The 72,089-nt window shown below is 49.5% G+C and overlaps 2 protein-coding genes across 3 annotated transcripts in view; both read right to left on the reverse strand.

Annotated features, from left to right (window-relative positions):
* Positions 1–15,597: 15,597 nt before the first annotated feature.
* GPAA1 (glycosylphosphatidylinositol anchor attachment 1) lies at positions 15,598–41,743 on the reverse strand. 2 transcript variants are annotated; one of them, XM_082259445.1, is made up of 12 exons: positions 41,619–41,743; positions 39,207–39,386; positions 37,349–37,460; positions 36,864–37,011; positions 35,002–35,103; positions 34,702–34,898; positions 28,942–29,138; positions 27,390–27,543; positions 27,149–27,220; positions 19,673–19,869; positions 19,189–19,359; positions 15,598–15,848 (listed from the first exon to the last, which is right to left on the reverse strand). In XM_082259445.1, the coding sequence occupies exons 1-12, from the start codon at positions 41,690–41,692 to the stop codon at positions 15,605–15,607; spliced, it is 1,848 nt and encodes a 615-aa protein (XP_082115571.1). In that variant the 5' UTR covers positions 41,693–41,743; the 3' UTR covers positions 15,598–15,604. The 2 variants fall into 2 exon arrangements, with proteins under 2 accessions (XP_082115571.1, XP_082115572.1); XM_082259446.1 differs by lacking the exon at positions 15,598–15,848 and adding an exon at positions 17,941–17,960 and having other exon boundaries at positions 19,166–19,359.
* A 26,395-nt stretch (positions 41,744–68,138) lies between these two features.
* The window catches only part of EXOSC4 (exosome component 4), a 9,168-nt gene continuing 5,217 nt past the window's right edge, over positions 68,139–72,089 (reverse strand). Inside the window, exons 2-3 of the mRNA XM_082257465.1 lie at positions 68,701–68,907; positions 68,139–68,535 (exon numbers count right to left, since the gene is read on the reverse strand). Coding sequence (XP_082113591.1) covers positions 68,164–68,535; positions 68,701–68,907 — 579 coding nt within the window. The 3' untranslated portion in view covers positions 68,139–68,163. The remainder of the gene's footprint in view (positions 68,536–68,700; positions 68,908–72,089) is intronic.

Raw genomic sequence — 72,089 nt, forward strand, 5'->3', positions numbered from 1 at the left:
GTGAGTGTACAGCTTGTATAACAGTGTAAATTTACTGTCCCCTCAAAATAACTCAACACACAGCCATTAATGTCTAAACCGCTGGCAACAAAAGTCAGTACACCCCTAAGTGACAATGTCCAAATTGGGCCCAAAGTGTCAATATTTTGTGTGGCCACCATTATTTTCCAGCACTGCTTTAACCCTCTTGGGCATGGAGTTCACCAGAGCTTCACAGGTTGTCACTGGAATCCTCTTCCCCTCCTCCATGATGACATCACAGAGCTGGTGGATGTTAGAGACCTTGCGCTCCTCCACCTTCTGTTTGAGGATGCCCCACAGACAGGCCCGGATTGGCTAATCAGGAGCACCGGGAGAATTCCCAGTGGGCTGGTCGGTGCGAGGGCCGTTGTCATGACACTGGGTTGAATGCTGTCACTAAGCTGCCTGCACTCACAGCAGCCCCAGTCCAGTGGTGTAGCGTGGGGGGTGCTGGGGGGGCCAGCGGCAAAATTTGGGAGGGGGGACGCATCCCACTGCCGCACCAGTGTCACTTAAACGCAGCCGGCCCGTTGTGCTCCTGAGAAGCCTTAGATTTAAAAATGGCTCCACCCGGCGCCAACATTTCACCGCGCATGCGCCGCCGCTCAGGAAAGGCCATACACATTCAGCTATTCCCGGGAATAGCCAAACGTATACAAGTTTTCCCGAGCGGTGGCAGCGCATACGCAATGACGTGTTAGCGCCAGGCGGCGCCATTTTTAAATCTATGGCGCCTCAAGAACAGGCAAGTGAGACTCCTCCACAGCCGCACTACCTGCCATTATGCGGGGCTGCGGGCATACTACAAAAGATGCAGTGCTGCGGGCATGGTACACCTGTACCATGCCCGCAGCACTGCATTCTCCTGAAGTATGCCTGCAGCCCTGCATTCTCCATTACCATGCCCGCAGTCCTGCATTCTCCTGTACCATGCCTGCAGCACTGCATCTCCTGTAGTATGCCCGCAGCCCTGCATTCTCCTGTACCATGCCCGCAGCCCTGCATTCTTCTGTACCATGCCCGCAGCCCTGCATTCTTCTGTACCATGCCCGCAGCCCTGCATTCTCCTGTACCATGCCCGCAGCTCTGCATTCTCCTTTACCATGCCCACAGCCCTGCATTCTCCTGTACTATGCCCACAGCCCTGCATTCTCCTCTACTATGCCCACAGCCCTGCATTCTCCTGTACCATGCTCTCAGCCCTGCATTCTCCTGTACCATGCCCGCAGCCCTGCATTCTCCTTTACCATGCCCGTAGCACTGCATCTCCTGTAGTATGCCCGCAGCCCTGCATTCTCCTTTACCATGCCCGCAGCCCTGCATTCTTCTGTACCATGCCCGCAGCACTGCATTCTCCTCTACCATGCCCACAGCCCTGCATTCTCCTGTACCATGCCCTCAGCCCTGCATTCTCCTGTACCATGCCCACAGCCCTGCATTCTCCTTTACCATGCCCGTAGCACTGCATCTCCTGTAGTATGCCCGCAGCCCTGCATTCTCCTTTACCATGCCCGCAGTCCTGCATTCTCCTGTACCATGCCTGCAGCACTGCATCTCCTGTAGTATGCCCGCAGCCCTGCATTCTCCTTTACCATGCCGGCAGCCCTGCATTCTCCTTTACCATGCCCGCAGCCCTGCATTCTTCTGTACCATGCCCGCAGCCCTGCATTCTCCTGTACCATGCCCACCGCCCTGCATTCTCCTTTACCATGCCTGCAGCCCTGCATTCTCCATTACCATGCCCGCAGTCCTGCATTCTCCTGTACCATGCCTGCAGCACTGCATCTCCTGTAGTATGCCCGCAGCCCTGCATTCTCCTGTACCATGCCCACCGCCCTGCATTCTCCTTTACCATGCCCGCAGCCCTGCATTCTTCTGTACCATGCCCGCAGCCCTGCATTCTCCTGTACCATGCCCGCAGCTCTGCATTCTCCTTTACCATGCCCACAGCCCTGCATTCTCCTGTACTATGCCCACAGCCCTGCATTCTCCTCTACCATGCCCGTAGCACTGCATCTCCTGTAGTATGCCCGCAGTCCTGCATTCTCCTGTACCATGCCTGCAGCACTGCATCTCCTGTAGTATTAAAAAGAGAATAGATAAGAGGACAATACCCCTCCACTTCATCGAACATCATGATGCCAATCCCGAGGGGCTAAGGGTCAGGGGAATTTATGCCCTTAAATTGCCTGCGAGGGGAGGAGACTTCGACAAGATCCTCCTCCAGAAGGAGAAGATGTGGATCTTTAAGATGGGATCCCTATCACCAGTGGGACTCAATGTGGAATTCAGTTTACAGCCCTTCTTGAACCCCTGAACCCTTGGCCCCTCGTCTTGGCATCGAGATGTTCTTTGCCTTCCCTCCCTTTGAATTAATCATGTATAGTACATATTTAGCATAAATACCACTACCTGCATGAGGATTCAAATATCAATTTCCCTGGGAGTACTGCTACCTGTTAAAGGTCCCTGATATGACATCTTGGTAAAATGGGGGATGGAGTATTAAACTTTGAGGACGATAGAAAATGGGAAAAATGTCCCTTTAATATGGACCGTGAAGATAGATAGATAATTGTCAGGTTAGTGATAACCATATCCTCTATTCTTATTGGACCTCAATAAATTCTATAATAAAATTAGGAGCTAGGTCCATTGTGTAAACCAAGATAGGGTAAATTTAGAAGCTATCCTTCTCCCCTCCTCTCTACTGTCCGTGTTTACATTTCTTTCTTTCCCCTTTCCCCCTCCCCTGTATCCACTCTGGGACTCAATCTATAGAGTATTTGAAGGGTCTTTATCCCCAATTATCTAATAATCCATACTAAATCCAATCATGGCCTTCCATTTGGCAGAATGCAGATCTGACCAGTTATTTACATCTTCTGATGCTTAGTATGCTGTGTAATTTTTAAATCACTTTTAATCACTTGTTCACTTTGTTTATTTCAAGATGTAGCACTGTCTCCATGGTGTTATACATGGAGAGAGTGCTATTAACTCTGCTGGCAGAATGGCAAGGTGCATCGAAGGAGTATTCCGCATTGTTATTAAAGAGTGAGGACATCTTGTGGAGGTGTGTGGTAATGCACCTCCCTTCAGTCCCGCACATCAGTCAATGATTAATCAATTATTGTTAATTAGGGGCGGTATATATCGATGCATCTTGAGAACATTCAGTAGCTCTGAGGAAACCAACTTGGTTGGTGAAACGCGTCAGCGTCCAGCATTGTGCACTGAGCACCCATGCACTAGCGTCAACCGAGTCCCCAGAACAGGATCCAACACTTATCGCTCCCCAGGCTGTTCCCCGTGAAGGCGTCCGGCTATCGGCTCTACAGGAAGTGACGAACGGGAGGATACCTCTGACCCGGAAGCCAACTCCAGCAGCCGCCGGCTTAGCCACATGGAGGGTTAGAACGCCGATGGGTTGAGTGACTACTAGAGGCTAATGGAACCTGGGGGACCGTGCCGCAAAATACCGTCATCCATCCTCCCCCTCTACATGATCAACACACCGGCACATAAAGAAGTCTATGTAAAGGTAAACCTATGATCTGTTGATTTCATCTACACGGACGGTTTAACTTCATCTGCATTAACTATTTACCTCACTTACATCGACTGTCCACTTGAGACCCACCTTAAATTTCATTAAGTGATCTCTGCGGTTTTCATCTGTTCCCAATATCAAGGACTTTCCTTGTTTGATGATCCAACTGTGAATTCCTCGCAGACCATCAAGTTTACTTTTTTCAAACATCTTCACCCACAGCAGGCAGCGAACTTACCTTGGACAATTTTTCGGCAGTTAATTGCAGGTTGGAAGGTTGGAATTCCTCTATACCTATAACATTCCTTTAAGAAGTATTTTTTTATATTGAGTCCATTATTTTGGTGAATTCCAGCCAGATCCGTTCTTTTTGATCGCAAGAGGGGTACTCCACAACATATGAGGTCCTCACACTGCACCTTGTAAATTATCCAGCCTACAAGGTACGCTGGTATTCGAAGGGTTCCAATGTTAATGATTGAATGGTATGATATTATATGCATGGGTGCCTTATTGTCTTTGATTTTAATTTTTTGTTATTTCTATAGCACCATGGTTCACAGCCCCATTGTCTGTTTCTGTCTTGAATTTATCTAAGGCATACGTGCCTAATAAATCTATATCTTTTAACTATAAACACGTCTGTGGTGCCCTTAGTTGGCGGTTGGGATAGTGAGTAACAGTTGTTATCTGTATTCTCACGGTCTCCCAACCTCCTGTCCTCTTTTGATATTTATGCTTATATGCCAACGGTCACCATTCAGACTAAGGTAACCCATTGAGGTCTGCAATTTATTATTGATGAGGTGTCCACTATAGTCCAGTGAACCCCCTTGAGCCCATTAGAACTCTACCCTTTGTGTTTTTTCTCATCTCCTGTAGTATGCCCGCAGCCCTGCATTCTCCTTTACCATGCCCGCAGCCCTGCATTCTCCTTTACCATGCCCGCAGCCCTGCATTCTTCTGTACCATGCCCGCAGCACTGCATTCTCCTGTACCATGCCCTCAGCCCTGCATTCTCTTGTACCATGCCTGCAGCACTGCATTCTCCTTTACCATGCCCGTAGCACTGCATCTCCTGTAGTATGCCCGCAGCCCTGCATTCTCCTTTACCATGCCCGCAGTCCTGCATTCTGCTGTACCATGCCTGCAGCACTGCATCTCCTGTAGTATGCCCGCAGCCCTGCATTCTCCTTTACCATGCCCGCAGCCCTGCATTCTCCTTTACCATGCGCGCAGCCCTGCATTCTCCTGTACCATGCCCACCGCCCTGCATTCTCCTTTACCATGCCTGCAGCCCTGCATTCTCCATTACCATGCCCGCAGTCCTGCATTCTCCTGTACCATGCCTGCAGCACTGCATCTCCTGTAGTATGCCCGCAGCCCTGCATTCTCCTGTACCATGCCCACCGCCCTGCATTCTCCTTTACCATGCCCGCAGCCCTGCATTCTTCTGTACCATGCCCGCAGCCCTGCATTCTCCTGTACCATGCCCGCAGCTCTGCATTCTCCTTTACCATGCCCACAGCCCTGCATTCTCCTGTACTATGCCCACAGCCCTGCATTCTCCTCTACCATGCCCACAGCCCTGCATTCTCCTGTACCATGCCCTCAGCCCTGCATTCTCCTGTACCATGCCCGCAGCCCTGCATTCTCCTTTACCATGCCCGTAGCACTGCATCTCCTGTAGTATGCCCGCAGTCCTGCATTCTCCTGTACCATGCCTGCAGCACTGCATCTCCTGTAGTATGCCCGCAGCTCTGCATTCTCCTTTACCATGCCCGCAGCCCTGCATTCTCCTTTACCATGCCCGCAGCCCTGCATTCTTCTGTACCATGCCCGCAGCACTGCATTCTCCTCTACCATGCCCACAGCCCTGCATTCTCCTGTACCATGCCCTCAGCCCTGCATTCTCCTGTACCATGCCCGCAGCCCTGCATTCTCCTTTACCATGCCCGTAGCACTGCATCTCCTGTAGTATGCCCGCAGCCCTGCATTCTCCTTTACCATGCCCGCAGTCCTGCATTCTCCTGTACCATGCCTGCAGCACTGCATCTCCTGTAGTATGCCCGCAGCCCTGCATTCTCCTTTACCATGCCCGCAGCCCTGCATTCTTCTGTACCATGCCCGCAGCCCTGCATTCTCCTGTACCATGCCCACCGCCCTGCATTCTCCTTTACCATGCCCGCAGCCCTGCATTCTTCTGTACCATGCCCGCAGCCCTGCATTCTTCTGTACCATGCCCGCAGCCCTGCATTCTCCTGTACTATGCCCACAGCCTGCATTCTCCTCTACCATGCCCACAGCCCTGCATTCTCCTGTACCATGCCCTCAGCCCTGCATTCTCCTGTACCATGCCCTCAGCCCTGCATTCTCCTTTACCATGCCCACAGCCCTGCATTCTCCTCTACCATGCCCGCCGCCCTGCATTCTCCTCTACCATGCCCGCAGCCATTGCAAACTTATATTCTGAGGTTTTAATTACATTATTTTATTACAATCAGTCGTGAACTAAAGTGGGCCGGTCTAAGGCATGAAACTCCAGGGCTGAAAATGAGTCCCACTCCGGCCCTGCCCAGAGATGCTCAATAGGGTTTAGGTCTGGAGACATGCTTGGCCAGTCCATCACCTTTACCCTCAGCTTCTTTAGCAAGGCAGTGGTCATCTTGGAGGTGTTTGGGGTCTTCTGTACCATGCCCGCAGCCCTGCATTCTCCTCTACCATGCCCACAGCCCTGCATTCTCCTGTACCATGCCCTCAGCCCTGCATTCTCCTGTACCATGCCCGCAGCCCTGCATTCTCCTGTACCATGCCCTCAGCCCTGCATTCTCCTGTACCATGCCCTCAGCCCTGCATTCTCCTGTACCATGCCTGCAGCACTGCATCTCCTGTAGTATGCCCGCAGCCCTGCATTCTCCTTTACCATGCCCGCAGCCCTGCATTCTCCTTTACCATGCCCGCAGCCCTGCATTCTTCTGTACCATGCCCGCAGCACTGCATTCTCCTCTACCATGCCCACAGCCCTGCATTCATGCCTGCAGCCCTGCATTCTCCTTTACCATGCCCGTAGCACTGCATCTCCTGTAGTATGCCCGCAGCCCTGCATTCTCCTTTACCATGCCCGCAGTCCTGCATTCTCCTGTACCATGCCTGCAGCACTGCATCTCCTGTAGTATGCCCGCAGCCCTGCATTCTCCTTTACCATGCCCGCAGCCCTGCATTCTCCTTTACCATGCCCGCAGCCCTGCATTCTTCTGTACCATGCCCGCAGCCCTGCATTCTCCTGTACCATGCCCACCGCCCTGCATTCTCCTTTACCATGCCCACAGCCCTGCATTCTCCTGTACCATGCCCGCCGCCCTGCATTCTCCTCTACCATGCCCGCAGCCATTGCAAACTTATATTCTGAGGTTTTAATTACATTATTTTATTACAATCAGTCGTGAACTAAAGTGGGCCGGTCTAAGGCATGAAACTCCAGGGCTGAAAATGAGTCCCACTCCGGCCCTGCCCAGAGATGCTCAATAGGGTTTAGGTCTGGAGACATGCTTGGCCAGTCCATCAACTTTACCCTCAGCTTCTTTAGCAAGGCAGTGGTCATCTTGGAGGTGTTTGGGGTCGTTATGTTGGAATACTGCCCTGTGGCCCAGTCTCTGAAGGGAGGGGATCATGCTCTGCTTCAGTATGTCACAGTACATGTTGGCATTCATCATGGTTCCCTCAATGAACTGTAGCTCCCCGGTGCCGGCAGCACTCATGCAGCCCCAGACCATGACACTCCCACCACCATGCTTGACTGTAGGAAGACACACTTGTCTTTGTACTCCTCACCTGGTTTCCCCCACACACGCCTGACACCATCTGACACCAAATAAGTTTATCTTGGTCTCATCAGACCACAGGACATGGTTCCAGTAATCCATGTCCTTAGTCTGCTTGTCTTCAGCAAACTGTTTGCGGGCTTTCTTGTGCATCATCTTTAGAAGAGGCTTCCTTCTGGGATGACAGTCATGCAGACCAATTTGATGCAGTGTGCGGCGTATGGTCTGAGCACTGACAGGCTGACCCCCCCCCCCCCCCACCCCTTCAACCTCTGCAGCAATGCTGGCAGCACTCATACGTCTATTTCCCAAAGACAACCTTTGGATATGACGCTGAGCACGGCACTCAACTTCTTTGGTTGACCATGGTGAGGCCTGTTCTGAGTGGAACCTGTCCTGTTAAACCGCTGTATGGTCTTGGCCACCGTGCTGCAGCTCAGTTTCAGGGTCTTGGCAATCTTCTTATAGCCTAGGCCATCTTTATGTAGAGCAACAATTCTTTTTTTCAGATCCTCAGAGAGTTCTTTGCCATGAGGTGCCATGTTGAACTTCCAGTGACCAGTATGAGAGAGTGAGAGCGATAACACCAAATTTAACACACCTGCTTCCCATTCACACCTGAGACCTTGTAACTCTAACAAGTCACATGACACCGGGGGAGGGAAAATGGCTAATTGGGTCCAATTTGGACATTTCCACTTAGGGGTGTACTCACTTTTGTTGCCAGCGGTTTAGACATTAATGGCTGTGTGTTGAGTTATTTTGAGGGGACAGTAAATTTACACTGTTATACAAGCTGTACACTCACTACTTTACATTGTAGGAGCTCCCTGGCTAAGGCCGAGTCCAGAGTCAGACCCAGATAGTCCAGCTTTGTGGACGGAACCAGAGCAGACTTCTGAAAATTCAGAATTTAGCAAAACACCCTCCAGCTCATATGGTGATTTCCAGGTTTTCCACCAGAGCAGTAGGAGAATCCGCTCGCAGAAGGAAGTCATCCAAGTAGCCGAGTACTACAATCCCTCATGGGCGTAACAATCCTAGCCCCGGGGCCGACAGTTTCGCGAAGACCCGAGGAGCAGAAGTGAGACCAAAGGGTGATGCCACAAACTGATAATGCTCCTCTCCCAAGGCAAATCAGAGGAAGCGCTAGAGACCGACACATATTGGAAGGTGATGGTAAGCGCCCTTAAGGTCAATGGAGGCAAGAAAAATTCCCCTGATGCAGGGATGCCACCACCGTGCGAACAGACTCCATTCTGAACTTCTGCACCCGCACAAAGCCATTCAGTGCCGTGAGGTCCAGAATTGAACTCACTTTGCCTTCCTTACTGGGGACTGTAAACAGGTTTGAGTAAAACCCCTGAAAACTTTCCGAAGTCAGAACCGGCACCATCACCCTTTAAGGTAAAAGGTCTTGCACCGCCCCTAAAAGAGCCTGTAAGTGGACCGAGGACAGTCGCAGGTTGGAAGAAAGAACCTTACCGAAGGGTAAGAACAAAATTTGATCTTGTAGCCAGACCGAATGACCTTGTGGACCCACCTGACTTGTACCAGGGGAGTCCACGGGTTCAGGAACCAGCGAAGACCTCCCCCCACCCCAGATACGGGTGAGGGTGCACCTTAATGCTGAAGGGGCATTGTCCGCAGGTCTGGAGAAGCCCGCTCTTGACTTGCCAGACCAAGTTCGCTTAGATCCTCCTCCAGAGGAGGCCCAGATCCCTTGTCAGTCAACCTGAGGGATGAAAAAACTTCTTATGAGCCGAGAAGGAGGGCCCACGTCTATGATGAGGGTCCTTACGATGAGGGTCCTTGCCCTTAGTAGAATGTGGAAGAAAGGAACTCTTAGTTACTCTTTAATGATGTCATCCAGGGTAGCACCAAACAGGAGATCTCCTTGAAAGGAAAGATCAGTCAAGGCCTCTTTAGAAGTCTGGTATGCGGACCAGCATTTGAGCCAAAAGACGCACCAAAGGACCACTGCTGAAACAGAGAGCCGAGCCACTAGGGGAGTTGCATCTAAAGAGGCATCACTTTGCAGCCCCTGGACCAGTTGGTCTGCCAGCTCAGCAAACGCAGGGGGGAGCTACTCCCCCTCCAGGTCACGGCGCAAAAGCCTAGCCCATTCGGTCAGAGTCTGTGACACCAGGGCAATGGTGAATATCGGCCTCATTGCCGAACCAGCCAGGGTGTACATATTGAGGGCCACAGCCTCCGCCTTCCTGTCAGCCGGATCCTTAAAGGCCGGGGACTCTTCAACCGGAATCATGGTTGCCTTGTTTAATCCGGAAACCGGAAGGTCCACCACTGGCGGAACAGTCTACTTCTTAAGAAGGGACTCCTCATAGGAGTATCGCCTAGCAAAATTTCTTAGGGACCTTTGGTCGTCCCCACTAGTTAGTGTCAATTCTGTCAAAATAGGAGGGGAGAGGGAACACCTTTGCCGCTCTGGATGGCTTGTGAATGCCAAAGGGAATCTGCACCTTCACCACAGCTTCAGCTGCGTCCTCCATCTTTAAGGTCTCATGCACAGCTACAATCAGTGCATCCACCAGCGCCTTTTCGTGCGCGGTTGCAGAAGTGAAGGAATCCTCCTCACTATCTGAGGATTCCGGGCGTGTGTTCGCAGACCCAGCAGGGTGACCCGCGTCCGCGGCGGCCAAATCAGATTCAGGATCTGATGAGACAGGTGAGGCAGGGGGCGCTTTTTGCCTGCCCGTCGCCCAAAAGCTACCTCCACCTGGGACTCCAGGACCGTCGTCAGTGCATCGATGGATGGATGGGACCCGGAGGGCCCTGCAGCCTCCTTGAGGGGGTTCAGGTGGGGAGATGAGCTCCAAAGACTCCATGAGTCACCAGGGGGACCCCACAAAAAAGTGTAAAACACTGCTAAGGGACAACCCACACTGCTCTGGCAATCGATTCTCAGTAGAGAGGGAGAGGACCCCACCAGACTCACCACCCCAGAGAAACCAGGCACCACCTACCAGGAGAACCTGCACTGCACAAACAGCAATCAGGAAATGAAAAGATCCAGGAGTCAGCACCAGGGGATGAGGAGGGGCTCCCACCACTGAAATTGCCGCCCAGAGGGCTCCACAGTCATGCCTGCCGCTATTTTCAATGGCAAACCACTGCAAAATGGCCACCAGACTACACAAACATGGCTGCCGTGCATTAAGCACACAGGCTATAAGAAAATGGCAGCATGCGCGGCACCATGAGGCTCCCAGGGACCAAGGAGAGATCCCTAAGCCTCAGAAAATGGCACCGGCAGGAAGGGGGGGCCCTGGAAGGAGCCCCCACCAGGTACAGCCCCCCCAAAGCCGATTGCCCATCCCTGACAACGCACCCCCCCTCCCCTTTCGCCAGCACAGCACCCTTCCCCCCACCCTAGGCAGAAGACCAGGCCACCCCACAGCCCCAGCATCAGTGAAGAGGGGAGGGGGCGGATGGGGGGTAAGATGGCTCACAGGGACCACTGAGGGAAGTGTCTAACGGGAAGAAGGGGAACCCAGCGGTTCGACCATCCGATGGAGGGACCCACGTCCACCCCAAAACCCTCCGGGGGGAAGGGGGGGACAGTTATTTACCAGGAAGGCACCGTTTCAGACAAAACCCCTCTCCATCTAAATGGGGTGGGGGGCTGTTGGCCAGGAGGAATGCTGTGACTCAGGCTGAGACCCGGTCGCATGGGACCTCGTGACCTATCGCGAAGCTGAGGTCTGCTTGCGCTCGCTGACCAGACTGGGGGTGACCACTGGGTCCTTATTCCTGACAAGGCAGAAAAAAAACTGAGTACCTATAGCAGAGAGAGGGAGTATACCCCCTGGGACTGCCCATAGGCATAGCCAGACTTTTTTTCTGCCCAGAGTCCTACTCCTGTAGGGGGCAGTATAACCCAATGGTTAAGAAGATCAGGAGAGTCAATGAATGAAAGAGAAATTTTTTTTATACTCAAGGACATAAAATCCCCCCCTCCCCCAACATATACACATGTAAACGCACACGAAGAGGGTGCCTACACATGAACCTCGATTACGATACACCCGTTACATATCGCTGCGTCAGAATAATGGTTCCAGCACCAGACCTCCTCCGCAACACTAGACTGGTGACCTATAGGGAGCTTTTAAAGCATTGCCTATGGAAAATATAGGGTGCTGAAGTTTACCGCCATTTCTTGGGCGCACATAAAATTTAAGGATTGACATGTTGGGTATCTATTTACTCGGTGCAACATCATATTTCAAATTCTAACAAAAGAATTCCTAGAGCTTTACAGTACTACCACTATTTTATTCTCTAGGGCAGGAGTTCCCAAACTGTGGGTCGGGACCCACTGGTGGGTCGCGAGCTGCATTTGAGTGGGTCGCGAAGAGCCGGAAATCAATGAGAGCGGACCCGCTTAAATTGTGCTGTGCGAGCCCACGCAAATTACAGAGAGCCAGAGCAGTCAGATTGCGATGGATTCAGGACCCCGCCCACGCAGTTAATGGAGACTGATCTGCATTTCCCGCGAGGAGGATACTTGCATCAGTGAGTACGTATGTTGGCTGTTATGTAGGATATGTTCATGGGGTGCAGAGTCAGCTCCTCGGTCCTGCTGGCAGCAGTGGTGGTGGCTAGACTGGTGGCAGGATTCTCACACCTATAGAGGACAGAGACAACAGCCTTGGTGTCATAGGAATAATAGGTGGCCTGGCGGTCATAGGCGTGCGCAGCCTATTGCATTAGGGTGTGCACCCCAAAGCTCAAACGCACATGCGTGTATATATATATATATAGAGCAGTGATGGCGAACCTTGGCATGAGACGGTCAGAGACTGCAGACATGATACAAGAGATGGTCAGAGACTGCAGACATGATACAGTAGATGGTCAGAGACTGCAGACATGATACAATAGATATATTTTAAGGTGACAGTCACACTTGAAGTTGCAGCTTCACATTTTTTGTTGGTTTAGCGCAGTTGTCCACTATTTTTCTTATGATACAATAGATGGTCAGAGACTGCAGACGTGATACAATAGATGGTCAGAGACTACAGACATGATACAGGAGATGGTCAGAGACTGCAGACATGATACAGGAGATGGTCAGAGACTGCAGACATGATACAGGAGATGGTCAGGGACTGCAGACATGATACAGGAGATGGTCAGAGACTGCAGACATGATACAGGAGATGGTCAGAGACTGCAGACGTGATACAGGAGATGGTCAGAGACTGCAGACATGATACAGAAGATGGTCAGAGACTGCAGACGTGATACAGGAGATGGTCAGAGACTGCAGACGTGATACAGGAGATGGTCAGAGACTGCAGACATGATACAGGAGATGGTCAGAGACTGCAGACGTGATACAGGAGATGGTCAGAGACTGCAGACATGATACAGGAGATGGTCAGAGACTGCAGACATGATACAGGAGATGGTCAGAGACAGCAGACATGATACAGGAGATGGTCAGAGACTGCAGACGTGATACAGGAGATGGTCAGAGACTGCAGACATGATACAGGAGATGGTCAGAGACTGCAGACGTGATACAGGAGATGGTCAGAGACTGCAGACATGATACAGGAGATGGTCAGAGACTGCAGACATGATACAGGAGATGGTCAGAGACTGCAGACATGATACAGGAGATGGTCAGAGACTGCAGACATGATACAGGAGATGGTCAGAGACTACGGACGTGATACAGAAGATGCTCAGAGACTGAGGACATGATAGAAGATAGAAGAGCACTAGGGGGGCCGGAGAGCACAGGGGAAGCAGAGAGCACTGGAGGAGGTGAAGGGCACGGTGGGCGGGGGGACAGGAGAGAATTAAGAGGGGGTTTGCAAAGCATTGTAGGGGGTTGGAAGGTGCAGGGGGTGGAGAGCACTGGGGGGGCGAGCAGGGAAAACCAGGGGGGTGGAGAGCACTGGGGGGGACAGGGAGCACTTGGGGGGCGGGCAGGGAAAACCAGGGGGTGGAGAGCACTGGGGGGGACAGGGAGCACTTGGGGGGCGGGCAGGGAAAACCAGGGGGTGGAGAGCACTGGGGGGGGACAGGGAGCATAGGGGGGAGGGAGATAAAAAGCACTGTGGGGAGCTGAAGAGCATGGGGGGGGCTAAAGAACAGGGGGTCTAGTGCACTGGGGGGGGGGGGGTTAAGAGCACTGAGGGGGGATAAGAACACTGGAGGGGGGGTTAAGAGAGCACTTGGGGGCCAGCAAAGGAAGTTGTATAGGGAGGGGGATGGGGCAGCTGCATATAAAGGAATTGATATTTCCCTATTCTTCCTGCAGGAGGGAGAGGAGGACAATCAGTTATTCAGCAGCTGCAGGAAGGATAGGGAAGGATGAATTCTATATGCAGCTTCCCCATTCTCCTCCTATCCAACACAGAGCACACACACTTGGGCAATGGGCACTCACCTTCTTCCAGCCGAGGCTCCGCCCCTTCTTCCCGTCGAGGCTCCGCCCCCTCCTTCCCGCCGAGGCTCCGCCCCTTTCTTCCCACCGCGGCTCCGCCCCCTTCATCCCGCCGCGTCTCCGCCCCCCGCTTGCAGCACGGATTGAAGGAGCTGCCACTGCAGCCTTCACACTGCCATACAGGATCTCTCAGAGGACGCTGGCTGATACCCCCCAGTGCGCCCCCCCATTGGTACCCCACTGTGTGTGTGACACAGTCACTGTCATGTAGCTGCTTGCAGGGAGAAAGACCAGCTGTCAAAACTTAGCGGTGATGTCGGGGGTGGGCGGGATCAAGCAGCTGTCAAACACCAGCCAATGATTGGGCTGCTTAAGAAAGGGGCGGGGCCACATAAATGAAGCAGCCGCCCAGACCCCATCCCATTGGCTGGTGTTTGATAGCTGTTCGGTCCCGCCCATCCCCGACATCACCGCTGAGTTTTGACAGCTTGTCTTTCTCCCTGCAAGCAGTAACATTACCTGACAGTGTCACACACATGGCAAGCCTCACTGTCTGCTGGAGCCAACAGCACAGCCGCCTCTCCACGAGCATCTCACTACCCTCAGTGCCAAAGATGGAGATCTCGGGAGGCAGCCGGCCCTACACTAACAGACACAGGGTGATTAGGGTGTGCCCAGGCACACCCGGCACACCCCGTGCGCACGCCTATGCTGGCGGTGTCAGGAGTTCATGGCAGCTTCTGTGACCCCAGTAGAGGATCTGAAGGAGAAGAGCCAGGACACCAAGACCAGCATAGAGCTCCTCATCATGGAGACACTGGGTGAGGTGTGCTGGGCCCTGGAGAGGGCAAACCGGGGCTTCACCTTCACTGTGGACCGCTGGGAGAGAAAGGAGGGTGAGTGCCATATAGCCTTATATTTATTTAAATATTAAGTGTATTCAAAAATAAATTGATTGATATTTCTAATTTAACATTCCCCTCCCTTTAAAATATGCAATATTATTATTATTATTTGCATTTATATAGCGCCAACAAATTCCGTAGCGCTTTACAATATTCAATTACAAGCAAGTGGGTCCCGAAAAATAACTGTATTCAGAAGTGGGTCTCGGCCCGAAAAAGTTTGGGAAGCCCTGCTGTAGGGTGTCTGCTTTCAGAAAATATTTTATGTTTTCAGGTTTTTATGTAATCTTCAGGCCTAAAATTATTATAAATATATTTTTTTTGCATGTCTGCAGAAAATGCACAAACGGCTCTGGCAGCAAAAGGGGTTAAATCCGACTCCATTAACAAAGTGAAACCATATCAGAGGGGGCACAGAAGGTTCAATATAATACAGATAACAGTAGATCACTTTAATCGTTTGTTAAGTGAAGAACGTTTATTTTTACAAGTTTGAAATGGAGTACAGGTCCTCTTTAAAGACATCTCCATTGCTGGATCGGACAGTACACAGTGACATGGCGCCGATCTTTGTGTAACACTTGGATTCTCATTCCTGATCTCCGGTGTTCTCGCACTTCTTCAAAAACCAAAGAAAAAAAAAAAACCCCAAAAAGAAGTCAATATAAAAAGTCAGTAAATGAACACCATGCATGGAATCCTTATCTCCTGCAGCTTCCGATTCAATAAATATTTCCCAAATCCATCCTGGACGTCTGCAGCCTGACCCTTCACCTGAGATTGGCCACTTCCTGGTATGAGAACAAGATGGCGTTTCCTTCGTCATCCCTCCTTGGACAGATAAGGAAGGTCCGTCCAGGCCAGGAAGGACCCGAGTTCACTTCCAGAAGACCACGTTCCACAGCTGCAGCCAACATGGGTACACGAGGAACGCGATGAAGGGGAAGAGCAAGGATCCGTACAGGTAGTGGTCCAGCATGCCACCAGCGATGGCCTGCAGGAAGATCTGCCAGCATTCTAACAGCGTAACTGGGTATTCGATCAGTTCCCTGTACAGAAAGATGCTGCCGAGAAGGGTGGTGGCCGGTGTCACCAGGACTAGAAGAAGTGCATAAAAAAACCTGGAAAGAGAGACGGGACATTTTAGGATTCATGTGATCAGAAACAAGGCCAGCACAAGTCTCCTACAGACAGATCCACTCTCAGCTTGTACTCTCCTGTAGTTTGGATCTTCTCTGTCAGTCCATACATTGATTCCTATTGAAGTTCAACTCCTGCTATGACAGAGAAAAGTTCTGATATCGACTCTTTAGCACCCAGATACACGCCATCTTGGAACCTTCACTCAACCCTTTGTATGGACTCCTTATTGCCCTCAGGACACAATTCCAAATCTTACTTCTACCTAGAAAGTTCTCGTCAGTCTGCCACCTCCTTATATCTCCACTCTAACACATGGGATAGAAACCTATATGGAACCTCCACTTCACCCCCTTCCACGGGCTAACACATGAGATACAAACCTATATGGAACCTCCACTCCACCCCCTTCCACGGGCTAACACATGGGATAGAAACCTATATGGAACCTCCACTCCACCCCCTTCCACGGGCTAACACATGGGATACAAACCTATATGGAACCTTCACTCCACCCCCTTCCACGGGCTAACACATGGGATACAAACCTATATGGAACCTCCACTTCACCCTCTTCCACGGGCTAACACATGAGATACAAACCTATATGGAACCTCCACTTCACCCTCTTCCACGGGCTAACACATGAGATACAAACCTATATGGAACCTCCACTCCACCCCCTTCCACGGGCTAACACATGGGATACAAACCTATATGGAACCTTCACTCCACCCCCTTCCACGGGCTAACACATGGGATACAAACCTATATGGAACCTTCACTCCACCCCCTTCCACGGGCTAACACATGGGATACAAACCTGTATGGGACCTCCACTTCACCCCCTTCCACGGGCTAACACATGAGATACAAACCTATATGGGACCTCCACTCCACCCCCTTCCACAGGCTAACACATGAGATACAAACCTATATGGAACCTCCACTCCACCCGCTTCCACGGGCTCCCTACTGCCCTCAGGACACAGTTCCAAATCCTACGTCTACCTATAAGGTCCCCATCACTTTTCCATCTTCTATCTCTACTTTAGCTCTCAGATAATAACCCATCTGGAATCTTCTCTCTCCCTTCTTCCATGGGCTCCTTGTTGCCTTCAGGACACGGTCCCATATCCTACTTTAACCCTAAAAAGTCCTAATCGCTCTGCCATCTTATTATATCTCCATTTTAGCTATTGGATGCAAACCCATATGGAACCTTCACCCCACCCCTTCTATAGACTCCTTATTGCCTTTAAGAAAACCTCAAATCATCTTTAACTCTACAAGGTCTTTATTATTCTGCCACCTCCTTATATCTCCACTCTATCTCTTACATAGAAACCCACCTGGAGCCTTCATTCCATCTCACTGCACCGCCTTCTTATTGCCCTCAGGATCTATTTCTACCTAAAAAGTCCGCATCAGTTTGCCACCTCCTTAAACTTCCACTCTAACCCCTATATACACACCTATCTATAACCTTCACTCACCCCCTTCATTGGGCATCTTACTGCCTTCAGGACACAGTACCTAACCCAAGAAAATCATTAGTCTGCCACCTCCTAATATCTCCACTCTCACCTGATACACAGCTATCTAGAACCTTCAATCCTCCACCTTCCACCGGCTCCTAACTGTCTTCAGGACACGGTTTCAAATCCTACTCCAACCCAAGAAAATCATTTGTCTGCCACCTCCTGATACCCAGTTATCTAGAACCTTCATTCCTCCCCCCTTCCATGGGTTCCTAATTGTCTTCAGGACACGGTTTCAAATCCTACTCAAACCCTAGAAAGTCCTCATCAGTTTGCCATCTCCTTTATCTCCCCGTTTTAGTCTTTAGATACAAACCTATTTGGAACCTTCACTCCAACTCTATGTATGGACCCTTTACTGCCTTCAGCGCACAGCTCCAAATTCTACTTTAACCCCAGAAAGTCCTCATTGCTCTGCCATCTTCTTATATTTCCACTTTAGCTATCAGATACAAACCGATTCGGAACCTTCAATCCACCCCTTTTCATGGGCGCCTTGCTGCCTTCCAGACACTGGTTGTCCTAATGGTCTTCAGGACACAGTCCCAAATACTACTCCAACCCAAGAAAATCATTAGTCTGCCACCTCCTTAGATCTCCACTCTCACCCGATACACAGCTATCTAGAACCTTCACTCCTCCACTTCCATGGGCTCCTAACTGTCTTCAGGACACAGTTTCAAATCCTACTCTAACCCTAGAAAGTCCTCATCAGTCTGACTTCTCCTTTATATCTTCATTTTAGTCTTTAGATACAAACCTATATTTGGAACCTTCACTCCAACTCTATGTATGGAGCCTTTACTGCCTTCAGCGCACAGCTCCAAATTTACCCAGAAAGTCCCCATCACTCCACCATCTTCTATCTTCACTTTAGCTATCAGATACAAACCCATCTGGAACCTTCACTCCATTCCTCCTGTGGGCTCCTTATTGCACTCAGGACGCTGTTTCAAATCCTACTTCTAGGACTTTCCATCAGTCTGCCACCTCCTTATATCTCCACTCTAACCCCTATATACACAGCTATCCTGAACATTCACTCAACCCCCTTTTCATGGGCTCTTCTTGCCCTCAGGACACCGTCCCAAATCCTACTTCTACCTAGAAAGTCCTCATTAGTCTCCCACCTACTACTTATATCTCCACATTAGCCCTTACATATGAATTTATCTGGAACCTTCACTCCACCTCTGTGCATAGGCCCCACCCTCTGTGCATAGGCCCCACCCTCTGTGCATAGGCCCCACCCTCTGTGCATAGGCTCCACCCTCTGTGCATAGGCTCCTTATTGCCCTCAGGACACATGCCTAGTCCTTATGAGAGGAACAGCAGAAGAGGGCGCCAACTAAGTGCAAAGTATACCATATGTGTGTGTGTATATATATATATATATATATATATATATATATATATATATATACACACACATACACACATAGATACATACACACATATATATATATATACACATACACACACACACACACATATACATGCACACTACACTTACTTGGTGCCCTCAGCCGTTCCTCTTATATATTACAGAGACCACTTCCCTCTTATTGAGGAACTGCCTGGAACTATTCTACACAGACTTATGGACATTTAGTTTATATAGGTCCCTATGGTCTTTATACCCCCTAACACATTTATGCTGATGATTTGATGTTTTTTAGCTGTTCTCCAACCTGCGCCATTCTTACATTTGCTTTGCTATCCCTTATATGAGAATACCATATGAGTATATTTCTCACTGTAGTGCAGAGGAGACACTCACTTAGGCCCCACAGGCTGGACCACGGCAGCCACGGGTACAATGGTGACGGCCAGGATGAAGCCCAGGGAGAAGTTGATGACGGCGATGGAGCCCAACAGGACAGACAGATATAAGAGAGAGATGAGCTTGAGGGTCATCCATCCCTGGTCAGAGCCGGTGCCAGTCAGGACCCTGTGGAGGGAGAGCAGAGTGAGAGAATTCCGTCATTTACTTTACCGTATGCCAAGTCTGACCTCTGGTTCTGCTATACAGTCTCACTCCTGCTGTTGCACCTTAATAATGCTAACTAAATGGAAAAGTCCAACAGGCCAGAGCTGGAAGCTTATGGTCGGGGGGGGGGGGGGGATCTCTTCACTGGGGGGATACAGCAGCACCATCTACAACTGAATGAGTTTTAAGGTGGACTGGCCCTTTACCACGTGTCCCTCCAGCTTCTACGGACTACAAACCTCAGCGTGTCCGGGCAGATGCTCGGTGCTCATACCTGTGAGTGTTGTGGGGCAGTGCCAGCCCAGCCACGTATATAGCGATGGCGATCAGCACCACGGCCTCAGACTCGGACACTGGGAAGTGGTCGGTGGCCATCTCCTGGCTCATAACCGGGATGTAATACAGGCTGAGGCCGGTAGCGTGGCAGATGACAATCGGGGTGGCCAGAGACAGGATGCTGGGTCTGGTGTCCTAGACAAAGGAAGACACAAAACACATAATACTGAGTAACCAAGTCCAGGGACTCACAACACTTTACATACATGAGAGCATCAGTCCCTGTCCTCAAGGAGATTGTTACATACATGAGAGCATCAGTCCCTGTCCTCAAGGATATTGTTACATACATGAAAGCATCGGTCCCTGTCCTCAAGGAGATTGTTACATACATGAGAGCATCAGCCCCTGTCCTCAAGGAGATTGTTACATACATGAGAGCATCGGTCCCTGTCCTCAAGGAGATTGTTACATACATGAGAGCATCAGTCCCTGTCCTCAAGGAGATTGTTACATACATGAGAGCATCAGTCCCTGTCCTCAAGGAGATTGTTACATACATGAGAGCATCGGTCCCTGTCCTCAAGGAGATTGTTACATACATGAGAGCATCAGCCCCTGTCCTCAAGGAGCTTACAATCTAAGGTCATACATACAGATGCTACGGTCAGCTTGGACCGGAGCCAGCTAACCTATGTCTTTTGAATGTTGGAGGAAACCTTCACAAGTATTGGGAGGACAAGCAAACCCCATGCAGACGATGTCCTGGCTGGGACTCAGAGCGAGGACCCCAGTGCTGCAAGGCAGAAGTGCTAACCACCCAGCCCTTGTGCTGACCCCGATAACCAGCACCAGCAATACCAGGAAAACAGAAAATAAAGGACAACATCTAAACTATGAGCAGCAACCCCAATTTATCTATTCTTTTCCTGAAGTTTTCTTTTAAAAAAAAAAAAAAAAGCACGTGTTCCTAGCAGAGGGGGAGAGGAAAAAATAGGATTTTTGTACTCACCTTAATGACGTCCCACCCAAGGTAGGTTCTCCTGTATGTCCTGGGGTTTCAGTGGTTATACTGGGATGGTGGGAGCACCTGCAGGCATCATCCCAGTAATCAGCCAGCGATTCTCTTTCAGGCAGAAGTGATCTGAGTGGCTATGGGGACCCTCCCTCCCCCCTCCCGCCGCCGTCTCTCCCGGGCTCTCCGGTCCCATCGTGTTGCAGCCGGCGCAAATAGCTGCCTTGTACAGAGAGAGAGAGGAATGGACGTCGTTTTACCCTCTCTCTGTAACCCTGGACACCGGGAGCGATGAGTATTCGTCACTTCCGGTTCCACTCCTTTGTTTACCTGGCCACCAGCGGCAAGGAAAACAGCCAATCAGACCGATCTGTGTCTAATCTGGTGCATGGGGGGGGGGGCAGAGGAGAGATTTGGGGTCTGATAGACCCCAAATCTCTCCATAAAGAGGACCTGTCATGGTCCATGCTGTCACAAGGGATGTTTTTCATCCCTTGTGATAGCAATAAAGTACAAAAAAAAAAGTGTAAAACTGTTTTTATAATATAAATACATTTAAAGCGCCCCCATCCCACCGTGCTTACGCGAACGCATACGTTACTCCTGTATACAGTAGTCGCACCACACGTGAGGTATCCCTGTGAACGCCACAGAGAGAGAAATAATTCTAGCACCAGACCTCCTGTGTAACTCTAAACTGGTAACCTGTGAATGTGTTTAAAGCGTCACCTATGGAGAATTTTAAGCCATTCCACGGGCAGACGCAATTTTAAAACGTGACAAGTTGGGTATCTATTTACTCCCCGTAATATCATCTTTCACAATATACAAAAAAAATTGTGATAAACTTTAATGTTCTTTTTTTTAACTCATGAAAGTGTTTATTTTTCCAAAAAAATTGCGTTTGAAAAACTGCTGCGCAAATACCGTGTGACATAAAAAATTGCAACACCCACCATTTTATTCTCTAGGGTCTCTGCTAAAAAAAATATATAATGTTTGGGGGTTCTAAATAATTTTTAACATAATAAAAGTCGATTTTACATGAAGGAGTGAAGTTTTAGAAATGGCCCGGGTAAAAAGTAGTTAAAAATCTATTACTTGGAGTCCATTGAGGGACACAAGAAGTCTTTAACCACTTAAGAACCAAAGCCATCTCTGACACTTGTTGTTTACAAGTTAAAATCAGTATTTTTTTGCTAAAAAATTACTTAGAACCACAAAACATTATATATATATATATATATATATATATATATATATAAATAAATATATGATTTTTTTTTTTTTTTTTAGCAGAGACCCTAGAGAATAAAATGGAGATCGTTGCAATATTTTATATCACACCGTATTTGCGCTATTTTTGGGGAAAAATACACTTTTTTTTAATTAAAAAATAAGAAAACAGTAAAGTCAGCCCAATTTTCTTCTATAATGTGAAAGATAATGTTACGCCGAGTAAATAGATACCCAACATGTCATGCTTCAAAATTGCGCACGCTTGTGGGATGGTGACAAACATTGGTACTTAATCTCCGTAGGCAACATTTAAAAAATTTCTACAGGTTACCAGTTTAGAGTCACAGAGGAGGTCTAGGGATAGAATTGTTGCTCTCACTCTAATGATTGTGGCGATACCTCACATGTGTGGTTTGAACAACGTTTACATATGTGGGCGGGACTTGTGTATGCGTTCGCTTCTGCGCGCGAGCTTGGAGGGACCGGGCGCTTTCATTTTTTTTTTCCTATTTATTTTATCTTTTATTTTTAAACTTTTAAAAAAAAAAAAAAAATGTTTGATCACTTTTATTGCTATTACAAGGAATGTAAACACCCCTTGTAATAGAAATAATCAGGACAGGTCCTCTTTAATGTGAGATCTGGGGGTCAAAAAGACCTCACACCTCACATCTACACTAAAAAAGAAAAAAAAAAAAATTTTTTTTTTCATGATGAAAAAAAATGGGCTTTTTAAATTTGTTGATAGGAAGTGACGTATGACGGTGCTCCGGTCCTCCAAGGCCATAGAGTGGAGTGGGGGCCATCTAGCCCTCACTCGACTTTCTGCCTGAGGGGACAGCGGAACGGATCGTTTTCCCCACTACTGATGGCTCCGGTAAGCAAGGAAAACGCCCGGGAAGCGGTGGGGGTGATCCCGCGGCGAATCCACCACTGGGACCACCCTTATGTTAAAGCGGACCGCCCGCCGTTTAAAAAAATACCCCGGTTATGGCAGCCGTCTGCTGCCATAACCCCGGTATTTACCATCAAAGTACCGACGTAAAACTACGGTGGGCGGTCCCCAAGTGGTTGAAATTCAGTGGGCTGGACTTTCTTGGCCTATTTTCTTTACTATTTTGGATTTATATTGGATCTACAAGTACTATCAACTGAGCAAAGTAACGGACACCAGATCTTTTTGGTATGGGCCTTATATGTACTGGTTGTAAGGTAATACTAAACCCTTCTGCCATATGTCTGGTGGCAAATTTTGTGATATTTTCACTTGCAAATTATTGTTTATTGTGTTTCAGAAACACTGCACCCTATCTCGGCCTTTTTCAACCAGGGTGCCTTGAGGCTTCCTCAGGGGTGCCTTGAGGCTTCCTCAGGGGTGCCTTGAGGCTTCCTCAGGGGTGCCTTGAGGCTTCCTCAGGAGTGCCTTGAGGCTTCCTCAGGAGTGCCTTGAGGCTTCCTCAGGGGTACATTGAGGCTTCCTCAGGAGTGCCTTGGCAAAATCCCTAAATATTTATAAAAAATTGTATACAAGCCAGCAGGCTTTAGTTACACAAAGCCACAGGTTTTCATTATGCATCATTACGACACTGGCATCCTAACAACCAATGATGTCATCAGTTAATAAGGAGGATGTCGTTCTCCAAAGCATCTATGTTTAACCCTCCTCTGCCTTTCTCCCTCAGCACCGGGGGTCACATTAGCTGACTGATGGAGAGAAATTGAGGGAGAAGAGAAACATTGGAATACTAGTCAGTACCAGTATGCAAAAGCGTATGTAGGAATGTAGCCACCCTGCCTTGGTTCCCCTGTATGTAGGAATGTCATCACCCTGCCTTGGTCCCCTTGTATGTAGGAATGTAGTCACCCTGCCTTAGTTCCCCTGTATGTAGGAATGTAGCCCCCCTGCCTCTGTTCCCCTGTATGTAGGAATGTAGTCACCCTGCCTCGGTTCCCCTGTATGTAGGAATGTAGCCCCCCTGCCTTAGTTCCCCTGTATGTAGGAATGTAGCCCCCCCTGCCTCGGTTCCCCTGTATGTAGGAATGTAGTCACCCTGCCTTAGTTCCCCTGTATGTAGGAATGTAGCCACCCTGCCTTAGTTCCCCTGTATGTAGGAATGTAGCCACCCTGCCTCTGTTCCCCTGTATGTAGGAATGTAGTCATCCTGCCTTAGTTCCCCTGTATGTAGGAGCGTAGCCCCCCTGCCTTGGTTCCCCTGTATGTAGGAGCGTAGCCCCTCTGCCTTGGTTCCCCTGTATGTAGGAAGGTAGCCACCCTGCCTTGGTCCCCTGTATGTAGGAATGTAGCCCCCCCTGCCTCGGTTCCCCTGTATGTAGGAATGTAGTCAACCTGCCTTAGTTCCCCTGTATGTAGGAGCGTAGCCCCCCTGCCTTGGTTCCCCTGTATGTAGGAAGGTAGCCACCCTGCCTTGGTCCCCTGTATGTAGGAATGTAGCCCCCCTGCCTTGGTTCCCCTGTGTGTAGGAATGTAGCCCCCCTGCCTTGGTCCCCTGTATGTAGGAATGTAGCCACCCTGCCTTGGTTCCCCTATATGTAGGAATGTAGCCCCCCTGCATGTAGGAATGTAGCCCCCCCCCGCCTTGGTTCCCCTGTATGTAGGAATGTAGCCCCCCTGCCTTGGTTCCCCTGTATGTAGGAATGTAGCCCCCCTGCCTTGGTCCCCTGTATGTAGGAATGTAGCCCCCCTGCCTTGGTTCCCCTGTATGTAGGAATGTAGCCCCCCTGCCTTGGTCCCCCTGTATGTAGGAATGTAGCCACCCTGCCTTGGTTCTCCTGTATGTAGGAATGTAGCCCCCCCTGCCTTGGTTCCCCTGTATGTAGGAATGTAGCCCCCCTGCCTTGGTTCCCCTGTATGTAGGAATGTAGCCCCCCTGCCTTGGTCCCCCTGTATGTAGGAATGTAGCCATACTGCCTTGGTCCCCTGTATGTAGGAATGTAGCCCCCCTGCCTTGGTTCCCCTGTATGTAGGAATGTAGCCATACTGCCTTGGTCCCCTGTATGTAGGAATGTAGCCCCCCTGCCTTGGTTCCCCTGTATGTAGGAATGTAGCCCCCCTGCCTTGGTCCCCTGTATGTAGGAATGTAGCCACCCTGCCTTGGTCCCCCTGTATGTAGGAATGTAGCCACCCTGCCTTGGTTCCCCTGTATGTAGGAATGTAGCCCCCCTGCCTTGGTCCCCCTGTATGTAGGAATGTAGCCACCCTGCCTTGGTTCTCCTGTATGTAGGAATGTAGCCCCCCTGCCTTGGTTCTCCTGTATGTAGGAATGTAGCCCCCCTGCCTCGGTTCCCCTGTATGTAGGAATGTAGCCCCCCTGCCTTGGTCCCCCTGTATGTAGGAATGTAGCCCCCCTGCCTTGGTTCCCCTGTATGTAGGAATGTAGCCCCCCCTGCCTTGGTTCCCCTGTATGTAGGAATGTAGCCCCCCTGCCTTGGTTCCCCTGTATGTAGGAATGTAGCCCCCCCTGCCTTGGTTCCCCTGTATGTAGGAATGTAGTCATCCTGCCTTAGTTCCCCTGTATGTAGGAGCGTAGCCCCCCTGCCTTGGTTCCCCTGTATGTAGGAAGGTAGCCACCCTGCCTTGGTCCCCTGTATGTAGGAATGTAGCCCCCCTGCCTTGGTTCCCCTGTGTGTAGGAATGTAGCCCCCCTGCCTTGGTCCCCTGTATGTAGGAATGTAGCCACCCTGCCTTGGTTCCCCTATATGTAGGAATGTAGCCCCCCTGCATGTAGGAATGTAGCCCCCCCCCGCCTTGGTTCCCCTGTATGTAGGAATGTAGCCCCCCTGCCTTGGTTCCCCTGTATGTAGGAATGTAGCCCCCCTGCCTTGGTCCCCTGTATGTAGGAATGTAGCCCCCCTGCCTTGGTTCCCCTGTATGTAGGAATGTAGCCCCCCTGCCTTGGTCCCCCTGTATGTAGGAATGTAGCCACCCTGCCTTGGTTCTCCTGTATGTAGGAATGTAGCCCCCCCTGCCTTGGTTCCCCTGTATGTAGGAATGTAGCCCCCCTGCCTTGGTTCCCCTGTATGTAGGAATGTAGCCCCCCTGCCTTGGTCCCCCTGTATGTAGGAATGTAGCCATACTGCCTTGGTCCCCTGTATGTAGGAATGTAGCCCCCCTGCCTTGGTTCCCCTGTATGTAGGAATGTAGCCATACTGCCTTGGTCCCCTGTATGTAGGAATGTAGCCCCCCTGCCTTGGTTCCCCTGTATGTAGGAATGTAGCCCCCCTGCCTTGGTTCCCCTGTATGTAGGAATGTAGCCCCCCTGCCTTGGTCCCCTGTATGTAGGAATGTAGCCACCCTGCCTTGGTTCCCCTGTATGTAGGAATGTAGCCCCCCTGCCTTGGTCCCCCTGTATGTAGGAATGTAGCCACCCTGCCTTGGTTCTCCTGTATGTAGGAATGTAGCCCCCCTGCCTTGGTTCTCCTGTATGTAGGAATGTAGCCCCCCTGCCTCGGTTCCCCTGTATGTAGGAATGTAGCCCCCCTGCCTTGGTCCCCCTGTATGTAGGAATGTAGCCCCCCTGCCTTGGTTCCCCTGTATGTAGGAATGTAGCCCCCCCTGCCTTGGTTCCCCTGTATGTAGGAATGTAGCCCCCCTGCCTTGGTTCCCCTGTATGTAGGAATGTAGCCCCCCTGCCTTGGTCCCCCTGTATGTAGGAATGTAGCCATACTGCCTTGGTCCCCTGTATGTAGGAATGTAGCCCCCCTGCCTTGGTTCCCCTGTATGTAGGAATGTAGCCATACTGCCTTGGTCCCCTGTATGTAGGAATGTAGCCCCCCTGCCTTGGTTCCCCTGTATGTAGGAATGTAGCCCCCCTGCCTTGGTTCCCCTGTATGTAGGAATGTAGCCCCCCTGCCTTGGTCCCCTGTATGTAGGAATGTAGCCATCCTGCCTTGGTCCCCCTGTATGTAGGAATGTAGCCACCCTGCCTTGGTCCCCCTGTATGTAGGAATGTAGCCACCCTGCCTTGGTTCTCCTGTATGTAGGAATGTAGCCCCCCTGCCTTGGTTCCCCTGTATGTAGGGATGTAGCCACCCTGCCTTGGCCCCCCTTTATGTAGGGTATGATTTGGTGTCAGGGAACACAATGGTTCAGTTCTTGGCTCCCTCTGATCTCCGGACTGATCTGATTGGTTTCATTGTAACAGAAAAACCCCATGAATCCACAGGATGATTTCCTCCCATCCCCCAATGAGGGATCAGTACCTGCTCCATGTCCCCATCTCCGTCCTCGGTCACACCCTCCGATCGGCTCAGTTTGATCCACAGATCCAGAGACTGAAACTCCGCTAAGGAAAATATAACCGAGACCGGGGGATGGGAACTCCTGCCGCTGAAATCCATCCATTCCATTTACCAAAACAATGTAATATAAGCCCCTCCCCCATCTACCCAACCAATCTGTACCCCCCTCCCCCCCCTTTATATGTAAGCAGAGAAAGGATACTCGAAGGATGAGGATGAGGATGATGAAGCCGATGGCCGGCATATAAATCCCGATGGACACGAAGCGGGAGAGGGAGGGGAGAAGGTAGAAGAAGTACGACTGATGGAGCCGCTCCGATAGGTTGTTCAGTTTGCGGAACATTCCTTCTATGGTCCTGTGGGGGGCGGTACAAGACAGAGGAGGAGTCAAACAAGTATACATACAGAAGCTTACAGCACCACCTTTTGGACACTCAGCAGAACTGCAAGAACAGCACCACCTCCTGGACACTCAGCAGAACTGCAAGCACAGCACCACCTCCTGGACACTCAGTAGAATGACAAGCACAGCACCACCTCCTGGACACTCAGCAGAACTGCAAGCACGGCACCACCTCCTGGACACTCAGCAGAATGACAAGCACAGCACCACCTCCTGGACACTCAGCAGAACTGCAAGCACAGCACCACCTCCTGGACACTCAGTAGAATGACAAGCACAGCACCACCTCCTGGACACTCAGCAGAACTGCAAGCATGGCACCACCTCCTGGACACTCAGCAGAACTGCAAGCACAGCACCACCTCCTGGACACTCAATAGAACTACAAGCACAGCACCAACTGGACACTCAGCAGAACTGCAAGCACAGCACCACCAACTGGACACTCAGCAGAACTGCAAGCACAGCACCAACTGGACACTCAGCAGAATGACAAGCATAGCACCACCTCCTGGACACTCAGCAGAACTGCAAGCATGGCACCACCTCCTGGACACTCAGCAGAACTGCAAGCACAGCACCACCTCCTGGACACTCAATAGAACTACAAGCACAGCACCAACTGGACACTCAGCAGAACTGCAAGCACAGCACCACCAACTGGACACTCATCAGAACTGCAAGCACAGCACCAACTGGACACTCAGCAGAATGACAAGCATAGCACCACCTCCTGGACACTCAGCAGAACTAAAGATACATTTCCCCCTGAATGCTAAGCAGAACTGCAAGTAAATCACCGCCTTCTGGACACTTAGTAAAACTACAAGCACAGCACCCCCTCCTGGACATCAGAAGATTTGTAAGCACAGCACCACCTCCTAGACACTCAGAAGACATGCAAGAACAACACCAAACCTGGACACTCAGCAAAATTGCAAGCACAGCACCAACTTCTGGACGCTCAGCAGTATTGCAGGTACAGCATCTCCTCCTGGACACTCAGCAGAACTGCAAGCACAGCCCCACCTCCTGGACACTCAGTAGAATGACAACCACAGCCCCACCTCCAGGACACTCAGTAAAATGACAACCACAGCACCACCTCCTGGACACTCAGCAGAACTGCAAGCACATCCCCACCTCCTGGACACTCAGCAGAACTGTGCGCACAGCACCACCTCCTGGACACTCAGCAAACACATTTGTAAAGTTGCTCAAAGTTCTACTCAAAGGTAAGAGGAACAGAAAATGAAAAGATGTTCTCCCTAAAATAAATAGGTAAAATAGCTTCTGGTTAATTAGGTTAGTCCATGTCTCTCAGCCAGCGTGGGCTGCCATGGGTACTCACTGTCCAATGGTGACCATGTCATATTTGTATTGGCGGAAGCTGTTGATGCCGCGCAGGGTAATGGCTTCGATGTGGTATCGTAGGAAGAGGCCGTGGTCCCCCTGCGGCCTGCCGGAACCCTGCTTCAGGACCATCAGCATCATCGTCTGCAGGTTGTGGATGTAACCGGGCAAAGTGTCATAGTCGTTCCGCTGCAGCTGCACAGACACAAAGGGGAACCTTATATAAAGAACATTCCAATAAGACCATATCATGTCTATACAGAACCAACTCAGCTTTACCTGCCCCTCCTCCTCCTCAGATCTCTGCCCTGTGCGCCCCTCTGAGACAAGCAGATCCTCCTCTTCAGGGCTCTCCCAGCCAAGATCTTCCACATAAGTGTGCTGCACCCTCCATTCATTCCTATGGAAAGCCCATCGTCTTCCCATACAGCAGAATGACTTTCCATAGGAAGAAGTAGAACTTTCCGTGCACAGAAGCCCATCCTGGCCAGGAGATATCCCCAGCAAGGATCTCAGAGGAGCCAGGACTGGCATATAAAACACGGGGGAGGGGACCTGGGGGTCAGCTATGCTAATAATACAGCACAAGCAGCCAATGAGTTGTGTTCATATGCTAACATGCTGATAGGAGGAGGGAGCTGTTGTGGTTTAATAATGAAAATTATGATAGAGGCAGAAAGAAGAGGCAGGATAGGATGAGGCCATGGTCATTTCTGAGGTCAGAGGTCACATGGACAGATATGAGATTTGGGATTGGAGGAGGTGGGGATGATGTAAGAGATCAGAGGTCACGTGGACAGATATGAGAGTTGGGATTGAAAGAGGCGGGGATGATGTAAGAAATCAGAGGTCACATGGACAGATATGAGTGTTGGGATTGGAGGAGGCGGGGGTGATGTAGGAGATCAGAGGTCACATGGACAGATATGAGAGTTAGGATTGGAGGAAGTGATGATGTAAGAGGTCAGAGGTCACATGGACAGATATGAGAGTTAGGATTGGAGGAAGTGATGATGTAAGAGGTCAGAGGTCACATGGACAGATATGAGAGTTAGGATTGGAGGAGGCGGGATGATGTAAGAGATCAGAGGTCACATGGACAGATATGAGTGTTGGGATTGGAGGAGGCGGGGGTGATGTAGGAGATCAGAGGTCACATGGACAGATATGAGAGTTAGGATTGGAGGAAGTGATGATGTAAGAGATCAGAGGTCACATGGACAGATATGAGTGTTGGGATTGGAGGAGGCGGGGAGGATGTAAGAGATCAGAGGTCACATGGACAGATATGAGAGTTGGGATTGGAGGAGGAAGTGATGATATAAGAGATCAGAGGTCACATGGACAGATATGAGAGTTAGGATTGGAGGAGGTGGTGATGATGTAAGAGGTCAGAGGTCACATGGACAGGTATGAGAGTTAGGATTGGAGGAGGCGGGGATGATGTAAGAGGTCAGAGGTCACATGGACAGATATGAGAGTTGGGATTGGAGGAGGCGGTGATGATGTAAGAGGTCAGAGATCACATGGACAGATATGAGAGTTGGGATTGGAGGAGGTGGTGATGATGTAAGAGATCAGAGGTCACATGGACAGATATGAGAGTTAGGATTGGAGGAGGAAGGGATGATGTAAGAGATCAGAGGTCACATGGACAGATATGAGAGTTGGGATTGGAGGAGGCGGGGATGATGTAAGAGATCAGAGGTCACATGGACAGATATAAGAGTTGGGATTGGAGGAGGAATGATGATGTAAGAGATCAGAGGTCACAGGGACAGATATGAGAGTTAGGATTGGAGGAAAGGAGGGGGGTGGTGGGGTAGGAGGTCAGATGTCAGAGAGAGAGCAGCGAGGGGTGCAGTGATAACGTTAGAGGTCAGAGGTCATGAAGGGGAAAAAAGAGAAAGGATTAGAGGATATAGTGACAAGGTCAGAGGACATAGGTAAGAGAAGAGAAAGGATTGAGGGAAGCAGAGATGGGGTCATGGTGGAGGATATAGTAATGGGGTTGGAGGTCAAGGAGAAGACAGAGGATTGGAGGATGCAGTAATGAGGTTCAAGGTCATGGCAGGGGACTGGCATGGAGGACACAGTGATAAGGTCAGAGGTCATGGATAAAGAAAAGAGAAGGGATTGGAGTCAGTAGTGGTGTAGAAGGTCAGAGATCATAGCAGGTGATAATAGACGGGGTTTAGGACAGGGTGCTGAGGTCAGAGGTCATGGCGCGGGATAAGAGAAGGGATTGGAGTCAGTAGGGAATTAGAAGGTCAGAGAAGGGATTGGGGTCAGTAGGGAAGTAGAAGGTCAGAGAAGGGATTGGGGTCAGTAGGGAAGTAGAAGGTCAGAGAAGGGATTGGGGTCAGTAGGGAAGTAGAAGGTCAGAGAAGGGATTGGGGTCAGTAGGGAAGTAGAAGGTCAGAGAAGGGATTGGGGTCAGAGAAGGGAAGTAGAAGGTCAGAGAAGGATTGGGGTCAGTAGGGAAGTAGAAGGTCAGAGAAGGGATTGGAGGAGTCAGTATGGAAGTAGAAGGTCAGAGAAGGGATTGGAGGAGTCAGTAGGGAAGTAGAAGGTCAGAGAAGGGATTGGAGGAGTCAGTAGGGAAGTAGAAGGTCAGAGAATGGATTGGGGTCAGTAGGGAAGTAGAAGGTCAGAGAAGGGATTGGGGTCAGTAGGGAAGTAGAAGGTCAGAGAAGGGATTGGGGTCAGTAGGGAAGTAGAAGGTCAGAGACGGGATTGGGGTCAGTAGGGAAGTAGAAGGTCAGAGACGGGATTGGGGTCAGTAGGGAAGTAGAAGGTCAGAGACGGGATTGGGGTCAGTAGGCAAGTAGAAGGTCAGAGAAGGGATTGGGGTCAGTAGGGCAGTAGAAGGTCAGAGAAGGGATTGAGGTCAGTAGGGAAGTAGAAGGTCAGAGAAGGGATTGGGGTCAGTAGGGAAGTAGAAGGTCAGAGAAGGGATTGGGGTCAGTAGGGAAGTAGAAGGTCAGAGAAGGGATTGGGGTCAGTAGGGAAGTAGAAGGTCAGAGAAGGGATTGGGGTCAGTAGGGAAGTAGAAGGTCAGAGACGGAATTGGGGTCAGTAGGGAAGTAGAAGGTCAGAGAAGGGATTGGGGTCAGTAGGGAAGTAGAAGGTCAGAGACGGGATTGGGGTCAGTAGGGAAGTAGAAGGTCAGAGACGGGATTGGGGTCAGTAGGGAAGTAGAAGGTCAGAGAAGGGATTGGGGTCAGTAGGGAAGTAGAAGGTCAGAGAAGGGATTGGGGTCAGTAGGGAAGTAGAAGGTCAGAGAATGGATTGGGGTCAGTAGGGAAGAAGAAGGTCAGAGAAGGGATTGGGGTCAGTAGGGAAGTAGAAGGTCAGAGAAGGGATTGGGGTCAGTAGGGAAGTAGAAGGTCAGAGACGGGATTGGGGTCAGTAGGGAAGTAGAAGGTCAGAGACGGGATTGGGGTCAGTAGGGAAGTAGAAGGTCAGAGACGGGATTGGGGTCAGTAGGGAAGTAGAAGGTCAGAGAAGGGATTGGGGTCAGTAGGGAAGTAGAAGGTCAGAGAAGGGATTGGGGTCAGTAGGGAAGTAGAAGGTCAGAGACGGGATTGGGGTCAGTAGGGAAGTAGAAGGTCAGAGACGGGATTGGGGTCAGTAGGGAAGTAGAAGGTCAGAGACGGGATTGGGGTCAGTAGGGAAGTAGAAGGTCAGAGAAGGGATTGGGGTCAGTAGGGAAGTAGAAGGTCAGAGAATGGATTGGGGTCAGTAGGGAAGTAGAAGGTCAGAGAAGGGATTGGAGTCAGTAGGGAAGTAGAAGGTCAGAGAATGGATTGGGGTCAGTAGGGAAGTAGAAGGTCAGAGAAGGGATTGGGGTCAGTAGGGAAGTAGAAGGTCAGAGACGGGATTGGGGTCAGTAGGGAAGTAGAAGGTCAGAGAAGGGATTGGGGTCAGTAGGGAAGTAGAAGGTCAGAGAAGGGATTGGGGTCAGTAGGGAAGTAGAAGGTCAGAGACGGGATTGGGGTCAGTAGGGAAGTAGAAGGTCAGAGACGGGATTGGGGTCAGTAGGGAAGTAGAAGGTCAGAGACGGGATTGGGGTCAGTAGGGAAGTAGAAGGTCAGAGAAGGGATTGGGGTCAGTAGGGAAGTAGAAGGTCAGAGAATGGATTGGGGTCAGTAGGGAAGTAGAAGGTCAGAGAAGGGATTGGAGTCAGTAGGGAAGTAGAAGGTCAGAGAATGGATTGGGGTCAGTAGGGAAGTAGAAGGTCAGAGAAGGGATTGGGGTCAGTAGGGAAGTAGAAGGTCAGAGAATGGATTGGGGTCAGTAGGGAAGTAGAAGGTCAGAGACGGGATTGGGGTCAGTAGGGAAGTAGAAGGTCAGAGACGGGATTGGGGTCAGTAGGGAAGTAGAAGGTCAGAGACGGGATTGGGGTCAGGGAAGTAGAAGGTCAGAGACGGGATTGGGGTCAGGGAAGTAGAAGGTCAGAGATGGGATTGGGGTCAGGGAAGTAGAAGGTCAGAGACGGGATTGGGGTCAGTAGGGAAGTAGAAGGTCAGAGAAGGAATTGGGGTCAGTAGGGAAGTAGAAGGTCAGAGAATGGATTGGGGTCAGTAGGGCAGTAGAAGGTCAGAGACGGGATTGGGGTCAGTAGGGAAGTAGAAGGTCAGAGACGGGATTGGGGTCAGGGAAGTAGAAGGTCAGAGACGGGATTGGGGTCAGTAGGGAAGTAGAAGGTCAGAGACGGGATTGGGGTCAGTAGGGAAGTAGAAGGTCAGAGAAGGGATTGGGGTCAGTAGGGAAGTAGAAGGTCAGAGAAGGGATTGGGGTCAGTAGGGAAGTAGAAGGTCAGAGAAGGGATTGGGGTCAGTAGGGAATTAGAAGGTCAGAGAAGGGATTGAGGTCAGTAGGGAAGTAGAAGGTCAGAGAAGGGATTGGGGTCAGTAGGGAAGTAGAAGGTCAGAGAAGGGATTGGGGTCAGTAGGGAAGTAGAAGGTCAGAGAAGGGATTGAGGTCAGTAGGGAAGTAGAAGGTCAGAGACGGGATTGGGGTCAGTAGGGAAGTAGAAGGTCAGAGACGGGATTGGAGTCAGTAGGGAAGTAGAAGGTCAGAGAAGGGATTGGGGTCAGTAGGGAAGTAGAAGGTCAGAGAAGGGATTGGGGTCAGTAGGGCAGTAGAAGGTCAGAGAAGGGATTGAGGTCAGTAGGGAAGTAGAAGGTCAGAGAAGGGATTGGGGTCAGTAGGGAAGTAGAAGGTCAGAGAAGGGATTGGGGTCAGTAGGGAAGTAGAAGGTCAGAGACGGGATTGGGGTCAGTAGGGAAGTAGAAGGTCAGAGACGGGATTGGGGTCAGTAGGGAAGTAGAAGGTCAGAGATGGGATTGGGGTCAGGGAAGTAGAAGGTCAGAGAAGGGATTGGGGTCAGTAGGGAAGTAGAAGGTCAGAGACGGGATTGGAGTCAGTAGGGAAGTAGAAGGTCAGAGAAGGGATTGGGGTCAGTAGAGAAGTAGAAGGTCAGAGAAGGGATTGGGGTCAGTAGGGAAGTAGAAGGTCAGAGAAGGGATTGAGGTCAGTAGGGAAGTAGAAGGTCAGAGAAGGGATTGGGGTCAGTAGGGAAGTAGAAGGTCAGAGACGGGATTGGGGTCAGTAGGGAAGTAGAAGGTCAGAGAAGGGATTGGGGTCAGTAGGGAAGTAGAAGGTCAGAGACGGGATTGGGGTCAGTAGGGAAGTAGAAGGTCAGAGACGGGATTGGGGTCAGTAGGGAAGTAGAAGGTCAGGAGTCCCTCACTTTGCCTTGGATGGTGCACAGCAGTTGGTTCTTCTGGCAGAAGGCGAGGAAGAGGTTCACCATGTCCAGGTTGGGAAGTTGTCCGTTGAGTCCCTCCACCACCACATCAAAGCTGGTGATGACCTCACTGCTGATCTCCAGGGATATGGCTGCCTGAATGGCGCCCGCCCGTCCCATCATCACTGATGACTTTATCTCTGGAGGGGGAGGAGACAAGGAAGTACGTATTACGATATGGATCCCCGGTTGTATCAATCTATGCGATCTGTATGGCTAGGATTAGAACGCCCCGCTCCCTACCTGTGACATTGACATCATGGTAACCCTCCAGCCACGCCTCCATCCCGATCAGGTCATGTTCATTCACCAGGAAGATGATGTCCTTGGCCCAGTAGATCTGTCCTGTACACACCGGGAGATTAATTCCACATCAGACGACCAAGCAACTGGATACATAGGAGACAGAGACGTAACTACAACCCCCACAGTGCCCCCTTACATCCACCTGAGTGCCCCTTTGGGATCAGTGGCAGTAGTGGTGCTGGTGGTGGGAAGGGGTTGAATCCGTGGCAGTGGTGGTGAAGGGGGTGGGATCAGTGGTGGCGGCGGTGGTGGTGAGGGGAGTGGATCAGTGGTGGTGAGGGGGGTTGGATCAGTGGTGGTTGGGGGGGGGGATTTGGATCAGTGGTGGTGAGGGGAGTGGATCAGTGGTGGTGGGGAGGGGGGTTGGATCAGTGGTGGTGAGGGGGTTGGATCAGTGGTGGGGAGGGGGGTTGGATCAGTGGTGGTGGGGGGGTTGGATCAGTGGTGGTGGGGGGGTTGGATCAGTGGTGGTGGGGGGGGGTTGGATCAGTGGCAGCAGTGGTGGGGTGGGGTGGGATCAGTGGTGGGAGGGGGGTGGGATCAGTGGTGGGGTGGGGGGTGGGATCAGTGGTGGAGAGGGGGCGGGATCTGTGGCAGTGGTGAGGTGGGTGGGATCAGTGGCAGTGGTGGTGGTGAAGGGGGTGGGATCCATGGCGGTGGTGAGGTGGGTGGGACCAGTGGCGGCGGTGGTGGTGAGGGGGGTGGGATCAGTGGCGGCGGTGGTGGTGAGGGGGGTGGGATCAGTGGCAGCGGTGGTGAGGGGGTGGGATCTGTGGCAGCGGTGGTGGTGGTGGTGAGGGGGGTGGGATCAGTGGTGGCAGTGGTGGTGAGGGGGGTGGGATCAGTGGCAGCGGTGGTGGTGGTGAGGGGGGTGGGATCAGTGGCAGCGGTGGTGGTGGTGAGGGGGTGGGATCTGTGGCAGCGGTGGTGGTGGTGAGGGGGTGGGATCTGTGGCAGCGGTGGTGGTGGTGGTGAGGGGGGTGGGATCAGTGGCGGCGGTGGTGGTGGTGGTGAGGGGGGTGGGATCAGTGGTGGCGGTGGTGGTGAGGGGGGTGGGATCAGTGGCAGCGGTGGTGGTGGTGAGGGGGTGGGATCTGTGGCAGCGGTGGTGGTGGTGGTGAGGGGGGTGGGATCAGTGGTGGCGGTGGTGGTGAGGGGGGTGGGATCAGTGGCGGCGGTGGTGGTGGTAAGGGGGGGTGGGATCAGTGGCAGCGGTGGTGGTGGTGAGGGGGTGGGATCTGTGGCAGCGGTGGTGGTGGTGAGGGGGTGGGATCTGTGGCAGCGGTGGTGGTGGTGAGGGGGTGGGATCTGTGGCAGCGGTGGTGGTGGTGGTGAGGGGGGTGGGATCAGTGGCGGCGCCCCCCCACACACACACAGTGGCGGAACTCCAGGGTCCAGGCACAAGTGGGACTCTGGTAGTTCCGCCACTGACAGGAGACACTCATAGGTGTGCCCCGCCCCCTCTACTACAAGATGTGTCACCTGACCAAATCCAGCCCCCCCCCCGACCACTGACCCCAACCCTCACCTGCCTGCAACCCCTAACAGCCCTCTGATGGTAACACAGGGAGAAGAGCGCCCTCTGCTGGTCACACAGGGAGAAGAGCGCCCTCTGCTGGTCACACAGGAAGAAGAGCGCCCTCTGCTGGTCACACAGGGAGAAGAGCGCCCTCTGCTGGTCACACAGGGAGAAGAGCGCCCTCTGCTGGTCACACACAGGGAGAAGAGCGCCCTCTGCTGGTCACACACAGGGAGAAGAGCGCCCTCTGCTGGTCAGACAAGGGAGGATCCAGGCTTACCTCTGAAGAAAGATGCCAGGGATAGGAGGAGCCCCACAGCCTGGTTGTTATTCTGCCCCTCAGTGCAGGGTACGCTGAGGACCAGGGACTCGGTGCTGGCACTACGAGGGGCCCGCAGGATTCCGTACACATTGGTGCCCTTCACCATCTGTAAAGGAGAGCGACAAACATGTGAGGAAATCTCCTATTACCCCATAGACATATATGGAATGACGATTATTACAAGGTGCAGCAATGTCTCTTATTGGCAGAGGCGGGGTGCTGTGATATTTTCAGGAAACTATGTACCGCCCCCTGCTGGCCCCTCCCACCCGCCATGATCTGCCTGTATTGCATAGAGAGGCACAGAGACTCAGTGATGACATCATTGGGACTATAATAACAAATGGAATGAAAATGGGGAAAGTTCTAATAATAGAATCCATGTAATTTATATGTAGAGAGGAGACGCTGCAGTGTCAGAGTCCCGCATCGGTCATACATACGAATCTCTCCGTGGTCTCATCAGGGAAGGGAAGATTCCGGACAAAGCTCTGCGTGTAAACCTCCAGGCCCATCCCCCGCATCGTCCTCTCCAACCAGGCCACCGGAGACCCCCTGAGACACAGAAAGCAGACAACACAACAATAATCACATCCATTGTAACCCCTCCCCCGAGGACATCACATCCATTGTAACCCCTCCCCCCGAGGAAATCACATCCAGTGTAACCCCTCCCCCGAGGACATCACATCCATTGTAACCCCTCCCCCCGAGGAAATCACATCCAGTGTAACCCCTCCCCCCGAGGAAATCACATCCATTGTAACCCCTCCCCCGAGGACATCACATCCATTGTAACCCCTCCCCCCGAGGAAATCACATCCATTGTAACCCCTCCCCCCGAGGAAATCACATCCAGTGTAACCCCTCCCCCCGAGGAAATCACATCCATTCTAACCCCTCCCCCCCCGAGGACATCACATCCATTGTAACCCCTCCCCCCGAGGACATCACATCCATTGTAACCCCTCCCCCCGAGGAAATCACATCCATTGTAACCCCTCCCCCCGAGGAAATCACATCCATTGTAACCCCTCCCCCCCCCCGAGGACATCACATCCATTGTAACCCCTCCCCCCGAGGACATCACATCCATTGTAACCCCTCCCCCCCGAGGACATCACATCCATTGTAACCCCTCCCCCCGAGGACATCACATCCATTGTAACCCCTCCCCCCGAGGAAATCACATCCAGTGTAACCCCTCCCCCCGAGGAAATCACATCCATTGTAACCCCTCCCCCCCGAGGACATCACATCCATTGTAACCCCTCCCCCCCGAGGACATCACATCCATTGTAACCCCTCCCCCTGAGGACATCACATCCATTGTAACCCCTCCCCCCGAGGAAATCACATCCATTGTAACCCCTCCCCCCCGAGGAAATCACATCCATTGTAACCCCTCCCCCCGAGGAAATCACATCCATTGTAACCCCTCCCCCCGAGGACATCACATCCATTGTAACCCCTCCCCCCGAGGACAGCGCCATCTCTATTCAGGCATCAATCAGGGTCTGACCCCAGAGCCTGAGCAGATCCTGGCACAGACAGTGCTACAAAGTTACAATGTACAGTCTGATCACTGGGGGAGGGGACAGTGTTACAATGTACAGTCTGATCAGTGGGGGAGGGGACAATGTTACAATGTACAGTCTGATCAGTGGGGGAGGGGACAATGTTACAATGTACAGTCTGATCACTGGGGGGAGGGGACAATGTTACAATGTACAGTCTGATCACTGGGGGAGGGGACAATGTTACAATGTACAGTCTGATCACTGGGGGAGGGGACAATGTTACAATGTACAGTCTGATCACTGGGGGGAGGGGACAGTGTTACAATGTACAGTCTGATCAGTGGGGGGAGGGGACAATGTTACAATGTACAGTCTGATCACTGGGGGGAGGGGACAATGTTACAATGTACAGTCTGATCACTGGGGGGAGGGGACAATGTTACAATGTACAGTCTGATCAGTGGGGGGGGGGGGGACAATGTTACATTGTACAGTCTGATCAGTGGGGGAGGGGACAATGTTACAATGTACAGTCTGATCACTGGGGGGGGGGGGGGGGGACAATGTTACAATGTACAGTCTGATCACTGGGGGGGGGGGAGGGGACAATGTTACAATGTACAGTCTGATCAGTGGGGGAGGGGACAATGTTACAATGTACAGTCTGATCAGTGGGGGAGGGGACAATGTTACAATGTACAGTCTGATCAGTGGGGGAGGGGACAATGTTACAATGTACAGTCTGATCAGTGGGGGGGGGGGTGGGGGAGGGGAGACTCACCCGGAGGACTTCTTGTGGGCGGAGAACTCTCGGGCGTAGTTGAGCGCTCGGTCTCCATAGATGAATTTCTCATCCACCATGGTGGAGCCCATGGAGTTCTCGGAGATGTAGGTCCGCAGAGTGAATGGCTGGAAGGCCAGGCCCAGGAACCAGCAAACACCAATCACATAGCTGATGACACTGCGGGAGAAGGCGGAGCATTCAGTCACAGCACAGAATCCCCGTCCAATAGGAGGACAGAAGAGCTCTTCATGGGGCTCTATAGGTAAGAGCCGTATACATCAAGAGATTTACAAATAAGAGAGCTGTATGGGGCCCCTCCCCCTCTGCATGTCTCAACCAATAGATGTGACAGGGGGTGGGCCCAGACTCACCACAAAAGTAGGCGGGCCGAAACTTACTAGTTCTTCCAATGATTCTAAAGTGGGCGGGCCCAGACTCAGCACTCCTTCCAATGGTCCCCGCCCACCTTTACCTTTAAAGTGGGCGAGCCCAGACTCAGCACTCCTTCCAATAATTCTAAAGTGGGCGGGCTTAGACTTAGCACTCCTTCCAAGCAATCTAAAGTGGGCGGGCCCAGGCCCATCACTCCTTTCAATGATCTTAAAGTGGGTGGGCACAGACTCAGTATATGAACCTGAAGTGGGCGGACCCACTATCAGCACTCCTTCCAATGATTTTAAAGTGGGCGGGCCCAGACTCAGCACTCCTTCTAATGGTCCCCGCCCACCTTTACCTTTAAAGTGGGTGGGCCCAGACTCAGCACCCCTTCCAATCATTCTAAAGTGGGTGGGCTTAGACTCAGGACTCCTTCCAATAATTCTAAAGTGGGCGGGCCCAGACTCAGCACTCCCTCCAATGATCTATAAGTGGGCGGGGACAGACTTAGCACTCCCTCTAATGATCTATAAGTGGGCGGGCCCAGACTCAGCACTCCCTCTAATGATCTATAAGTGGGCGGGGACAGACTCAGCACTCCCTCTAATGATCTATAAGTGGGCGGGGACAGACTCAGCACTCCCTCTAATGATCTATAAGTGGGCGGGGACAGACTCAGCACTCCCTCTAATGATCTATAAGTGGGCGGGCCCAGACTCAGCACTCCCTCCAATGATCTATAAGTGGGCGGGCCCAGACTCAGCACTCCCTCTAATGATCTATAAGTGGGCGGGCCTAGACTCAGCACTCCCTCTAATGATCTATAAGTGGGCGGGCCTAGACTCAGCACTCCCTCTAATGATCTATAAGTGGGCGGGCCTAGACTCAGCACTCCTTCCAATGATCTATAAGTGGGCGGGGACAGACTCAACACTCCCTCTAATGATCTATAAGTGGGCGGGCCCAGACTCAGCACTCCCTCTAATGATCTATAAGTGGGCGGGGACAGACTCAGCACTCCCTCTAATGATCTATAAGTGGGCGGGCCCAGACTCAGCACTCCCTCCAATGATCTATAAGTGGGCGGGCCCAGACTCAGCACTCCCTCTAATGATCTATAAGTGGGCGGGCCTAGACTCAGCACTCCCTCTAATGATCTATAAGTGGGCGGGCCTAGACTCAGCACTCCCTCTAATGATCTATAAGTGGGCGGGCCTAGACTCAGCACTCCTTCCAATGATCTATAAGTGGGCGGGGACAGACTCAGCACTCCCTCTAATGATCTATAAGTGGGCGGGGACAGACTCAGCACTCCCTCTAATGATCTATAAGTGGGCGGGCCCAGACTCAGCACTCCCTCCAATGATCTATAAGTGGGCGGGCCCAGACTCAGCACTCCCTCTAATGATCTATAAGTGGGCGGGCCTAGACTCAGCACTCCCTCTAATGATCTATAAGTGGGCGGGCCTAGACTCAGCACTCCCTCTAATGATCTATAAGTGGGCGGGCCTAGACTCAGCACTCCTTCCAATGATCTATAAGTGGGCGGGGACAGACTCAACACTCCCTCTAATGATCTATAAGTGGGCGGGCCCAGACTCAGCACTCCCTCTAATGATCTATAAGTGGGCGGGGACAGACTCAGCACTCCCTCTAATGATCTATAAGTGGGCGGGCCCAGACTCAGCACTCCCTCCAATGATCTATAAGTGGGCGGGCCCAGACTCAGCACTCCCTCTAATGATCTATAAGTGGGCGGGCCTAGACTCAGCACTCCCTCTAATGATCTATAAGTGGGCGGGCCTAGACTCAGCACTCCTTCCAATGATCTATAAGTGGGCGGGGACAGACTCAACACTCCCTCTAATGATCTATAAGTGGGCGGGGACAGACTCAGCACTCCCTCCAATGATCTATAAGTGGGCGGGGACAGACTCAGCACTCCCTCTAATGATCTATAAGTGGGCGGGCCTAGACTCAGCACTCCCTCCAATGATCTATAAGTGGGCGGGGACAGACATTACCAGTACTCACCAGAGGGGGGCGTTCAGCCTGGTGATGATGCGGGAGAGGGCCTGCCTACGGTTTGGGTCGGATAGAAGCCCCATGGTGCGCGCTCCCCAATCCAACCCCCGACACCGACTGCGACACCGACTGCGACACTGCAAGGAGAACGCAGAATTATTACAAATCATTATAGATCCAGAAAACAACCTTTATTATTTATTCCGATAATTGCATTGTGTGCGATGGCGTTTCCAAAAATTCAGCATTTCTGATTGTTTCAGATGGAAATCGGGGGTTGGGTACAATTCTCTATGCTGCCCGCCCATCCAAAATAACTGGGTTGGCTCCTCCTACCAGCCACGATCTGCCAGCATTGCATAGAGAACCACAGAGACTCACTGATGACATCACCGGGTATAGAATAAGTTATGGAATGAAAAGTTTTATTTAAAAAAATATTTTTTAGCATGTTAATGGGGGGGGGGGGGGGAGGGGAGAAAGCGTCATCATTGTGTGGTTACTATGACCTCATCGGTCATTACTGGCTGAAGAGAATAATACAAAGTAACAGAATACATCCTGCGACAACGCAGGATAAAGATAGCCCCGCCCCCCACAGACCACACCCCAAAAATCACATCTCCATATTAATTATTCATGAGCCCCTCCAGACCAAAGAGGACCTGACAAGTCGTACCCCAATATTTCCAATAAATACCGCTATCTGTGCGACTTCAGAATATTCCCTGCATTACTTTGGTCTGACTTTGATGCGACTTGAGGTCCACAGACCCCAAATTACACAGAGATTGCTACAAGTCATGGCAAGATTGCAGCCAGGTCACCCAAGTGTGAATGTCCATGTCCTGTATACAGATAGGGGGCGCTCTGATCATTATAATATACTAATGGGATCGCAGATCAGAGGTTATAATGGACGACCCCGGCACACAGATCACCAGACAGAGGAGTATAGAGGGGTATATATATATATATATATATACTGATCACCAGACAGGGGAGAATAGAGGGGTATATATATATACACAGATCACCAGACAGAGGAGTATAGAGGGGTATATATATATATATATACTGATCACCAGACAGGGAGTATAGAGGGGTATATATATATATACTGATCACCAGACAGGGGAGTATAGAGGGGTATATATATATATATATACACAGATCACCAGACAGAGGAGTATAGAGGGGTATATATATATATATATACACTGATCACCAGACAGGGGAGTATAGAGGGGTATATATATATATACTGATCACCAGACAGAGGAGTATAGAGGGGTATATATATATATATACTGATCACCAGACAGGGGAGTATAGAGGGGTATATATATATATACTGATCACCAGACAGGGGAGTATAGAGGGGTATATATATATATACACTGATCACCAGACAGGGGAGTATAGAGGGGTATATATATATATATATACACAGATCACCAGACAGAGGAGTATAGAGGGGTATATATATATATATATACACTGATCACCAGACAGGGGAGTATAGAGGGGTATATATATATATACTGATCACCAGACAGAGGAGTATAGAGGGGTATATATATATATATACTGATCACCAGACAGGGGAGTATAGAGGGGTATATATATATATACTGATCACCAGACAGGGGAGTATAGAGGGGTATATATATATATACACAGATCACCAGACAGGGGGGTATAGAGGGGTATATATATATACACTGATCACCAGACAGGGGAGTATAGAGGGGTATATATATATATATATACACTGATCACCAGACAGAGGAGTATAGAGGGGTATATATATATATATATACACTGATCACCAGACAGGGGAGTATAGAGGGGTATATATATATATATATATACTGATCACCAGACAGGGGAGAATAGAGGGGTATATATATATATATACACAGATCACCAGACAGGGGAGTATAGAGGGGTATATATATATATATATATATACTGATCACCAGACAGGGGAGAATAGAGGGGTATATATATATATATATATATACACAGATCACCAGACAGAGGAGTATAGAGGGGTATATATATATATATATACACTGATCACCAGACAGGGGAGTATAGAGGGGTATATATATATATATACACAGATCACCAGACAGGGGAGTATAGAGGGGTATATATATATATATATAGAGGGGTATATATATATATATATACAGATCACCAGACAGGGAGTATAGAGGGGTATATATATATATATATAGAGGGGTATATATATATATATATACAGATCACCAGACAGGGAGTATAGAGGGGTATATATATATATACACAGATCACCAGACAGGGGAGTATAGAGGGGTATATATATATATATATATATATATATATACAGATCACCAGACAGGGAGTATAGAGGGGTATATATATATATATATATATAGAGGGGTATATATATATATATATATATATATATATACAGATCACCAGACAGGGAGTATAGAGGGGTATATATATATATACTGATCACCAGACAGAGGAGTATAGAGGGGTATATATATATATACTGATCACCAGACAGGGGAGTATAGAGGGGTATATATATATATATACACTGATCACCAGACAGGGGAGTATAGAGGGGTATATATATATATATATACTGATCACCAGACAGAGGAGTATAGAGGGGTATATATATATATACTGATCACCAGACAGAGGAGTATAGAGGGGTATATATATATATATACTGATCACCAGACAGGGGAGTATAGAGGGGTATATATATATATACACTGATCACCAGACAGGGGAGTATAGAGGGGTATATATATATATATATATATATACACAGATCACCAGACAGAGGAGTATAGAGGGGTGTATATATATATATACTGATCACCAGACAGGGGGGTATAGAGGGGTATATATATATATATACTGATCACCAGACAGGGGGGTATAGAGGGGTATATATATATATACTGATCACCAGACAGGGGAGTATAGAGGGGTATATATATATATATATATATACTGATCACCAGACAGGGGAGTATAGAGGGGTATATATATATATACACAGATCACCAGACAGGGGGGTATAGAGGGGTATATATATATACACTGATCACCAGACAGGGGAGTATAGAGGGGTATATATATATATATATACACTGATCACCAGACAGGGGAGTATAGAGGGGTATATATATATATACACTGATCACCAGACAGGGGAGTATAGAGGGGTATATATATATATATATACACTGATCACCAGACAGGGGAGTATAGAGGGGTATATATATATATACACTGATCACCAGACAGGGGAGTATAGAGGGGTATATATATATATACACAGATCACCAGACAGGGGAGTATAGAGGGGTATATATATATATATATACACTGATCACCAGACAGGGGAGTATAGAGGGGTATATATATATATATACACTGATCACCAGACAGGGGAGTATAGAGGGGTATATATATATATATATATATATATACACACACACAGATCACCAGACAGGGGAGTATAGAGGGGTATATATATATATATACACTGATCACCAGACAGGGGAGTATAGAGGGGTATATATATATATATATATATACACACACACAGATCACCAGACAGGGGGGTATAGAGGGGTATATATATATATACACTGATCACCAGACAGGGGAGTATAGAGGGGTATATATATATATATATACACTGATCACCAGACAGGGGAGTATAGAGGGGTATATATATATATACACAGATCACCAGACAGGGGGGTATAGAGGGGTATATATATATATATATATATATATATACACTGATCACCAGACAGGGGGGTATAGAGGGGTATATATATATATATATATACACTGATCACCAGACAGGGGAGTATAGAGGGGTATATATATATATACACAGATCACCAGACAGGGGGGTATAGAGGGGTATATATATATATATATATATACACTGATCACCAGACAGGGGGGTATAGAGGGGTATATATATATATACACAGATCACCAGACAGAGGAGTATAGAGGGGTATATATATATATATATATATATACACTGATCACCAGACAGGGGAGTATAGAGGGGTATTAGGCAAATGAGTATTTTTGAGGATTAATTTTATTATTGAACAACAACCATGTTCTCAATGAACCCAAAAAACTCATTAATATCAAAGCTGACTATTTTTGGAAGTAGTTTTTAGTTTTAGCTATTTTAGGGGGATATCTGTGTGTGCAGGTGACTATTACTGTGCATAATTATTAGGCAACTTAACAAAGATCAAATATACAGTATACCCATTTCAATTATTTATTTTTACCAGTGAAACCAATATAACATCTCAACATTCACAAATATACATTTCTGACATTCAGTGACCAATATAGCCACCTTTCTTTGCAAGGACACTCAAAGCCTGCCATCCATGGATTCTGTCAGTGTTTTGATCTGTTCACCATCAACATTGCGTGCAGCAGCAACCACAGCCTCCCAGACACTGTTCAGAGAGGTGAACTGTTTTCCCTCTTTGTAAATCTCACATTTGATGATGGACCACAGGTTCTCAATGGAGTTCAGATCAGGTGAACAAGGAGGCCATGTCATTAGCTTTTCTTCTTTTATACCCTTTCTTGCCAGCCACGCTGTGGAGTACTTGGACGCGTGTGATGGAGCATTGTCCTGCATGAAAATCATGTTTTTCTTGAAGGATGCAGACTTCTTCCTGAAGAAGGTGTCTTCCAGAAACTGGCAGTAGGACTGGGAGTTGAGCTTGACTCCATCCTCAACCCGAAAAGGCCCCACAAGCTCATCTTTGATGATACCAGCCCAAACCAGTACTCCATCTCCACCTTGCTGGCGTCTGAGTCGGACTGGAGCTCTCTGCCCTTTACCAATCCAGCCACGGGCCCATCCATCTGGCCCATCAAGACTCACTCTCATTTCATCAGTCCATAAAACCTTTGAGATATTTCTTGGCCCAGTCTTGACGTTTCAGCTTGTGTGTCTTGTTCAGTGGTGGTCGTCTTTCAGCCTTTCTTACCTTGGCCATGTCTCTGGGTATTGCACACCTTGTGCTTTTGGGCACTCCAGTGATGTTGCAGCTCTGAAATATGGCCAAACTGGTGGCAAGTGGCATTTTGGCAGCTGCACGCTTGACTTTTCTCAGTTCATGGGCTGTTATTTTGCGCCTTGGTTTTTCCACACGCTTCTTGCGACCCTGTTGACTATTTTGAATGAAATGCTTGATTGTTCGATGATCACGCTTCCGAAGCTTTGCAATTTTAAGAGTGCTGCATCCCTCTGCAAGATATCTCACTATTTTTGACTTTTCTGAGCCTGTCAAGTCCTTCTTTTCACCCATTTTGCCCAAGGAAAGGAAGTTGCCTAATAATTATGCACACCTGATATAGGGTGTTGATGTCATTAGACCACACCCCTTCTCATTACAGAGATGCACATCACCTAATATGCTTAATTGGTAGTAGGCTTTCCAGCCTATACAGCTTGGAGTAAGACAACATGCATAAAGAGGATGATGTGCTCAAAATAATCATTTGCCTAATAATTCTGCACTCTCTGTGTATATATATATATATATATATATATATATATATACACACACATATATATTTCTGGCCAATCAAGCACAGTGATCCCATGATCATGTGAGCAGGTATTGGTAGATTTGGCAGTGTGGGCGGTGCAAAGTCCTGCTGGTATAAGAAACCTGCATCTCCATAAAGCTGGTCAGCAGAATGAAGCATGACGTTTGCATTGTTGGGTCTGGTGTCTCTCATCTTCTTCTTGACAATACCCCACAGATTCTCTATGGGGTTTAGTTCAGGCGAGTTTGCTGGCCAATCAAGCACAGTGATCCCATGATCATGTGACCAGGTATTGGTAGGTTTGGCAGTGTGGGCGGTGCCAAGTCCTGCTGGAAAATGAAATTAGCATCTCCATAAAGCTGGTTAGCAGAGGGAAGCATGAAGAGCTCTAGAATTTCCTGCTAGAGGGCTGCACTGACTTTGGATAAAACACAGTGGACCAACACCAGCAGATGTCATGGCTCCCCAAATCACCACTGACTGTGGAAACTTCACACTGGACCTCATGAAAATTGGATTCTGTGCCTCTCCACTCCTCCTCCAGACTCTGGGACCTTCATTTCCAAATAAAATGCTAAACTTTCCACAGTCAGTGATGATTTGGGGAGTCGTGTCATCTGCAATGCAATCATTGGTTTGTGAGTTCATTCACCTCGGTTTTATACCATTTCATTGAGGATAATGCGCTGGGCCCACACGCCATCTTTGTTTCCTATTCTTACTGTGATATTTATGTACATGGGAATTTTATTCATCAAAGATTATAAACAAACTTCTCTCACGTTGTCATTATGGGGGATTGTTTGTAGAATTTTGAGGAAAATAATGAATTTAATAAGTTTTGGAATAATGCTGTAACATAATAAAATGTGGAAGAAGTGAAGCGCTGTGAATATTTCCGGTTGCTCTGTATATACAGCAATCACTGTATACAGGATATTACAGACATAACATCACTATTACTATAATAATACACAGTGCCGATGTTATAATATCCTGTATATAATGACTGATCTGTGTATATACTGTGCTGATGCTATAAATATCCTGTCTGTGTATATCTATATATATATATATATATATATATATATATATATATATATATGTGTGTGTGTGTGTCTATAGCAGGGATCTCCAAACTGCGGCCCTCCAGCTGTTGTGGAACTACACATCCCATGAGGCATTGCAAATCTCTGACATTCACAGACATGACTAGGCATGATGGGAATTGTAGTTCCTGAACAACTGGAGGGCCAAAGTTTGAAGACCCCCTGATTCATAGTAATACGGCCATTATGTCTATATTATAATATCCTGTCCATGATTTCCAGCACTGTATAATACAGTCATAGTAGAAGTATAATTATAGACGGATCAGTCATTATATACACCCAGGAGAAAATAAAGTCAGAGTCTGTGCATAAAACCAGAATAAACATGACTTCTGATTGGTGAATACACACCCAGATCTGATATTCCCAATCTATAATCATTATAGAGGTATTAGTGGAATACACAGAGGAGAGATCTGTCTGTTATTATAGAGATAATATATGCATTCATATAATATAAAGAGCAATCATCATACAGATACAATGTTATAATAATAATGATACAATGTATGGAGCCTCACCTGCTGTCCCTGCAATCACTTCCTTGTCATAGAGTCCACAGGATGGAGGACAGACAGGACATCACTACAGAGGGAAACACTGACACCTACAGGATGGAGGACAGACAGCACACTGCCATAGAGGGACACAGTGACACCTACAGGATGGAGGACAGACAGCACACTGCCATAGAGGGACACAGTGACACCTACAGGATGGAGGACAGACAGCACACTGCCATAGAGGGACACAGTGACACCTACAGGATGGAGGACAGACAGCACACTGCCATAGAGGGACACAGTGACACCTACAGGATGGAGGATGGAAGACACCACCAGGGGGGGCACAACTAACACCTACAGGCAGGAGGTGGCACAACATCTAATCCTTGGCAATATTTCTTCCAATGTAATTCTTTAACCACTTCTGGACCGGATTTTCCCCCTTAATGACCAGGCCATTTTTTGTGATTCGGCACTGCGTTACTTTAACTGACAATTGTGCGGTCGTGCGACACTGTACCCAAATAAAATTCATGTCCTTTTTTTCTCACAAACAGAGCTTTCTTTTGGTGGTATTTGATCACCTCTGCGATTTTTATTTTTTGCACTATAAACAAAAAAAGAGCGACAATTCTGAAAAAAAAAAAACAACATTTTTCACATTCTGCTATATGACATTCCTAATAAAAAAAATGTAAAAATCTAATTTTTTTAACATTTTAGGCCAATTGTTTTCTGCTACATATTTTCGGTAAAAAAAAAAATCGCAATAAGTGTATTTTGATTGGTTTGCGCAAAAGTTATCACGTCTACAAACTAGGGGAAAGATTTATGTCATTTTTATTGTTTGTTTGTTTGATACAACAAAGTGCGGGAAACTTTCCTCAGAGATTTTGCTCCATAGTGACATGATAACATCACACAGTTGCTGCAGATTAATCAGCTGCACATCCATGATGCCAATCTCCCGTTCCACCACATCCCAAAGGTGCTCCATTGGACGAGATGTGGATGGACATGGTCAGCAACAATAATCAGGTAGGCCGTGGTGTTTATGCCATGCTCAATTGGAATTAAGGGGTCCAAAGTGTACCAAGATCCCCCCCCCCACACAATTACACCACCAGCCTGAACCGTTACCCCCCTCCTCCCCCACACTATTACACCACCCCCACCAGCCTGAACCGTTACCCCCCCTCCTCCCCCACACCATTACACCACCCCGACCAGCATGAACCGTTACCCCCCCTTCTCCCCCACACCATTACACCACCCCCACCAGCAGTGGTGGCCGGTTGATAGGGGGCGCAGGGGCGCCGCCCCCCCCCCATTCTCCGTGGCCCAATAAAAAAAAAGGAAGAAAAAAATACAATTTTCAGCCCACTAGGGGCGTCGGACTAACTGGTGGTTATGGGGGGGGGGTGGGGTTTTGCACCCCACGTGCTTGAAGCAGAGCCGCCCATTGGCGGCCTTCTGGGGGTCATCAGGGCGCAGAGGATTGCGCCCCGACACTCCCCACTTTCCGGATGTCCTGGCTGTGATTGGTCCAGTCTCCAGCCTGGACCAATCATAGAGGACATCCCGGGTGACGTCGCGTGGGGGGCGGTGCGTGCGTTAGTCACGCACCGTCCCAATGTCAGAGAAGAGGGCAGCAGACGGCGCGCATGGAGGAAGAAGACGTCTGGCGGAGCGCATGGAGGAAGAAGAAGTCGACTCCCGGGCAGCACGCCCGGGAGTCGGGACGGTGACGGGCGGCGCGCATGCAGGACGAGGACTCGGAGGAAGAAGACGTCCATGGCAGTGGCACCAGAGGTAAGTGAAGTCTCGGGGGGGGGGGGGGGCACGCACGCATGCACGATGGTCTCTGCATTGAAAGGGGCATGTATGCTGGTCACTACATTGAAGGGGGCATGTATGCTGGTCACTACATTGAAAGGGGCATGTACGCTGGTCACTACATTGAAGGGGCATGTATACTGGTCACTACATTGAAAGGGGCATGTATGCTGGTCACTACATTGAAAGGGGCATGTATGCTGGTCACTACATTGAAGGGGGCATGTATGCTGGTCACTACATTGAAGGGGGCATGTATGCTGGTCACTACATTGAAGGGGGCATGTATGCTGGTCACTACATTGAAGGGGGCATGTATGCTGGTCACTACATTGAAAGGGGCGTGTATGCTGGTCACTACATTGAAGGGGGCATGTATGCTGGTCACTACATTGAAGGGGGCATGTATGCTGGTCACTACATTGAAGGGGGCATGTATGCTGGTCACTACATTGAAAGGGGCATGTATGCTGGTCACTACATTGAAAGGGGCATGTATGCTGGTCACTACATTGAAGGGGGCATGTATGCTGGTCACTACATTGAAGGGGGCATGTATGCTGGTCACTACATTGAAGGGGGCATGTATGCTGGTCACTACATTGAAGGGGCATGTATACTGGTCACTACATTGAAAGGGGCATGTATACTGGTCACTACATTGAAGGGGCATGTATACTGGTCACTACATTGAAAGGGGCATGTATGCTGGTCACTACATTGAAAGGGGCATGTATGCTGGTCACTACATTGAAGGGGGCATGTATGCTGGTCACTACATTGAAGGGGGCATGTATGCTGGTCACTACATTGAAGGGGCATGTATGCTGGTCACTACATTGAAGGGGGCATGTATGCTGGTCACTACATTGAAGGGGGCATGTACGCTGGTCACTACATTGAAAGGGGCATGTACGCTGGTCACTACATTGAAAGGGGCATGTACGCTGGTCACTACATTGAGGGGGCACGTATACTGGTCACTACATTGAGGGGGCATGTATGCTGTTTATAACATTGAAGGGGCATGTTTGCTGGTCACTACATTGAAGGGGGCATGTACTCTGGTCACTGCATTGAAAGGGGGTCTGTACTGTGGGGTTTGTGCCACTCTCAGTCCATGTATCCCATAATAGGGTGTCTCTCACAGTATATCCCATAATAGGGCCCCTGTTCCCTATTATGGGATATACTAGTACTGATGGACCCCTTAATATGTGATATATTGGGAGAATTTGTTCACGCAAGCAAAATACAGGGGACAAAATGGGTGGAGTCTATAAGGGGTGGGGCTTCTTTGAAATGGGAGGGATCAAAATGGAAGGGTGGGGTCTTGCGCCCCCCATCTTAAAACTTCACCAGCTGCCCACCAGCCTGAACCGTTATCCCCCTCCTCCCCCCACACCATTATACCACCAATACCAGCCTGAACCATTACCCCCCTTCTCCCCCACACCATTACCCCCCCCCACCATTACACAACCCCCACCAGCCTGAACCATTACCCCCCTCCTCCCGCACACCATTACACCCCCCCCCAACACCATTACACCACCACCAGCAGCCTGAACCCTTACCCCCTCCTCCCCCACACCATTACACCACCAGCCTGAACCCTTACCCCCCCCCCCCCCCACACCATTACACCACCCCCACCAGCCTGACCTGTTACCCCCCCCCCCCTCCTACACACCATTACACCACCAGCCTGAACCATTACCCCCCCTCCTCCCCCACACCATTACACCCCCCCCCCCCAACACCATTACACCACCCCACCAGCCTGAACCCTTACCCCCCTCCTCCACACCATTACCCCCCCTCCTCCCCCACACCATTACACCACCACCAGCAGCCTGAACACTTACCCCCTCCTCCCCCACACCATTACACCACCAGCCTGAACCATTACTCCCCCCCCCCCCACCATTACACCATCCCCACCAGCCTGAACCATTACCCCCCCCCCCCCCCCCACACCATTACACCACCACCACCAGCCTGAACTGTTACCCCCCCCTCCTCCACACCATTACACCACCAGCCTGAACCATTACCCCCCCCCCCCACACCATTACACCACCCCCACCAGCCTGAACTGTTACCCCCCCCCCCCTCCTCCACATCATTACACCACCAGCCTGAACCATTACCCCCCCCCCCTCCTCCCCCACACCATTACACCACCAGCCTGAACCATTACCCCCCCTCCTCCTCCACACCATTACACCACCACCACCAGCAGCCTGAATTGTTACCCCCCCTCCCCCACGCAATTACACCACCAGCCTGAACCATTACCACCCCCCCCCCCCCCACTATTACACCACCTCCCCCACTCCCACACCATTACACCACCACTACCAGCCTGAACCATTACCCTCCCCCACACCATTACACCACCAGCCTGAACCGGTGATAGAAGGCAGGATGGATCCATGCTCCAAATTCTGATCCTCCCATCTGAATGTCACAGCTGAAATCCAGACTCATCAGACCAGGCAACGTTTTCCCAGTCTTCTATTGTCCAATGTTGGGGATCTGTGCCAATTGTAGTCTCAAGCCCCGTACACACGTACCGATGGTCGGCATACAAATGTTCCTCTTTTCTCCCCGGGATGTCGGTGTCTGCTGAAAAGTGCAAAGACAGCACAAGGACAGCACAAGAATTTTGTCCGCCGACTGCAGAAGTGATGTCATGTAATGGTTAACTTTCCCTGTGTTTTCTATTTTCTGAGCATGCCCAGTCTTGCAAATCTGCGGTCTGTCGGCCGAATTGTGTACTGACAGGCGAACAATCGTCCGTTCTGGTGTCGGCATACAAATATTTTCATGTTTGCAAGAAAGACTTTTGTCCGCGGATTGTGCGCAGACATCTGTCGGAGGCACCATACTAACACGCGTACAATCGGCAGATCCTTCGTCCACCGACGTTTGTATGCCGACGATCGGTACGTGTGTACGGGCCTTCAGTTTCCTGATCTTAGCTGACAGGAGTGGCCTTCTGCTGCTGTAGCCCATCTGCTTCAATGTTGGATGTGTTGTGTGTTTGGAGATGGTATTCTGCATACCTTGGATGTAACGAGGGGTTATTTGGGTTACTGTTGCCTTTCTATCATCTGGAACCAGTCTGCCCATTCTCCTCTGACCTCAACAAGGCATTTTCCTCCACACAACTGCCGCTTACTGGATATTTTCTATTTTTCCCACCATTCTATGTAAACCCGATAGAGATCTTGCTAGTAGCGGGTTTACTTGAGCTTACTGGATATTTTCTCTTTCTCCCACCATTCTCTGTAATCCCGAGAGATGGTTGTGTGTGAAAATCCCAGAAATACTCAGACCGGCCCGTCTGCCACCAACAACCATGCCACATTCAAAGTCACTACAATCCCCTTTCCTCCCCATTCTGAGGCTCGGATTGAACTTCATCAAGTTAGGCTCAGTTCACATAAATGCGATGCTGGATCCCTGCAAATCCACTGCGGGTTTCCACGTCGCATTCAAATCGCAGGAAGTTCACACTGCCATATGCAAATCGCAGGGGGTGTCAATACAAAGTTAGCGACACCCCCAGATCAGTTCGCATATCACAGTGTGAACTGTCAATTTGGACATGAATCGGATCGCATAGATGTGAACCACCATGCGATCTGATTCTGCTGCGGGTCCTGTGTGAGTTGTGTCCAAATCCAATGCAAATTCAGTCATACAATCTGTATGGCTGAATTTGCATCGCATGTGATTTGCAGAGCAGTGCGCTCCGAATTACATGCGATGTCTGCTATTGCTATCGTGTGAACTGGGACTCATCTACACCACATCTAGATGCCTAAATCCATTGAATTGCTGCCATGTGATTGGCTGATTAGCAAATTTTGTTACTAAGCAATTGAACAGGCGTGCCTAATAAAGTGGCCGGTGAGTGTATATGTGGCCCCCAGGGTGTTAATTTTGACTGGACGTCAGAGGCGTAACTAGAACCTTCAGGGCCCCGGTGCAAGAAACCATGAAGGGCCCAGGCCCCCCCCCCCCCCCGGACCAGGGCCCTTCCCTTCAAGCCTGGGGCTCTTTCCACTGATCCTGGGGCCCTTTACTCTCATTGCGGGGCCCTTTATTACGGTCCCACAGCGGGAACCTTTCACAAGTTCTGCAGTGGGCCCCCTTCCTGCCATCTTGGGGTCTCCCCATGGTGGTGGAATGTCAGGGCCCGGTCCCAAGTGTGACCTTTGCGATCCTGGAAGTTCACCCACTGGTGTCAGTAGTTTTTATTTTTTGGTATTTTAATTGTTTTATTTTTTTATCATTTTATTTTGTTACAATGTGACTGACTATGACTCTGTCCATTCAGAAAAGGAAGGAGCTGGTAAATTACATATTTACCGACCCCCTTCCTGGTTCTTTATTGTGACACATCTCCTGTAGCAGCCGGCAGGAGAGGGGAGGGAGCACAGTGGGGGGGGGGGGGGGGACCGGGGGAGCACAGTGGGGGGAAGGGGACCAGGGGAGCACAGTAAGGGGGGGACCAGGGGAGCACAGTAAGGGGGGGACCAGGGGAGCACAGTAAGGGGGGGACCAGGGGAGCACAGTAGGGGGGGGACCAGGGAAGCACAGTAAGGGGGGGACCAAGGGAGCACAGTAGGGGAGGGACAAGGGGGGGGGGAAGGGGAGCACAGTAGGGGGGGACAAGGGGAGCACAGTAGGGGGGGAACAACGGGAGCACAGTAGGGGGGAACAACGGGAGCACAGTAGGGGGGGAACAACGGGAGCACAGTAGGGGGGGAACAACGGGAGCACAGTAGGGGGGGGGGAACAACGGGAGCACAGTAGGGGGGGACCAGGGGAGCACAGTAGGGGGGGAACAAGGGAAGCACAGTAGGGGGGGACCAGGGGAGCACAGTAGGGGGGGACCAGGGGAGCACAGTAGGGGGGGAACAAGGGGAGCACAGTAGGGGGGAACAAGGGAAGCACAGTAGGGGGGGACCAGGGGAGCACAGTAGGGGGGGGGACCAGTGGAGAACAGTAGGGGGGGACCAGGGGAGAACAGTAGGGGGGGGACCAGGGGAGAACAGTGGGGGGCGGACCAGGGGAGAACAGTAGGGGGGGCCAGGAGAGCACAGTAGGGGGGGAGGTAAAAAGGAGGACAGTGATTTCTCTACATGCTGCCCCCCCCCTCCTATCCAGGTGTACAGGGGAGCCGCACAAGCCCGGGGCCCGGTTGCAATTGCAACCCTTGTAGTTACACCCCCCGCTGGGTGTGCTGCCACATACAGTGTAGTTGTTATGCTGGTGGGTCCAAGAGATCTTAGAGATAGAGATTACATCCTTTAATTCCTCGAGGAAGATGATCTGTATGAATTCACTGAACTAAAAAAAAATAAAACGATTGCCAATATGACACAAAATATACATCTTTATTAACCCGTTCATGTCTAAGGGTAAAAGAAATGTGAATGTCTAAGCACAAGTGTTAGTAAAACTAACAACTAAACAACACCAATCCCCCCTCCCCCTCAATGTTTTCGTAGCACCCCTCCAACCTCACATGATACCACAGTGCCCAGGGCAGCCGACCCTCCTGCCCACCCCTTTTCCCGACCCTGTGTGGCCCCACGGAAAAAGTCCAGTGCAGTGAGACCACATATACAGTGTGACGGGAGTCACTTTGGGCGCAGGTTGACCAGGAAACTGGGGGGCACTGGGGATATGGTTTGGATTGCTCCAAATGGGACAATGATGTCTCTCTTGAAATCCCTGTACATTGTGAGGTCTATGACCAGGAAGTACAACTCCTAATATGGGCATTCCAGGAAGTTCAATGTGGAGACCGACTATCTATTGCTTAACGTAAGTAAGTAAACTGTCATAATACTGTATTGTCTGAGGTGGCTTTCCATTCACCTATTGTTAAGTGTGCTAATAAACTCACCTGTTGTCTGCTAAGGGATGTATTGACACTCAGAGTAATGTGTATTGGGGGCTCGTTATGTAACCATTGTGTGATGTTCGGGGCTGGATTTGGGTCATTGTTCATGTAGTGACTGCATTACTTCTAACGTGTATATAAAGCGTGTATTCCTTTTCAATAAAGAGTCTGATTCCTGCTTGACCCTCAATACAGAGCCTCGTCTCGTACTTGGGGGGGGGGGTTATTAGTATGGGTTTCTGATTTGGCTGAGTGGAGTGTCCGGTAGCTGCTCTTGGGTTCAGGAATAAATGTCCTAAACGACTGTAACCCCTTTCATACTCGGGGTGTCATTACACACATAGTATTTCACAAAAGTAAGTACACCTCTCACATTTCTGTAAATATTTTATTCTATCTTTTCATGTGACAACACTGAAGAAATGACACTTTGCTACAATGTAAAGTAGTGAGTGTACAGCTTGTATAACAGTGTAAATTTACTGTCCCCTCAAAATAACTCAACACACAGCCATTAATGTCTAAACCGCTGGCAACAAAAGTGAGTACACCCCTAAGTGAAAATGTCCAAATTGGGCCCAAAGTGTCAATATTTTGTGTGGCCGCCATTATTTTCCACCTCCTGGGCATGGAGTTCACCAGAGCTTCACAGGTTGCCACTGGAGTCCTCTTCCCCTCCTCCATGATGACATCACAGAGCTGGTGGATGTTAGAGACCTTGCGCTCCTCCACCTTCCATTTGAGGATTCCCCACAGATGATCAATAGGGTTTAGGTCTGGAGACATGCTTGGCCAGTCCATCACCTTTACCCTCAGCTTCTTTAGTAAGGCAGTGGTCATCTTGGAGGTGTTTGGGGTCGTTATGTTGGAATACTGCCCTGCCCCCCAGTCTCTGAAGGGAGGGGATCATGCTCTGCTTCAGTATGTCACAGTACATGTTGGCATTCATGGTTCCCTCAATGAACTGTAGCTCCCCAGTGCCGGCAGCACTCATGCAGCCCCAGACCATGACACTCCCACCACCATGCTTGACTGTAGGAAGACACACTTGTCTTTGTACTCCTCACCTGGTTGCCGCCACACACGCCTGACACCATCTGACACCAAATAAGTTTATCTTGGTCTCATCAGACCACAGGACATGGTTCCAGTAATCCATGTCCTTAGTCTGCTTGTCTTCAGCAAACTGCAGGCTTTCTTGTCCATCATCTTTAGAAGAGGCTTCCTTCTGGGATGACAGCCATGCAGACCAATTTGATGCAGTGTGCGGTGTATGCTCTGAGCACTGACAGGCCAACCCCCCCCTTCAACCTCTGCAGCAATGCTGGCAGCACTCATACTTCTATTTCCCAAAGACAACCTCTGGATATGACGCTGAGCACGTGCACTCAACTTCTTTGGTCAACCATGGTGAGGCCTGTCCTGAGTGGAACCTGTCCTGTTAGACCGCTGTATGGTCTTGGCCACCGTGCTGCAGCTCAGTTTCAGGGTCTTGGCAATCTTCTTATAGCCTAGGCCATCTCTGTGTAGAGCAACAATTCTTTTTTTCACATCCTCAAAGAGTTCTTCGGGGGGGCTGAACAGACCACAGGCTGAGGCAGTTCTCACGTTCCATACACAGAGCAGCAAGTGTTGGGTACCTAATGTCTGCCGGCACCCGCCGATCATTAGGCAGATCATTCTGACAGGAGGTAAGGGATGGAATATGGTATAAAATAGATCTCTTCCCCTAGTAAAAGCAGCGCACACAGACAATGGCTAGGCACACATTTAACCCTTTGATCGCCCCTGCTGTTAACCCCTTTCCCAGCCAGTGTCATTAGTACAGTGGCAGTGCATATTATTGGCACTTATCACTGTATTAGTGCCACTGGTCCCCAAAAAGTGTCAGTTAGTGTCCAACTGTCCGCCCCAATATCGCAGTTGCATTATAAGTCGCTGCTCACTGCCATTACTAGTAAAAAATAAATAAAAACATCCCATAGTTTGTAGATGCGATAACTTTTGCGTAAACCATCAATATACACTTACTGGGATTTTTTTTTTATACCAAAAATATGTTATCAGAATACATAATGGCCGACATTCATGAAGACATTTGAATTTTTTCAATTTTTTTTTTTATTGGATTTTTTTTAACAGAAAGTAAAAAAAAATAATTTTTTTTCTCCTAAAATTGTCGGTCTTTTTTTTGATTATAGCACAAAAAAAAAAAAAAGCCGCAGAGGTGATCAAACACCACCGAAAGAAAGTTCTATTTGTGGGAAAATAGGACATCAATTATTTTTATGTACAGTGTTGCATAACCGGTTAACGACCGCCTGCCGCAGTTATACTGCGGCAGGCAGCCCCTCCTACACGAACCGACATAGGTATACGTCGGTCGCACGCCTGCAGCTAGGGGGAGAGCTGCGTTCGCCCACCCCCACTCAGCAGCAGGGACTCCGATGCACAGGGCAGGCGGCTCCGATTGCCGCCTGACACCCTCGATTGATCGCTCCCCGCTGAGAGAGAAGGACGGTCAGATGTTGTAAACACAGCCGACCGTTCTTCTCCCTGGGATGATCACAGAGCTCCTGTGATCCTTCTATGTAGGAACACATGTCTCTATGATCATTTCACAAGCCACGCCCCCCCACAGTTAGAAACACGCCCCTAGGTACACATTTAACCCCTTGATAAATTACTGTGTTAACCCCTTCCCTGCCAGTGTCATTAGTACAGTAACAGTGCATATGTATAGAACTGATTACTGTAGTAATGTCACTGGTACCCCCAAAAGTGTCAAAAATATCAGTAAGGGTCCGATCTGTCCGCCGCAATGTCGCAGTCCCGCAAATAAAAAAATAAATAAAAATCGCAGATCGCCGCCATTACTAGTAAAAAAATAAATAAGCAATAAAAATGACATAAATCTTTCCCTTAGTTAGTAAACGCGATAACTTTTGCGCAAACCAATCAAAATACGCTTTTTGTGATTTTTTATTTTTTTTACCAAAAATATGTAGCAGAAAACAAATTGGCCTAAAATGTTAAAAATTTTGATTTATACATTTTTTTTGGGAATGTTATAGATCAGAATGTAAAAAATAATGTTTTTGTTTTTTTTTTTAAATTGTCGCTCTTTTTTTGAAAAATTAAAAAAATCGCAGAGTTGATCAAATACCACCAAAAGAAAGCTCTGTTCGTGGGGAAAAAAAGGACGTAAATGTAATTTGGGTACAGCGTCGCACGACCGCGCAATTGTCTGTTAAAGTAACGCAGTGCCGAAACACAAAATACGGCCTGGTCAGGAATGGGGGTAAAATCTTCTGGTCATAAAGCGGTTAGAAATACCCTCATTGAGAATTTTTTTGTCAAAGACATGTAGATAAATACATTTTGGCGTAAATATATGACAAAAATTGAATATATTGGATATTTTTTAACTGTCAAAGTCGAAAATGTCAATTTTTTTGCAAAATTTTCGCTCTTTTTTTATTAATATCGCAAAAAATAAAAAATCGCAGAGGTGATCAAATACCACCAAAAGAAAGCTCTGTTTGTGGGGAAAAAAGGACGTAAATTTCGTTTGGGTACAGCGTTGCATGACCGCGCAAAAGTCAGTTAAAGTCGCACAGCGCCGAATCGCAAAAAAGTGGCCTGGACATAAAGCAGGAAAATCCTCCGGTGGTGAAGTGGTTAAATGTAACCTTTACCTTCTTGCTGACCTCCTCACATATGAGTATGGGGGCGGGGCGGGGGGGGGGGCTTGCCTGTGCCGGATCATGCACAGTATCTTAGTACACAATTCAGCACTTCCGGGTGGGGGTGCACCGGCAGTGCTGTGATTCGTCACAGCAAAAGCCGATCCGGGGGTGCAGGGGGCCAATGGATCACCACCAGCACCCGCTGATTGGCGAAGAGGAAGACAGGGCGGAATTCTGCCTATGTGAAGAACGCAGAGCCCCGTACTGTCAGCGGGGGATGGGATGGATTTTGTTTCCCGGGAAAGCAGCACACAAACACTGGCTAGGCACACATTTAACCCTTTGATCACCCCCCAGTGTTAACCCCCTTCCCTGCCAGTGTCATTAGTACAGTGACAGTGCATATTTTTAGCATTGATCACTGTAGTAATGTCACTGGTACCCCCCAGAGGTGTCAGACTGTCCGCCCTACTAGGCGGTCCTCGGGTTACAAACATCCAAAAGGGAGACAACAGGAAGTGAGAGGAAATCTCCCCCTAGGAAGGGAAATTCACTCCTGGAAGAATTCTCATGGGGAAAAAGGCGTCTCCACTGAAGATTTATCACTAATCCTTGTTTCCATGACAACCCAAAATTTTCAAAATCCAGTTGTCATAGGGACAGAAAGTGAGGTGCAATCTTTGAACAGGGGTACAGAGAGCAAAACAAATGTTACAGGGGTGTTAACCCTTTCCTATGCTATCCCAAAAACTTAGAAATTATTCTTTTGGCTGGAGATAAACTTAACCACTTTACCACCGGAGGATTTTGCTGTCTTCCGTCCAGGCCACTTTTTGCGATTCGGCGCTGTGCGACTTTAACTGACAATTGCGCGGTCGTGCGACGCCGTACCCAAACGAAATTTACGTCCTTTTTTTCCCCACAAACAGAGCTTTCTTTTGGTGGTATTTGATCACCTGTGCGATTTTTACTTTTTGTGCTATAAACAAAAAAAGAGCGTTTATTTTGAAAAAATAACAATATTTTTCACATTTTTTTATATGAAATTCCCCCCAAAAGAAATGTAAAAATCAAATTTTTTTAAAATTTTTGGCCAATTTGTTTTCTGCTCCATATGTTTAGTAAAAAAAAAATCACAATAAGCGTATTTTGATTGGTTTGCGCAAAAGTTATTGCGTTTACTAACTAAGGGAAAGATTTCTGTCATTTTTGGTGTTTTTTTTTTTAACGCGTAATGGCGGTAATCTGCGATTTTTTTTGCGGGACTGCGACATTGCGGCGGACAGATCGGACCCTTGACTGACATTTTTGGGGGTACCAGTGACATTACTGCAGTAATCAGTGCTATATATATGCACTGTTACTGTAAAAATGACACTGGCAGGGAAGGGGTTAATTTTATTGGAGAGGGAGGGGTTAATGTATGCCTGGTGCTTACTGACGTGTGGGGGGGGGGGGGAGGTGACTGTGTGACAGAAGGACAGATCGGATGTCCAGCTATGCTGAACAGTCCGATCTGTCACTCCCTGTCACTATGGAGATCCGCCCCCTTGTGTTTACACACAGCGGGCGGATCTCCAGACTCGATCCCCGACGATCGGGGCAGAGCAGCGGCAATCGCCGCTGCTCCTCCGCTGGCCCGACTCCCGCTGTGAATGAACACAGCGGGAGCGAGCCTCTGGCTCTGGCCACAAGGGGCGGAGTCCAGCGACGTAGGTCTACGTCGCTGTACGGGATCGCGGCACTTTGCCGCAGTAGCCTCCATGTGAGCGGAGGTAAAGTGGTTAAAAAATGTATCCGTTCCGACTTACAAACAAATTCGACTTAAAGCGGAGCTCCGGCCACATTTTAAACTGCACACCATACATAACATTATTACATTCTAAAAAACAAATCGGATATTTTTTGGTTCGCTTGCCTTATTTTTAATGAATAATCACTGCACTTCCTCCTTATGCAGCCGTCATTTCCTGCATTGCATTGACTCCTGGGAGATGAGCGTCATCAATCCCAGGAGTCAATGCGCCTGCCCCTCATCACTTCCTGTGCAGGCGCGGTCATTCTAGGGATGCACCGATCCGACTTTTTTGGAGCCAATACCGATATCTGGCATTGTGAAATCGCTGATACCAATACGGAACCGATCCGAAGCAAGCGGCTGCAGTACAGAGCGAAACCGCTGCTTCGTGTGTGTGGCTCCTCCATTCACAGGCGGAGTGCATCTGTTACTCAGCAAAAACCGGATCAGCCCGTGGGGCGGCTAAATTTTACCGATCTCCGATCCAGCTATTTTGTCCGGATCGGGGGCTGATTTCCGATCCGAATATCGGATCGGTGCATCCCTAGGTCATTCTCTGCTGATGGATGGAGAACAGCTTCTGGGCATGCGCAATGACGCGGAATCAGCGGTGGGATGACGCGACTGGAAGTGACGAGGGTATAGCATTCTGGGACTCGCAAAATCCAGGAAGAGGGACGCTGCGGCTTCAGCTGCCCACACAGCAAGATGGCCGCGCTGGACAAGAACTTCACAAGTAATTCATGCTGCATGTACACTAAACAGGGGGCAGTTTACAGCAGGGATCCTCAAACTACGGCCCTCCAGCTGTTGCAAAACTACAAGTCCCATCATGCCTCTGCCTATGGGTGTCATGCTTGTGACTGTCAGTGTCTTGCTATGCCTCATGGGTCTTGTAGTTCTGCAACATCTGGAGGGCTACAGTTTGCATATTCCTGGTTTAGAGCAGTGGTCCTCAGGCCAGATTTTAACCGCTTGCCGACTGCTCACAGTATATTTACGTCGGCAGTCAGCCCCTCACAGGCAGAGTGACGTAGGGCTACATCGCTCGCCTGTGAGGCTCTGGGGAGCGAGCGCGCGCCCGCGGAGGCGCGGTCACGGACCCCCCCCCGCGCGTGTGACCAGCGGACCCGATGTCCGCCGGTCACTCGGCGATCGGCGGGGGAGAGGGAGAAAGTCAGGCAGCTTGTGTAAACAAGCCACCTGTCATTCTCCTCGCTGCAAAGACACTGATCACATGGATCTATTATGTAGATCCGTTGATCAGTGTCCTTACAGCTCAAGCCACAGCCAATCACAGTAGAAAGCACGCCCCTAGGGACACACACAGCCCCCCCCCCTCCCAAATAAAGTTAACCCCTTCCCTGCCAGTGTATTTTTACAGTAACAGTGCATATGTATAGCACTGATTACTGTAGTAATGTCACTGGTAACCCCAAAAGTGTCAAAAATGTCAGTCAAGGGTCCGATCTGTCCGCCGCAATGTTGCAGTACCGCAAAAAAAAAAAAAAAAAAAAAAAAAAAAAAAAAAAAAAAAAAAAAAAAATCGCAGATCGCCGCCATTACGCGTTAAAAAAAAAAAAAAAAACAACAAAAATGACAAAAATCTTTCCCTTTGTTAGTAAACGCGATAACTTTTGCGCAAACCAATCAAAATACGCTTTTTGCGATTTTTTTTACCAAACATAGGTAGGATAAAACAAATTGGCCGAAAATTTAAAAAAATTTTGATTTTTACATTTTTTTTTGGGGAATTTCATATAAAAAAAAATGTGAAAAATATTGTTATTTTTGCAAAATGCACGCTCTTTTTTTGTTTATAGCGCAAAAAGTAAAAATCGCACAGGTGATCAAATACCACCAAAAGAAAGCTGTGTTTGTGGGAAAAAAAGGACGCCAAATTCGTTTAGATACAGCGTCGCACGACCGCGCAATTGTCTGTTAAAGTCACGCAGTGCTGAATCGCAAAATACCCCCTGGTCGTTTAGCAGGAAAATCCTCCGGGGCTTAAGTGGTTAAGTATTACCTTGGGGAGATGCAGACTAGAATACTGCAATCACTGAGCAGCAAATTATATCATCTGGGATGTATTTCAGTTATCTTGCAAACCTGGCCTGTTAGTGGGCCCTGAGGGCCGGAGTTGAGGACCCCTGGTTTAGAGGATAGCGTTGTTTAACCACTTACCCACTAGGCCTATTTTTGACACTTGTTGTTTACAAGCTAAAATCCTTTTTTTTTGCTAGAAAACTACTTCAAACCCCCAAACATTATATATTTTTTTTCAGAGACCTGATAGAAAAAAAATGGAGATCGCTGCAATATTTTTCATCACACTGTATTTGCGCAGCGGTCATCCAAACGCAATTTTCTTGGAAATCACTTTTTTTAATTAACCACTTGCCGACTGCCTAACGCCGATCTACGTCGGCAGTCAGCCCCTCACAGGCAAAGCGACGTAGGTCTACGTCGCTAGCGTGTGAGGGTCTAGGGAGCGAGTGCGCTCCCGCGCGGTCACGCACCCCCCTGCGCATGTGACCGGCGGACCCGATGTCCGCCGGTCACTCTGCGATCGTCGGGGGGAGAAAGTCAGGCGGCTAGTGTAAACAAGCCGCCTGTCATTCTCCCCTGTGTATGAAGGATGATCATACGGTTCTACTATGTAGAACCGTTGATCACTCTTCATACATCTGAAGCCACAGCCAATCACAATAGAAAGCACGCCCCTAGGGACACACATAGCCCCTCCCTTTCAAAAAAAGTTAACCCCTTCACTGCCAGTGTATTTTTACAGTAACAGTGCATATGTATAGCACTGATTACTGTAGTAATGTCACTGGTACCCCCAAAAGTGTCAAAAATGTCAGTCAAGGGTCCGATCTGTCCACCGCAATGTCGCAGTACCGCAAAAAAAAAAGTCGCAGATCGCCGCCATTACGCGTTAAAAAAAAAAACAACAAAAATTACAAAAATCTTTCCCTTTGTTAGTAAACGCAATAACGTTTGCGCAAACCAATCAAAATACGCTTTTTGCGATTTTTTTTACCAAACATAGGTAGCATAAAACAAATTGGCTGAAAATGTTAAAAAATTTTGTTTTACATTTTTTTGGGGGGGAATTTCATATAAAAAAATGTGAAAAATATTGTTATTTTTTGCAAAATTGTCGCTTTTTTTTTTTGTTTATAGCGTGTGATCAAAAAAAATCGCACAGGTGATCAAATACCACCAAAAGAAAGCTCTGTTTGTGGGAAAAAAAGGACGCCAAATTTGTTTAGGTACAGCGTCGCACGACCGCGCAATTGTCCGTTAAAGTCACGCAGTGCCGAATCGCAAAATACCACCTGGTCAGGAAGGGGGTAAAATCTTCCGGGGCTTAAGTGGTTAAAAAATAGGAAAACAGTAAAGTTAATTTTTTTCTATAATGTGAAAGATAATGTTACTCTGAGTAAATAGATACCCAACATGTCACGCTTCAAAATTGCGCACGCTTGCGGAATGGCGACAAACTTTGGTACTTAAAAATCCCCAGAGGCGACACTTTAAAAATTTCTATAGGTTACCGGCTTAGAGTTACAGAGGAGGTCTGGGGATAGAATTATTGCTCTCGCTCTAACGATCGCGGCGATACCTCACATAGATACCCCTATTTATTTTATTTACACAGTTTAAAAAAATAAATTTGATCATTTTTATTCCTATTACAGGGAATGTAAACATCCCTTGTAATAGAAATAAGGAGGACAGGACCTCTTTAATGTGAGATCTGTGGTCAAAAAGTCCTCATATCTCACAAGGACACCAAAAAAAAAAAAAAAAAAATCAACTTTTTAAGCCAGTTGCTAGGCAACGTTTGACGTCACTCCAGTCCTTCAAGTCCATAGAGTGGGGGCCATCTTGCCCTCACTGGACTTCCTGTCTGTGTGGAGAGAGGGCCGGATGGTTTTCCCTGCTGCCTGCGGGTCCGGTAAGCGGGGAAAACGGCAGGAGGGCACCTCTTCCGCTGCACCGCAAGGGTGATCCTGCGGCGAATCCGCCGCTGGGACCACCCTTCGCTGAAAGCCGATCGCCCGCCGTTTTAAAAAATACCGGGGTTATGGCAGCGATCTGCTGCCATAACCCCGGTATTTAGCGTCAAAGTACCGACGTACAACTGCGGCGGGCGGTCGGTCAGTGGTTAAATGTACTAGCCCTGACTATTCTAGGGGTATTTTTTGCTAAGAAAATAAAAAACTTGTCCGGAACTCCGCTTTAAGAAGAAACCTACAGTCCCCATCATGTTTGTAACCCGGGGACCGCCTGGATCTAGATGGACTTGTGTCTTTTTTTTAACCTGACTATGGAACTATCGCAGTCCCACTATAATCTGCTGATCGCCGCCATTACTAGTAAAAAAAAACAAAAACATAAATCTTTCCCCTAGTTTGTAGAAGTGATAACTTTTGCGCAAACCAATCAAAATACACTTATCGGGATTTTTTCATTACCAAAAACGTAGCAGAATACAAATTGGCCGTAATTTATGAAGAAATTAGATTTTGTGAAATGTTTTTATTGGAGATCTTCTATGGCAGAAAGATAAAAAAATATTGTATTTTATCAAAAGAATTTTTTTTTTCATTATTAACAAAAAAAAAAAAAACCCCACAGGGGATCAAACACCAGAAGAAATCTCTTATTTGTGGGGGGAAAAATAATGATATAAATTTAGTTTGGGTACAGCGTCACAGGACCGCGCAATTGTCAGTTAAATTAGCACAGTGCTGACTAGCATAAAATGTCCTGATCATGAAGGGGGGGTAAATCTTCCAAATTGCAAGCAGTTAATATCACTTTAACCCAGAACCCCCCCTTTCACCACACAGGATTCCTGTATTATAATTCTGCCCTCCAGGTGTGGGGGGGGTGTTATCTCCCCCCCCCCCTTCCCATGGTCGGATAATAATCTGGAAGCTGAGGAGGAGGCTGCATCATCTTACATCATGGGTGCTCATCCTGCGGCACGCCAGCTGTTGCGGAACTACAAACCCCATCATGCCTTTATGAGTCATGCTTGTAGCGGTCAGCGGCTTGCAATGCCTCAAGGGACTTGAGGGGGGGGGACTACAAGTCCAATCATGCCTCTGCCTTTGGGAGTCATGCTTGTAGCCGTCAGCGGCCTGCAATGCCTCATGGGACTTAGGGGGGGGAACTACAAATCCCACCATGCCTCTGCCTTTGGGAGTCACGCTTGTAGCCGTCAGCGGCCTGCAATGCCTCATGGGACTTGGGGGGGGGGGACTACAAATCCCATCATGCCTCTGCCTTTGGGAGTCATGCTTGTAGCCGTCAGCGGCCTGCAATGCCTCATTGGACTTGGAGGGGGGGGGGGACTACAAATCCCATCATGCCTCTGCCTTTGGGAGTCATGCTTGTAGCGGTCAGCGGCCTGCAATGCCTCATGGGACTTAGGGGGGGGGGGAACTACAAATCCCACCATGCCTCTGCCTTTGGGAGTCACGCTTGTAGCAGCGGCCTGCAATGCCTCATTGGACTTGGGGGGGGGGGGGACTACAAATCCCACCATGCCTCCAGCTTTGGGAGTCATGCTTGTAGCCGTCAGCGGCTTGCAATGCCTCAAGGGACTTAGGGGAACTACAAGTCTCATGAGGCATTGCAAGCCGTTGACCGCTATAAGCATGACTCCCAAAGGCAAAGGCATGATGGGACTTGTAGTTCGGTAACAGCTGGAGGGCCGCAGGATGGGAACCCATGTCTTACATGATCTGCTGCCGCCAGTGATTGCTCTACCCCCCTCCTCGGATGCTGGACTTTTACCAGTGCTCCCTCCTGTGGTGAAATGTGGGATGCGGGTGCATGTATATATATATATATATATAAATAAATATGCACCCACATGTCACACACACATAACTGTATTGTATACGGCTGGATTACCCCCCATATGTGCAGAAAAACGTCTCCCAGCCCGCGGTGTGAAGAGACCCCATAGACATCGCTGTCCATTCACATTATGGTGAAGCCCGGCGGCCGTCCTCCTCATACTGGGAGCTCATTGGCCGTTAGGACAGTCCGGGGTCCCCCAGCAGCGCTGTAGTCTCCTGTAGATGCTCCCTCACAGCCTGGTCCAGGACGGCGTAGACGTCCTTACAGGCCTTGCTGGCGGCGTCCATGACGCGCTCCAGGTGATCTTCATGCAGCCGGGAGTTCATTTCCAGCAGAGCTATCCGGTCAGATTTCGGCAATAAAGCCATCGCCAGCTGAGGGCCCCCGGCCGCCTCCTCGATGTAACTCAGGTCCACCAATGGCGTGTCCTCGATGAAGCCGGCCGAGCATGCGCAGACGTAGTCCCTCATAGGGATGCCGGCATCGATCACCGCCAGAGTGGCCGCGTTCACAGAGGTGCAGTAATTGCCGCCGTCTGCCTGGAGGATCTGCAATACAAAGAAGAGACAATCAATGGAGAGCCACGCCCATTTCTTTACACTCCACCCACAGCCCTCCTGCAACTGCAAAAAAGCCGACTCCAAAAAATTGGAATTTTCAAATAAAAAAAATTGGAAAATGGTTAAAGGGAGGCTCCGCCCCTCTGCCCTCACCTGTACATAGATGTCGATCTGAGAGCGCGGGTACTGCTGGGTGAGGATGGCCGCCTCGAACGTTTGCTTCAGGTGGATCGTCATCTCCGTGGACTTTCGGTCTCCATGGGGGCGGCGCTTCCTCTCCGCTGTGCTGAAGGTGGCCATACTGAACTGACAATTCACCACCGCCCGGTCATGGAGGGTCTTACTGCGAGAGCCCCGGATCTACGGGATGGAGGAGAGAAGACTGCTCAGGATCTACTGTATATGTACATCTGTACAGGACGGGGGACTGCTCAGGATCTACATCTGTACAGGACGGGGGACTGCTCAGGATCTACATCTGTACAGGATGGGGGACTGCTCAGGATCTACATCTGTACAGGAGGGGGGACTGCTCAGGATCTACATCTGTACAGGACAGAGGAGTGCTCAGGATCTACATCTGTACAGGACAGAGGACTGCTTAGGATCTACATCTGTACAGGACGGGGGACTGCTTAGGATCTACATCTGTACAGGACGGGGGACTGCTCAGGATCTACATCTGTACAGGAGGGGGGGACTGCTCAGGATCTACATCTGTACAGGACGGGGGACTGCTCAGGATCTACATCTGTACAGGACGGGGGACTGCTCAGGATCTACATCTGTACAGGACGGGGGACTGCTCAGGATCTACATCTGTACAGGACGGGGGACTGCTCAGGATCTACATCTGTACAGGACGGGGGACTGCTCAGGATCTACATCTGTACAGGACGGGGGACTGCTCAGGATCTACATCTGTACAGGACGGGGGACTGCTCAGGATCTACATCTGTACAGGACGGGGGACTGCTCAGGATCTACATCTGTACAGGACGGGGGACTGCTCAGGATCTACATCTGTACAGGACAGAGGACTGCTCAGGATCTACATCTGTACAGGAGGGGGGACTGCTCAGGATCTACATCTGTACAAGACGGGGGACTGCTTAGGATCTACATCTGTACAGGAGGGGGGACTGCTCAGGATCTACATCTGTACAGGACGGGGGACTGCTCAGGATCTACATCTGTACAGGACGGGGGAACTGCTCAGGATCTACATCTGTACAGGACAGAGGAGTGCTCAGGATCTACATCTGTACAGGACGGGGGACTGCTCAGGATCTACATCTGTACAGGACGGGGGACTGCTCAGGATCTACATCTGTACAGGACGGGGGACTGCTTAGGATCTACATCTGTACAGGAGGGGGGACTGCTCAGGATCTACATCTGTACAGGACGGGGGACTGCTCAGGATCTACATCTGTACAGGACGGGGAACTGCTCAGGATCTACATCTGTACAGGACAGAGGAGTGCTCAGGATCTACATCTGTACAGGACGGGGGACTGCTCAGGATCTACATCTGTACAGGACGGGGGACTGTTTAGGATCTACATCTGTACAGGAGGGGGGACTGCTCAGGATCTACATCTGTACAGGACGGGGGACTGCTCAGGATCTACATCTGTACAGGACGGGGGAACTGCTCAGGATCTACATCTGTACAGGACAGAGGAGTGCTCAGGATCTACATCTGTACAGGACGGGGGACTGCTCAGGATCTACATCTGTACAGGACGGGGGACTGCTCAGGATCTACATCTGTACAGGACGGGGGACTGCTTAGGATCTACATCTGTACAGGAGGGGGGACTGCTCAGGATCTACATCTGTACAGGACGGGGGACTGCTCAGGATCTACATCTGTACAGGACGGGGAACTGCTCAGGATCTACATCTGTACAGGACAGAGGAGTGCTCAGGATCTACATCTGTACAGGACGGGGGACTGCTCAGGATCTACATCTGTACAGGACGGGGGACTGCTCAGGATCTACATCTGTACAGGACAGAGGAGTGCTCAGGATCTACATCTGTACAGGACGGGGGACTGCTCAGGATCTACATCTGTACAGGACGGGGGACTGCTCAGGATCTACATCTGTACAGGACGGGGGACTGCTCAGGATCTACATCTGTACAGGACGGGGGACTGCTCAGGATCTACATCTGTACAGGACGGGGGACTGCTCAGGATCTACATCTGTACAGGACGGGGGACTGCTCAGGATCTACATCTGTACAGGACGGGGGACTGCTCAGGATCTACATCTGTACAGGACGGGGGACTGCTCAGGATCTACATCTGTACAGGACGGGGGACTGCTCAGGATCTACATCTGTACAGGACGGGGGACTGCTCAGGATCTACATCTGTACAGGACGGGGGACTGCTCAGGATCTACATCTGTACAGGACGGGGGACTGCTCAGGATCTACATCTGTACAGGACAGAGGACTGCTCAGGATCTACATCTGTACAGGAGGGGGGACTGCTCAGGATCTACATCTGTACAGGACGGGGGACTGCTCAGGATCTACATCTGTACAGGACGGGGGACTGCTTAGGATCTACATCTGTACAGGAGGGGGGACTGCTCAGGATCTACATCTGTACAGGACAGGGGACTGCTCAGGATCTACATCTGTACAAGACAGAGGACTGCTCAGGATCTACATCTGTACAGGACGGGGGACTGCTCAGGATCTACATCTGTACAGGACAGAGGACTGCTCAGGATCTACATCTGTACAGGACAGAGGACTGCTCAGGATCTACATCTGTACAGGAGGGGGGACTGCTCAGGATCTACATCTGTACAGGACGGGGGACTGCTCAGGATCTACATCTGTACAGGACGGGGGACTGCTTAGGATCTACATCTGTACAGGAGGGGGGACTGCTCAGGATCTACATCTGTACAGGACAGGGGACTGCTCAGGATCTACATCTGTACAGGACAGAGGACTGCTCAGGATCTACATCTGTACAGGAGGGGGGACTGCTCAGGATCTACATCTGTACAGGACAGAGGACTGCTCAGGATCTACATCTGTACAGGACAGAGGACTGATCAGGATCTACATCTGTACAGGAGGGGGGACTGCTCAGGATCTACATCTGTACAGGAGGGGGGACTGCTCAGGATCTACATCTGTACAGGAGGGGGGACTGCTCAGGATCTACATCTGTACAGGACAGGGGACTGCTCAGGATCTACATCTGTACAGGACGGGGGACTGCTCAGGATCTACATCTGTACAGGACGGGGGACTGCTCAGGATCTACATCTGTACAGGACGGGGGACTGCTCAGGATCTACATCTGTACAGGACGGGGGACTGCTCAGGATCTACATCTGTACAGGACGGGGGACTGCTCAGGATCTACATCTGTACAGGACGGGGGACTGCTCAGGATCTACATCTGTACAGGACGGGGGACTGCTCAGGATCTACATCTGTACAGGACGGGGGACTGCTCAGGATCTACATCTGTACAGGACGGGGGACTGCTCAGGATCTACATC

The sequence above is a fragment of the Pelophylax lessonae genome, assembly GCF_965119305.1.
Source record: "Pelophylax lessonae genome assembly, chromosome: 5".
Classification (NCBI taxonomy): Eukaryota; Metazoa; Chordata; class Amphibia; order Anura; family Ranidae; genus Pelophylax; species Pelophylax lessonae.

Excerpts from the sequence above, each read along its gene's own strand:
- GPAA1 (XM_082259445.1), bottom strand. The coding sequence starts at position 41,692 with ATGGGGCTTCTATCCGACCCAAACCGTAGGCAGGCCCTCTCCCGCATC. Across the intron at positions 27,221-27,389 it reads TCCTCATCCTCATCCTTCGA|TCTCTGGATCTGTGGATCAA; the intron begins GTATCCTTTCTC and ends GCGGAGTTTCAG. Across the intron at positions 19,870-27,148 it reads GAGATGGGGACATGGAGCAG|GACACCAGACCCAGCATCCT; the intron begins GTACTGATCCCT and ends TCCTTTGTCTAG.